This window comes from Balaenoptera ricei, chromosome 3 (assembly GCF_028023285.1).
Source record: "Balaenoptera ricei isolate mBalRic1 chromosome 3, mBalRic1.hap2, whole genome shotgun sequence".
In the NCBI taxonomy this organism is placed as follows: Eukaryota; Metazoa; Chordata; class Mammalia; order Artiodactyla; family Balaenopteridae; genus Balaenoptera; species Balaenoptera ricei.
The window spans coordinates 134,224,360-134,296,448 of record NC_082641.1 but is presented as its reverse complement, the minus strand read 5'-3'; the positions used below and the strand labels follow the sequence as shown (position 1 = coordinate 134,296,448).

Here is a 72,089-nt window from a genome sequence, read left to right as displayed (position 1 = left end):
AAATTATTTTTTTAAATGTTATCTGAATGCAAATATTCTCATATCTGCACATCTGCACTATACCTGTTTAAAGGGGTTTGATTAGATTTGGGGAGAGCTTATGACATAGAAAAATAAGTGTAATAATTCTAAAATTCTGTGATTCTACTTACAGAATGGGGGAGTCCAGATCACAATGTTCACTGACAAACTGACAAAACGAGCATCCATAATAATAATCTATAGCATCTCGTTTTGGAAAGGGTCTAATTTGTGCTAGTGACTGGAGTCCCATCAGCATACAGGCAGCAGGGAAGACAAAGCCTGGGATGGGCACAGGCTTTCCTTCTGACCTCCGTTTTTCCTCAGACATAACAGCATTACCTTCTGCCATATCAACACAGTTCCCTTCCTATACAACAGTGGCTCATTATTGTAGTTGATGTTGAATTCGGAAAATAAAATCTCATTCTTGTCTGCTGTAAGAGTTCCCTGAAGAAATAAAAACAGATATAAAAAGCTTTGTAGGTCTTTTCTCTCCCCTAACCCCACCTATCCATTCCACTCTCTATCTAAACTTCCACAACAAATCAAGAAGTGGAAGCATTTCATCAAACATCATATAGGTGTTAATGAATTTTCATTTTAAAAGCAGTTCAAATCTTATTTAAATATCAAAATTCATAAAATTCTCTTTTGTAGCAAATAACTGGCTTTACAAGTCACTACTGTGATGGGGTGAGAGGAACTAATAGTAAGAGTACCGATTCTGTACTAGATAGCTTTTGTATTATTTGACCCTCATAACCATCTCCATTTTAGAGATGAGAGCTCTGAAGCTTAGAAATATAAATTTTCCGAGGCCAAAAGTGCTCTTATTCGTATAAGAATCAAAATCTGATCTCAGCACTTCCAAACTCTGGCTAGATCTACCAGTCTTCCTATTATTGCTACATATGCAACTTTATCATTATTGTTAATAATGACAACCATTTACTGCGTCATTATAACGTCCCAGGCATTGTATTAGGAGCTAATACAACACATCATCTCATTTCACGGTTAGTTTTCCTACAAGTAGCATGGTCATCTAATAATACAAGCCAGTATTTATTAAGTACTTACAGTGTGCTCTCTACTAGCCTTTATGTGTTTTACATGCATCATGCCACTTAATTCTCACCAGAAATCTATGAGGTAGGAACTACTATTTTCTACATTTTACCTATTAAAAACTAAGGCAGAGAGGATAAAATTAAACAAAAGCCTCTGAGTACAATTATTTGACCCCCCGAGCCTGAACTCCTAATGATACACAGGAGTCCTAACCCCAAGAAACTCCAGGTCCCCAGCAGGGACTGACAATCATGAAGCAGCCAGGTGGGGCTGACAAAAAAAGAAGAGCAAGTGCCCTTTATAGGGGGCAGCCTATACACAGCTCCAGCTAAGCATTACCATGTGGGAGTGTAGAGCCATTAATTCCATTTTCCAGCTGAGGACACTGAGGCTCAGGGAGTAGTAACAACTTATCCACAGTCACAAAGCAAGCAAGCAGCAGACCTGCTACGAGTATGATCTTTATATCTTTTCAAAACAAAACTGTAGGGCTTCCCTGGTGGTGCAGTGGTTGAGAGTCTGCCTGCCAATGCAGGGGACACGGGTTCGAGCCCTGGTCTGGGAGGATCCCACATGCCGCGGAGCAACTGGGCCCGTGAGCCACAATTGCTGAGCCTGCGCGTCTGGAGCCTGTGCTCCGCAACAAGAGAGGCCGCGACGGTGAGAGGCCCACGCACCGCGATGAAGAGCGGCCCCCGCTTGCCACAACTAGAGAAAGCCCTCGCGCAGAAGCGAAGACCCAACACAGCCATAAATAAAAATAAATAAATAAATTAAAAAAAAAAAAAAAAACCAAAACTGTAAAAATTTAAGAGCTTAAAAAGAAGGCCAAGTGTCATGAGAGAGCATAAACTGTCCCCCCGTAAGTATTAATGCAGTAAGATCTTTATACCTGTAATCTCTCTTGGGCTTGTATTGGTGTTAATCCAGACTGCTGTACTAGTGCCCAGAAAACTGTATTATAAAGATTATTGATGTGACCTGTAAAGAAAACATAGTGGCACTGTGTATGCACATAGAATCTTTATTCAATATTCACCCTTCAAAGAGTACTGGAACCCCACCTCTCTCCTCTTTAAAGAGACTGCAGAGACATATAATTACTTGTGCAAAGCCATACACAGGGAACACAGAGGGAAGTGGTCAAGCAGAAAAAACTTATTTCCTAACAGTTTTATCCTGTCATTTCAGTTGTGCTTTACACAAATCTGTTAACTTGTGCATTAAGCTAAGGAATACTTTCCAGGTTACTTGATTTATATTATTCCCACCTCTCTTCCAGCTCTCCCGGCAAAATCAAGACACACCAAATGAATAAAAGTCTCACAAACATTTCATCATAGTCATGTAAGGAAGGGTCACAACTTGAATATCCACTGAAGCCAGCACAAACATAGATGTGTAAAGCAGAGTTCCCAAGGGAACAACAGGGAATGGTAGAGGCTGAGGCACACTGGCTCCTATGTGCATGAATGTGTGCTTGCGTGTGTGTGTTTGTGTGTGTGTCTGTGTGTATAAAGGCAGCAGTCACTACGCAGGTTCTGACCAATACTAAGTGGGGATATAGACCTAGTATTGCCAGATCATCTGATTTTTCCAAAAAGAAAAAAAAGCTGGAAATAGGTAGTATTTACATACAACCTGCCAATTTTTCAAGTATTTTCAACTAATTTTTAAAACTTGAAATACTGCATTCCAAACAAAATACATGGGCCAAAAATGTATCAGATCATCACCTCTAATATAAGGAATCAGTAGTTTAACTACATCTGTTTATTTGGTTTCACTTACAATCTGCTTGCCGCCAGCTGAGATAGTCCTTTAAGGTCTGGTTGCTAGGATACACCACGACTCTTCCATCAAAGCCTGGGGGATACCGAAGGGGCTGGTCCTCAAAGTAATCCCGCCAGTAAAACACATAGCTGGAGGCGAACTGGGAGACCACGTGAGTCATAAACTTACTTTCAAAAGGCACAGTGGGTGGAGCAAGAAAAGAGAAAATACATGATATTAATTCAACACCATGACAGGGTCTGTGGGTGTAACAGAGAGATAACACAAACTGTCCAGCAAGCCAAGAGATAAGATGCAATGGGTCGAGAAAAACTATTTTAGTATTTCAGTTATATATTTAAAATGCAGCCTGTCTCTCCTTCTAGTCCTATAAGTAATTTACTAACGTCAAATGTTCTTCCATAGCATGTGACGTGAATTTATGGTTCAAGAGGTTTTTTTTCAGGTCTTGGAAGGAGGGGAACCATTGTTTTAAAAACATCCCAATTCATTACATGATCTGTCTCCTGTGAGAATTTCAATATACTGCCAAATCAAATATCAGATTTGTCTAATTTGTACTCAGATCCTCCTTAACTAAAAGTTTAGTTTCTGTTTCTAGTCTTAATGTTCAATGCCAGATCAGTCTAGAAGCTAAGGTGATGGGGAATAGAGAGAAAAAATTAAAGAGGTATACAGAATGCTCAGGTATCAGATGGAAGTACAACAGTCTAACCTGTTATATACATACATTCTGCAGTTGCAAATACTACAGTCTGTAAGTCTGTGATTAAGATAAGCAGACGCCAAATGCTGGTAGGAAATATTCTGAAGGAGCTAGGCCACAAAATTACCTGGCTCTTCTTTTAAACCAATTGCTTTTCCGCTTGAACACAAAGCTGTACTCATCACTCTGTCCATACGCAATCACAATATCCTCCAGTTCTTCCATTACGGTTTGGGCACATTTAGTCATTAGATGGAGAGCACGGCTGTCATTAGGTTTTGTAAAGTTGTGCTTCTCAGCAAACCTTCATAAGGGAAAAAGAAGAGGGAAAAGGGCATGGGTGGAAGAGAACTTGTCATTAATACCACAGATCAAAGAGGCTGTTCAAAGAGGAAGATACTGTAATAGTGCTGGGGGTCCAGACATTCCAGTAGCCACAACCTGATCCATTTCGTTAAGAACTCTAGTTTTTCTTGCTCTAACCAACTGAGAAAAAGGAACATAAATACTAAGCCTCCATTCCCTTTTCAGTGAAATGGGGATTAAGTTACTTCATAGGATTCTCCTGAAGATTAGAGGGAGATAACAAATGTAACTATGCCTGGCTCCTTGGAAGTGCTCAATAAATATTAACTACAATAATCATTACTAAAGTAACACTTTTTAAGACTTAAATTCCCATCTTTGTGCTACACTTCTTTCTTTTTTTCTGACTTTTCCCCTCCTGAATCCAGTCCATGTGTCCTGCTACTTAATAATGAAACAACATACTCTACAGTGTTGCCCACAGCAAGGCCAAAACGGGCCGCTGAACAGTCAGCCCTCAAAGATACCTACCAAAATAGCTTGTCAATTTGTTGAAGAGCTGAAATAATGGGCCCGAGAGTGACTTTTTCCACCACAGTCTTGCTAATGTACACCCCAAGCCAGCTCCTCACCAGGGGAGCACCGTGTCTCGTTTACCCCGCCTAGCTCGCGTTCAAGCCGGTTGTAGCCAGCACACAGGGTGCTCAGTGCCGCGCGCTCACTGGCTGCCGAGTTACCCCGATAACCATGAGCTAGGGGCTGCGACAAATGTGTCGCATTCTCTGGAAGCACTGGCGAACCACGCAGCCCTGAGCCCAGCTCGCTCACCGATGGAAATTCCTGCCGTCCAGCCGCACCACCACCCAGCAGTGGGCAAGGCATGTGTCGTCAGCCTCGAAGTCCCGCACGTACTCGAACTTGCTTTTTGCCATTGCCGCTCCCAATTTCAAGCACCGTCTCAGAGGGACGGAAGTGGCAGCCAAGCAACCGCGAACTTTCACGGCGCCGGCAGCCCACATTTCCCCCACGGAAATGAAAGCACCAGAGAGCTCCGCCTCGGAAGTTCCTGTGTCTTCTCAGGGTCGCTCTAGCCGTAGTGGAAGCCAGCATCTCTCTCGCCTCTCCTTGTAGTTCTTCGTGGACTTCCGGGACTGGAAGGAGGGTTCCATTCTTTCAGCACTGCTCATGGTTGCTCGCCGGTCTCCTAACGTCCTGCAACAAATCATTCTCACGAAATTTAAAAAAATTCATTTCTGGCCAAGTTTGAAGGTTTGTGATTTTTTTTTCTTTCCAAATAGCATTTGTTAATTTGTTGTAGAAAATGTGGGATATATCGAAAAATATAATTAACAAAATTAACACTTCATGTCTCCCCTCTCCCTGTCAAAGCACTGTGGATGGTTCCTTATGGTCTCTTTTTGTATATGTATGTTTACACAGGGAATACACAAAATTGGAATCAGACACCTGTACAATTTTTATATTGTTTCCACTCACCTCGAGTATTTGCCAACGTCATTAAATATTTCAAAGAGTGACTTAAAATAAATTAATTAATTAAAAGGACTCATTCTAACATACGTAGTACTAAATTAAGTCATTCAACTTTTTCACAAAGACTCAGTGCTTGAGATCTTGTTGCTGGTAGATACTAGTAACAGTAAAACCCTAATATTTGTACGATGCTGTATGATTTATAAGGCTCTTTTGAATTCATTACCGTCATATATATATCCCTCAAGAAAATATCATTCAAACAATATAAAAGGATATATGGTGAAAAGTAAATCTCTCACTGACTCCTAACTCCCTACTTTAAGCAATCACTGTTACCAGTTTCTTGCATATCCATTCAGGGAGAGATATAGAAATAGAGACAGAGATGAACATAGAGATAGAGATGTGTTTTGTTTTGGGGCAAATTATGCTCAGAGACTGAGACTGTCTTTGCTAATATTTTATTTACTATAGGTTCACTGTGGGAATTATAATTTCACAAGCCAATAGCACACTGGATATGTCTCTTAATAAGCCAATAAAGAAATAACATACTCCAGATGATAGATTGCTTACACTATTGTTCCAGGCAAGGGGAGATAAGAGAAAGTACAAATTCAGTTGAGGTGTATCTTTCCTATGCTGTTGGTTCTCAGGAGAGTTGGCTTGGCCAACCACAAGTTGATGTCCAGATGCCAGCTAAACGAAAGCGTAATGTCCCCTGTTGCTAGAGTATGTTGTTAGGGAATGAAGCCTGGTGTTGAGGTGCAAGATGATCTTTGCTGGGTCCCTGCACAGCTTTCACCAGTGCTGGTAAAAGAGTCACTTTTACCAGCAGAAGCTTATGCTCCAAGGGTCTTCAGAGAGCTGTTAGGTCAGCAAAGAGTCACCTTGCCCAGGTCAAAACTCTCAGATAGTCCTCACAAACTCCTCACCACAGTTGCTTCTTAGTCTGTTTTTATTGATAAGCCCCCAGTGGGGCCCCTCAGCAGTTGAGCTGCTGGGTGCTTATCGATGACAACAGATGAGATAATGACATCCTGACACAACTTACTTCATTCTTATAGCAAAACAACTTTATTTCTTTACTTTTTTTTTTTAAAAGAAAGATTCTTAGATTTATTTATTTATTTATGGCTGTGTTGGGTCTTTGTTGCTGCGCGTGGGCTTTCTTTAGTTGCGGCGAGCCGGGGCTGCTCTTTGTTACGGTGCACAGCCTTCCCACTGCAGTGGCTTCTCTTGTTGCGGAGCATGGGCTCTAGGCACGCGGGCTCAGTAGTTGTGGCTCGTGGTCTCTAGAGCGTAGGCTCAGTAGTTGTGGCGCACAGGCTTAGCTGCTCCACAGCATGTGGGATCTTCCCGGACCAGGGCTCAAACCCGTGTCCCTTGCATTGGCAGGCGGATTCTTAACCACTGCGCCACCAGGGAAGCCCAAAACAACTTTATTTCTAAAAACAACTTTTTTTTTGCCTTTGCCATAAACAAGTGGATTAAAACAACTTCACTTTAGTCATAAACAAGTGGATCTGAAATCATATCAAACCACTTGGAGGTTTCTGGAGCAGCCTAGCCCAGTAGATGAGAAGGAGCAGTGTTGTGGAGTAGCTGAGGAAAGGATGGGGATACCTCACTGCAGTCCCCCTCAGCTTTGGGGGCCTAGAAAAGATCATTATCATTATCAGTCCCATAAGAAGGATCTCAGAGGTTGGTGGGGGGCAGGAGCTGGGAGTTGCCTCTGGGGCCACTGGGCAAGTACAGTCACCCCTCCTGGAGAGGATATGGAGACAGACAGAGCTAGAAGGGCCAAAGGGAGCTATGGCTGCTTCTCTTCAAGGGATCCTTGGAGGATCAGGCTGGTGCTAAAAAAATGGCCCCAGGCACCATGCCAACCCAGGAAGAGAGGACTTCGCACCACCCAGCCAATTACGTAGAAGGCCTCTGCCTTGTCTACACCCTAGTTCAGCCCTCAATGGGAATTAAGCCTTGAAAAGAGGGGAGTGATGCAGAGAATCTCAGAACCAGAATGTGCCTCCCACCTCCTTCCAGGTTGTTGGAGTGGGAGCAGAGTGAAAGAGCAGACCCTGGACCTCCCACTCCAAGCCGTTTCAAGTAAGAGGCCTGGCCTGCACTGGGGCTTTGAGGGAGGGGACACTTTTCACAAAAAGACAAATACTGTATGATTCTGGAAACTTGATGAGGTGCTTAGAGAAGTCAAATTCCTACAGACAGAAAGTGGAATGATGGTTGCTAGGGGATGGGGGCAGTGGGGGAAGGGGAGTTGTTGATGAGTATAGAATTTCTATTTTGTAAGATGAAAAGAGTCCTGGGGAATGGGTGCAGAATAATGTGAATATACTTAACAGCACTGAACTGTACTTAAAAATGGTTAAACTGGTACATTTTTTGTTATGTGTATTTTACCAAAATTAAAAGTTAAAAAAAAATTCTGCACATAGATATTTATGACCTAACTGCATGCTGACCTCTATTTTTCAAAAATTCTGTTACTTAGAAGATCATATACTCACTAAAACAGAAAGAAAAGTTGCCTTTGGTATGGAAGTCATGTTTCAGTTTGTCTTCCCTGATGCTGACTCATTTCATTTATACTAAGAACTGTATTATGTAAATGAAATTTAGGGTGGAGGCAGGTAAGAAGGAATAATTTGTCTCTAAAGTCTCCTTCCCTGCTCTGAACCACTGTAATCAAATTTCTGGCTGGGAGTAATGCATATGCTTCCAGGAACGAACTGCCTAGTTCTGTCACAGTTTTGAGGCAGAGAGAAGCATTAGGACATACTAGGACATACACAGGTATAAAATTTAGAACTATTATTCTAGAGTAAATTAATGATTACATATCTTGTAATTGCCATAATACATTTATTCTGAATTTTTGAGACATAGCTTGCATAGGTCAGAGTGAATGGATTTTATTTCTGAATAGTCATTGATTGTGTGTCCTTAAAGGGACATGCTTAGTCAACTACCCATTCTTTCTCTACTTAGCAGCAGTTCTGTAAGTCATGAGGACGTGGTCACTGGAGGGCTTGGAAAAAAATATTAGGAGAGAGACTTCCCTGGTGGTCCAGTGGTTAAGAATCTGCCTTCCAATGCAGGGGACGCAGGTTCGATCCCTGGTCAGGGAACTAACATCCCCCATGCCGCAGGCGGGGTAACTAAGCCCATGTACGGCAACTTCTGAGCCCGCGTGCAACTAAGATCCGACGCAGTCAAATAAATAAATAAGTAAATATTTTTTTTAAAATTAGGAGAACAGAAAGGGGAAATTAGATGTATGTTTCCTAGTCCACTTGACCTTGTTCCACTTAATCTCATGAATTTACTCATTCATTGAACAAATGTTTCTTAATTTCCTACTATGTACCATGCACAACAGGATGCAACAGCAAACAATGCAGCCATGGTGCCTGCACAGTGGAGTTCATGGCCAATGACGGAGACAGACATTAAACAAGAGTTGCACAAGTAACCATTAAACTAGAATTGTGTTAAGTGTTGTGAAACAGGTTGGAGGCCCTGCCCTGATTGGGGGACTGGGGATGAACCATGAAGTTTCCCCTGAGGAAGTAATACTTAAATTGAGATCTGAATGATGAGGTCAAAAGACAGCTTGCTCTGCATGTTCCTAGAGCCTTTGAATTTTAATGTTGAATGAATATTTCACCAAAACATTTTGCTTGTACAAAGTTTTGGAAAAGGACCTGGAGTGACGTGAGTTTCCATATCATGGATCAGCCAATTAATAAATACCTAATAGGAACCTTCAATGTGTAAGGGCACTGGGCAAGATACTGACTGGGAAAATGTAATAAATAATCATACCTTCCAGGTGTAAGAAACTTAGAATTTTCAAACCATATTCTCATTTATTATCTCATTTTCCCTTTTAATGAGTGTGTGGGGGAGGCAGAAAAATAATTCTATTTTTTAAGAAAGGAAACAAACTCTGTGGGAGTTGGTTAAGTGATATGCCCAATATCCCATGGCTTCCACAACCAGAATTAGAACCCCGTCCTTCTGATATCAAGTCCAAGTCTTATCTACTCTATGACCTTGCCTTTCTATGTTTTAAAGGAATGAAGTGGATAGCTGTTTTTTTGCCTACTCAACATCCCTTTTACTGTCTTTTGCCAAAGGCACCCCACTGTCCTTTTCCCACCCTCAGACCATTTGGTTTATGTGGGGATAACCCTATCCCACCTTTGCTCCATGGTGAGCGCTTGACGAAAACCACTGTAGTGTCACAGTGTGAATTAGAAAAATGCACCCTCTCCAGCAGATATAGTTGTGCACGAGGCAAAAGCGTGGTGTGCCCTGCACTGGACCTCAGCTCCTGCTTGTTCTCTTTGCAGTGACTAACCTGCACAAACACATGTGGCGGCCTCACTAATAACTGAGATCTGTCTAATGACGTTCAGAGATATGCACCTAGCCCAAGCCAGGTCAATGAGACAGTCTAGCACTGTGCTAGAATGACTGGGAAAATGAGACTCTCTTCCTATTAGAGTTGCTACACTGGTAGCCACAAAGCTTTAAGCAGGAAGAGCCCCTCCCTGCTCCACATTAAGCCTACACAAAGGGAAAAAATCTGAAAGATGGAGAAAAAATTTCTGATGACACTGATCACCATGCCTGGAGCCAGTGCTACTCCTAGACTCTTATAAGTTCCAGGAAAGCAGGGAGGGACCTTGTTTAATATTTTTCAAAGCTGTATCACCCTTGCCTAGAACAGTGTCTGGCACAAGGGAGCAATCAATAAATATTTGTTGAGAGATTGAGCCAATAAGTTCCTTTTTTATTTATGAAATTGGGTTTTTAGATGTCTCAATTCATTGGGGTATAAATAAATAATAAATTCATTTTTTTCCCTAATAACTGCTCTCTCTTGTTCTCCTTTGTTGCTGGTTAGCAATTTCCTTAAAGAATCTTGTTCAAAACCATACCTTTCCATTTAGTAAAATGTATTAGTGTTGGTATTCAAATACTGGTCAAGAGCACAGTGTTCCCCTGCAAGGTAGGCAACTCTCCCTCTCTGCCCTATTCCACTATCAAGTCAGGATGGGGAGGTGGTTGATATAGCAGATCTGGTTTGGGTATCAGGGTGATGCTGGCCTTGTAGAATAAGTTGGGAAACATTTCTTCTTCCATTTTTTGGAATAGTTTGAGAAGGATAGGTGTTAACTCTTCTTTAAATGTTTGATAGAATCCATTTGTGAAGTGATCTGATCCTGGACTGTTGTTTGTTGGGAGTTTTTAAAATTATTGATTCAATGTCATTACTGGTATAGGTGTATTCATATCTTGTATTTCTTCCTGATTCAGTCTTGGGAGATTGTGTGTTTCTAGGAATTTATCCATTCTTCTAGATTGGCCATTTTATTGGCATACAATTGTTTATAATAATCTCTTATGATCCTATTTCTATGGTGTTGGTTGTAATTTCTCTTTCATTTCTGATTTTATTTATTTGGGCTCTTTTTTTTTTTTTCTTGATGAGTCTGGCTGGCTAAAGGTTTATCAATTTTGTTTATCCTTTCAAGGAACCAGCTCTTAGTTTCATTGATCTTTTCTATTTTTTCTTTTTTTTTGGTCTTTATTTCTGCTCTGATCTTTATTATTTCTCTCCCTTTACCAACTTTGGGTTTTGTTTGTTCTTCTTTTTCTAGTCCTTTAGATTTAAGGCTAATTTATTTGTAATTTTTCTTATTCCCAGAGGTAGACTTGTATCACAATAAACTTCCATCTTAGAACTGCTTTTGCTGCATCCCATAGATTTTTTTGACGGTTTTTTCCATTTTCCTTTGTCTTTAGGTATTTCTTGATTTCCTCTTTGATTTCTACAGTGATAAATTTGTTGTTTAGCAGCATTTTGTTTAGCCTCCATGTGTTTGTTTATACTTTTTGTTTTTTTTCTTGTAGTTGATTTCTAAGTTCATAATATTGTGGTTGGAAAAGATGCTTGGTATGATTTCAGTCTTAAGCTAATTGAGACTTGTTTTGTGGTCTAGCATGTGATCTCTCCCAGAGACTGTTCCGTGTGCACTTGAAAAGATGTGTATTCTGCTGCTTTTGATGGAATGATCTATATGTACATCTATTAATTCCATCTGGTTTAATGTATCGTTTAAGGTCAGCGATTCCTTATTGATTTTCTGTTTGAATGATTTGTCCATTGATATCAGTGGGGTGTTAAAATCTCCTGCTGGTATTATGTTGCTGTCAATTTCTCCCTTTATGTTTTTCCATATTTGCTTTATGTATTTAGGTGCTCCTATGTTGGATGCATATATATTTACAATTATTATATCATCACAAGACTTTGTTTTGAACTCTATTTTGTCTGATATAAGTATTGCTACCCCAACTTTCTTTCTGTTTCCATTTGCACAGGGTACCTTTTTCCATCCTCTCATTTTCAGTCTGTGTGTGCCTTTAGATCTGAAGTGAGTCTCTTATAGGCCACATATAGATGGGTCTTGTTTGTTTTCTTTCTTTATCCATTCAGCCACTCTATGATTTTTGAATGCAACATTTAGTATATTTACATTTAGAGTAATTATTGATAGGTATGTACTTATTGCCATTTTGTTAATTGTTTTGGGGTTGTTTTTGTAGTTCTTTTTTGTTCCTTTTTTCTTCTTTTGCTCTCTTCCCTTGTGATCTGATGACTATCTTTAGTGTTATGTTTGGATTCCTTTTTCTTTTGTGAGTGTGTAGCTATTATAGGTTTTTGGTTTGTGGTTACTGTGAGGATCATACTACTATATATGTATATTATTATAATCAAATATAATTATATTAAGTTAATGATCTCTTAAGTTCAAATGCATTCTAACAACTCTGCATTTTTTTAGACCTATTATTTCAGCTTTATTGAGGAATAATTGATATAAAATTACAAGATGTTTAAAATGTATGTCGTGGTGATTTGATGTATGTGTACATTGTGAAAGGATTCCACCCATCTCGTTAATTAACACATCCATCACCTCACGTATTTATCCTTTTTGGGGGGAGGTAAGAACATTTAAGTTCTACTCTTTCAGCAAATTTCAATTATACAATACAGTGTTATCACTACAGTCACCATGTTTTTCGTTAGATCCTCAGACCTTATTCATCTTATAACTGAAACTTTGTATCCTATTACCAACCTCTCCTTATTTCCCCCACCCCCCGCCCTGGCAACCACTTTCCTGCTCTGTTTCTAGCCTTCGACTTTTTTTTTTTTTTTTTTTTTTTTAAGATTTCACATATAAGTGATTCTATGCAGTATTTGTCTTCCTCTGCCTGGCTTATTTTAGATTAATTACATTTAAAAAGTATTCCAACCCATGTCTTCAAAAGCTGTATAATCTTCCTTTACAAATCACAGTTTTTATTTAAATTGTATAAAAACCATATATGGTTTGCATTTTTTTTTCTTATTAGTCATCAATTTTATACACATCACTGTATACATGTCAATCCCAATAGCCCAATTCATCACACCACCACCACCCCCCTGCCGCTTACCCGCCTTGGTGTCCATACGTTTGTTCTCTACATCTGTGTCTCAATTTCTGCCCTGCAAACTGGTTCATCTGTACCATTTTTCTAGGTTCCACGTATATGTCTTAATATACGATATTTGTTTTTCTCTTTCTGACTTACTTCACTCTGTATGACAGTCTCTAGATCCATCCACGTCTCAACAAATGGCCCAATTTTGTTCCTTTTAATGGCTGAGTAATATTCCATTGTATATATGTACCACATCTTCTTTATCCATTCGTCTTTCGATGGGCATTTAGGTTGCTTCCATGACCTGGCTATTGTAAATACTGCTGCAGTGAACACTGGGGTGCATGTGTCTTTTTGAATTACGGTTTTCTCTGGGTATATGCCCAGTAGTGGGATTGCTGGATCATATGGTAATTCTATTTTTAGTTTCTTAAAGAACCTCCATACTGTTCTCCATAGTGGCTGTATCAATTTACATTCCCACCGACAGTGCAAGAGGGTTTCCTTTCCTCCACACCCTCTCCAGCATTTGTTGTTTCTAGATTTTCTGATGATGCCCATTCTAACTGGTGTGAGGTGATACCTCATTGCAGTTTTGATTTGCATTTCTCTAATAATTAGTGATGTTGAGCAGCTTTTCATGTGCTTCTTGGCCATCTGTATGTCTTCTTTGGAGAAATGTCTATTTAGGTCTTCTGCCCATTTTTGGATTGGGGTGTTTGTTTTTTTAATATTGAGCTGCGTGAGCTGCTTGTAAATTTTGGAAATTAATCCTTTGTCAGTTGCTTCATTTGCAAATATTTTCTCCCATTCTGAGGGTGGTCTTTTCGTCTTGTTTATGGTTTCCTTTGCTGTGCAAAATCTTTTAAGTTTCATTAGGTCCCATTTGTTTATCTTTGTTTTTATTTCCATTACTCTAGGAGGTGGATCAAAAAAGATCTTGCTTTGATTTATGTCAAAGAGTGTTCTTCCTATGTTTTCCTCTAAGAGTTTTATAGTGTCCGGTCTTACATTTAGGTCTCTAATCCATTTTGAGTTTATTTTTGTGTATGGTGTTAGGGAGTGTTCTAATTTCATTGTTTTACATGTAGCTGTCCAGTTTTCCCAGCACCACTTATTGAAGAGACTGTCTTTTCTCCGTTGTATATCCTTGCCTTGTTTATCATAGATTAATTGACCATAGGTGTATGGGTTTATCTCTGGGCTTTCTATCTTGTTCCACTGATCTATGTTTCTGTTTTCGTGCAAGTACCATATTGTCTTGATTACTGTAGCTTTGTAGTATAGTCTGAAGTCAGGGAGTCTGATTCCTCCAGCTCCGTTTTTTTCCTTGCTTTGGCTATTCGGGGTCTTTTGTGTCTCCATACAAATTTAAAATTTTTTGTTCTAGTTCTGTAAAAAATGCCATTGGTAATTTGATAGAAATTGCATTGAATCTGTAGATTGCTTTAGGTAGTACAGTCATTTTCACAATGTTAATTCTTCCAATGAAGAACGTGGTATATCTCTCCACTTGTTGGTATCATCTTTAATTTCTTTAATCAGTGTCTTATAGTTTTCTGCATACAGGTCTTTTGTCTCCCTAGGTAGGTTTATTCCTAGATATTTTATTCTTTTTGTTGCAATGGTAAAGGGGAGGGTTTCCTTAATTTCTCTTTCAGATTTTTCATCATTAGTATATAGGAATGCAACAGATTTCTGTGCATTAATTTTTTATCCTGCAACTTTACCAAATTCATTGATTAGCTCTAGTAGTTTTCTGGTGGCATCTTTAGGATTCTCTATGTATAGTATCATGTCATCTGCAAACAGTGACAGTTTTACTTCTTCTTTGCCAATTTGTATTCCTTTTATTTCTTTTTCTTCTCTGATTGCTGTGGCTAAGACTTCCAAAACTATGTTGAAGAATAGTGGCAAGAGTGGACCTCCTTGTCTTCTTCCTGATCTTAGAGGAAATGCTTTCAGTTTTTCACCACTGAGAATGATGTTTGCTGTGGGTTTGTCATATATGGCCTTTATTATGTTGAGGTAGGTTCCCTCTATGCCTACTTTCTGGAGAGCTTTTATCATAAATGGGTGTTGAATTTTGTCAAAAGCTTTTTCTGCATCTATTGAGATGATCATATGGTTTTTATTCTTCAGTTTGTTAATATGGTGTATCACATTGATTGATTTGCATATATTGAAGAAACCTTGCATCCCTGGGATAAACCCCACTTGATCATGGTGTATGATCCTTTTAATGTGTTGTTGGATTCTGTTTGCTAGTATATTGAGGATTTTTGCATCTATATTCATCAGTGATATTGGTAATTTTCTGTTTTTGCTGTATCTCTGGTTTTGGTATGAGGGTGATGGTGGCCTCGTAGAATGAGTTTGGGAGTGTTCCTTCCTCTGCAATTTTTTGGAAGAGTTTGAGAAGGATGGTGTTAGTTCTTCTCTAAATGTTTGATAGAATTCACCTGTGAAGCCATCTGGTCCTGGACTTTTGTTTGTTGGAAGATTTTTAATCACAGTTTCAACTTCATTACTTGTGATTGGTCTGTACATATTTTCTATTTCTTTCTGGTTCAGTCTTGAAAGGTTATACCTTTCTAAGAATTTGTCCATTTCTTCCAGGTTGTCCATTTTATTGGCATAGAGTTGCTTGTAGTAGTCTCTTAGGATGCTGTGTATTTCTGTGGTGTCTGTTGTAACTTCTCCTTTTTCATTTCTAATTTTATTGATATGAGTCCTCTCCCTCTTTTTCTTGATGAGTCTGGCTAATGGTTTATCAATTTTGTTTTTCTTCCCAAAGAACCAGCTTTTGGTTTTATTGAACTTTGCTATTGTTTTCTTTGTTTCTATTTCATTTATTTCTGCTCTGATCTTTATGATTTCTTTCCTTCTGATAACTTCGGGTTTTGTTTGTTCTTCTTTCTCTAGTTCCTTTAGGTGTAAGGTTACATTGTTTATTTGAGATTTTTCTTGTTTCTTGAGGTAGGCTTGTATAGCTATAAACTTCCCTCTTAGAACTGCTTTTGCTGAATCCCATACATTTTGGATCGTCGTGTTTTCGTTGTCATTTGTCTCTAGGTATTTTTTGATTTCCTCTTTGATTTCTTCAGTGATCTCTTGGTTATTTAGTAACGTATTGTTTAGCCTCCATGTGTTTATCTTTTTTACGTTTTTTTCCCTGTAATTCATTTCTAATCTCATAGCGTTGTGGTCAGAAAAGATGCTTGATATGATTTCAATTTTCTTAAATTTACTGAGGCTTGATTTGTGACCCAAGATATGATCTATACTAGAGAATGTTCGGTGCACACTTGAGAAGAAAGTGTAATCTGCTGTTTTTGGATGGAATGTCCCATAAATATCAATTAAATCTATCTGGTCTATTGTGTCATTTAAAGCTTGTGTTTCCTTATTTATTTTCATTTTGGATGATCTGTCCATTGGTGTAAGTGAGGTGTTAAAGTCCCCCACTATTATTGTGTTACTGTCGATTTCCTCTTTTATAGCTGTTAGCATCTGCCTTATGTATTGAGGTGCTCCTATGTTGGGTGCATAGATTTTTTTTTTTTTTTAATTTTATTTATTTATTTATTTATGGCTGTGCTGGGTCTTCGTTTCTGTGCGAGGGCTTTCTCCAGTTGCGGAGAGCGGGGGCCACTCTTCATCGCGGTGCGCGGGCCTCTCACTGTCGCGGCCTCTCCCGTTGCGGAGCACAGGCTCCAGACGCGCAGGCTCAGCAGTTGTGGCTCACGGGCCCAGTTGCTCCGTGGCATGTGGGATCTTCCCAGACCAGGGCTCGAACCCGTGTCCCCTGCATCGGCAGGCAGATTCTCAACCACTGCGCCACCAGGGAAGCCCTTGCGCCACCAGGGAAGCCCAGATATTTTTAATTGTTATATCTTCTTCCTGGATTGATCCCTTGATCATTATGTAGTGTCCTTCCTTGTCTCTTTTAACATTCTTTATTTTAAAGTCTATTTTATCTAATACGAGTATTGCTACTCCAGCTTTCTTTTGATTTCTATTTGCATGGAATATCTTTTTCCATCCCCTCAATTTCAGTCTGTATGTGTCCCTAGGTCTGAAGTGGGTCTCTTGTAGACAGCATATATATGGGTCTTGTGTTTGTATCCATTCAGCAAGCCTGTGTCTTTTGGTTGGAAATTTAATGCATTCACGATTAAGGTAATTATCGATATGTATGTTCCTATGACCATTTTCTTAATTGTTTTGGGTTTGTTTTTGTAGGTCCTTTTCTTCTCTTGTGTTTCCCACTTAGAGAAGTTCCTTTAGCATTTGTTGTAGAGCTGGTTTGGTGGTGCTGAATTCTCTTAGCTTTTGCTTGTCTGTAAAGCTTTTGATTTCTCCATTGAATCTGAATGAGATCCTTGCCGGATAGAGTAATCTTCTTTGTAGGTTCTTCCCTTTCATCACTTTAAGTATATCATGCGACTCCCTTCTGGCTTGTGGAGTTTCTGCTGAGAAATCAGCTGTTAAGCTTATGGGAGTTCCCTTGTATGTTATTTGTCATTTTTCCCTTGCTACTTTCAATAATTTTTCTTTGTCTTTAATTTTGCCAATTTGATTACTGTGTGTCTCGGCGTGTTTCTCCTTGGGTTTATCCTGTATGGGACTGTCTGCACTTCCTGGACTTGGGTGGCTATTTCCTTTCCCATGTTAGGGAAGTTTTCGACTATAATCTCTTCAAATATTTTCTGGTCCTTTCTCTCTCTCTTCTCCTTCTGGGACCCCTATAATGCGAATGTTGTTGCGTTTAATGTTATCCCAGAGGTCTCTTAGGCTGTCTTCATTTCTTTTCATTGTTTTTTCTTTATTCTGTGCCACAGCAGTGAATTCCACCATTCTGTCTTCCAGGTCATTTATCCGTTCTTCTGCCTCAGTTATTCTGCTATTGATTCCTTCTAGTGTAGTTTTCATTTCAGTTATTGTATTATTCATCTCTGTTTGTTTGTTCTTTAATTCTTCTAGGTCTTTGTTAAACATTTCTTGCATCTTCTCGATCTTTGCCTCCATTCTTTTTCCGAGGTCCTGGATCATCTTCACTATCATTATTCTGAATTCTTTTTCTGGAAGGTTGCCTATGTCCACTTCATTTAGTTGTTTTTCTGTGGTTTTATCTTGTTCCTTCATCTGGTACATAGCCCTCTGCCTTTTCATCTTGTCTGTCTTTCTGTGAATGTGGTTTTTGTTCCACAGACTGCAGGATTGTAGTTTTTCTTGCTTCTGCTGTCTGCCCTCTGGTGGATGAGGCTATCTAAGAGGCTTGTGCAAGTTTTCTGATGGGAGGGACTGGGGGTGGGTAGAGCTGACTGTTGCTCTGGTGGGCAGAGCTCAGTAAAACTTTAATCCTCTTGACTGCTGATGGGTGCAGCTGGGTTCCCTCCCTGTTGGTTGTTTGGCCTGAGGCAACCCAAAACTGGAGACTACCTGGGCTCTTTGGTGGGGATAATGGTGGACTCTGGGAGGGCTCACGCCAAGGATTACTTCCCAGAACTTCTGCTGCCAGTGTCCTTGTCCCCACGGTGAGCCACAGCCACCCCGCCTCTGCAGGAGACCCTCCAACACTAGCAGGTAGGTCTGGTTCAGTCTCCCCTGGGGTCACTGCTCCTTCCCCTGGGTCCCGATGTGCACACTACTTTGTGTGTGCCCCCCAAGAGTGGAGTCTCTGTTTCCCCCAGTCCTGTCGAAGTCCTGCAATCAAATCCCACTAGCCTTCAAAGTCTGATTCTCTAGGAATTCCTCCTTCCATTGCCGGACCCCCAGGTTGGGAAGCCTGATGTCAGGCTCAGAACCTTCGTTCCAGTGGGTGGACTTCTATGGTATAGGTGTTCTCCAGTCTGTGAGTCACCCACCCAGCAGTTATGGGATTTGATTTTACTGTGATTGCACCCCTCCTACCATCTCATTGTGGCTTCTCCTTTGTCTTTGGATGTGGGGTATCTTTTTTGGTGAGTTCCAGGGTCTTCCTGTCGATGATTGTCCAGCAGCTAGTTGTGATTCTGGTGTTCTCACAAGAGGGAGTGAGAGCACGTCCTTCTACTCCACCATCTTGGTTCCCAACTCTGCATTTTTACTTCCCCCCTACACATTTAATGTTTTGATATCATATTTTACATCATTTTATTTTGTGCATCCCAAAATACTTATTGTGGATATAGAGGATTTTTACTATTTTTGTCTTTTAACCTTCCAAATAACTTTATAAATGGTTGATCTACTACCTTTACTATATGATTGCCTTTACTAATGAGATTTTTCCTTTCATAATTTTCATATTTCCAGTTGTGGTCTTTTCTTTTCCACTTAGAGAAGTCCCTATAATGCTTCTTTTAAAGCTGATTTGGTGGTGCTGAACTCTTTTAGCTTTTGCTTATCAGTAAAACTCTATCTCTCCTTCAAATCTGAAGCAGATCTGCCTTGCTGGGTATGGTATTCTTGGTTGTAGGCTTTTTCCTTTCATCATTTTGAATGTATGATGCCATTCCCTTCTGGCTTGCAAAGTTCCTGATGAAAAGTCAGCTGAGAGTCTTATGGGAGTTCTCGTGCATGTAACTAGTTGCTTTTCTCTGCTGCTTTTATGATTCTTTCTTTATTTTTTGTCATTTTAATTATTATGTGTCTTGGGGTAGACCTCTTTGGGTTGGGTTCATCTTGTTTGTGACTCTGTTTTCCTGGACCCTAATATCTGTTTATTTTCCTATGTTAGGAAGGTTTTCAGCTATCATTTCTTCAAATAAGTTCTCTGCCCCTTTCTCACTCTCTTCTCCTCTGGGACCCAACTTTAGTACACTTGATGTTAGTACACTAGATGTTGTCCCAAAGGTCTCAAAATTTTAAGAGACCTCATTTTTAAAAATTCATTTTTCTTTTTTTCTGCTCAGCTTGGGTGATTTCCACTATTCTGTCTTCCAGTTTGCTGATCTGTTCCATCTAATCTACAGTTGATTCCTTCTAGTATATTCTTTACTTCAGTTATTGTATTCTTCAGCTTTATTTGGTTCTTCTTTATATTTTATAATTCTTTGTTAAACTTCTCACTGTTTTCATATATTCTTCTTCCGGGTTCATTGAGCATCTATATGATCATTTACCTTGAGCTCTTTATCAGGTAGATTGCTTTTCTCAAATTCTCTTAGTTCTTCTTCTGGGGTTTTGTTCCTTTGTTTTGAACATATTCCTCTGTCTCCTCATTTTGCCTAATTCTCTGTTTGTTCCCATGTTTTCGGTAAGTTGGTTATGTTTCCTGATCTTGGAGAAGTGACCCTGTGTAGGAAATGTCCTGTGGGGCCCAGTGGTACATTCCCCTCTGATCACCAGAGCTATATGCTCTGGGGTGCCCCCTATGTGGGCTGCATGAGTCCTTCTTGTGGTGGGAGTGGCCCCCAGCTTGGTTGGCTGTTAAGCCTTGCCTCATGAGGTGGCTGCTTGTCTACTGGTGGGCAGGTTCAGACCCCGAAATGGCCAGCTGTGGGACCCTTGGGGCTCAGAGCTGGTGCTGGCCTGCTGGTGGGCAGGTAAGTCCCTGGTGCTAAAAGGCTGGAATGAGGCTCCAAAATGGTGCTTTACAGCACCAATGTCCTTGTGGTAGAATGAGTTCCCAAAAATGGTTGCCACCAGTAACTATGTCCCCAGTGGGAGTCCTAGTTGCCTCCCGCCCCTTTGGGAGGTTCTCCAAGATCAGCAAGTGGGTCTGACCCAGCCTCCTTTTATTTTATTTTTAATAAATTAATCTATTTTTGGCTGCGTTGGGTCTTTGTTGCTGCCCGTGGGCTTTCCCTAGGTGCGGCAAGTGGGGCTACTCTTCATTGCGGTAAGTGGGCTTCCCATTGTGGTGGCTTCTCTTGTTGCGGAGCATGGGCTCTAGGCGTGTGGGCTTCAGTAGTTGTGGCTCACAGGCTCTACAGCACAGGCTCAGTAGTTGTGCTGCATGGGCTGAGTTGCTCCGTGGCATGTGGGATCTTCCTGGACCAGTGGTCAAACCTGTGTCCTCTGCATTGGCAGGCGGATTCTTAACCACTGTGCCAATGGGGAAGTCCCCCAGGCTCCTTTTAAACTGGTGCCTCTGCACTAGGATTCAGAGCATGTGAAATTTTGTATGCAGTCTTTAAGAGGGGAGTATCTGTTTCCTACAGCCATCTGGCTCTCCTGCATGCAAGCCCTGCTGGCCTTCAAAGCCAGACATTCTGGGGGCTCATCTTCCTGGTACAAAACCCCTGGGCTGGGAAGACTGATGTGGGCCTCAGATCCCTTGCTCCTTGGGGAGAGCCTCTGTAATAGTTATTTCCTCCCATTTATGGGTCACCTATCCTGGGGGTATGAGTCTTCACTCTACTGCATCTCCACCCCTCCTACCCATCTTACTGTGGTTCCTTCTTTATATTTTTAGTTGTGGAAAACGTTTTCTGCTAATCTTCAGGTCATTTTCTTAGATATTTGCTCTGTAAATAGTTGTAATTTTGGTGTGCCCATGGCAGGAGATGAGCTCAGGGTCTTCCTACTCTGCCATCTTAGTCACACCTCCTCCATGTTTGACTTTTATTACTGGTTCTGACTACCTGGGGAACAAAAGTGTTTGAATGCTAATACACTGAATTTCCCCTCTAAATATTTGCAGCATAGTTTTCCTCTGTTTCTGTGAAGAAACGTCAACTTGGGAAGAGAATTCAAGGGATTTCAGACTGAACCATATCACATCACTGATACTGCATGAATTTACACCATTTAAGGAAATCTTTTCTCTCGGTAATATTTTGTTTTTGAAGATCACTACTTGAGAACATATTTTTTAGGCAGAATCTCAGAAACTACTACCTCCTTGGATTTGACTCATCATGGATGCAATCTGGAAGTTATCCTCCTCTTTAAATTACTATATTTAAAAGTACAATTCTGTAATTATAGAATTTCAGGATGAGTAACGGCAATTAAATCAGAATCTAAGCAGAGTAACTCTCTCTATATCCAAAATATCTTTACTCTCTAACTATATTTAGGCTTTGTTTTACATATGTCTGAAGATGAACATCATCTTTTCCATTTCCACACTGAATTTTGGCCCAACTTATCTTTATTTTCCCAGTAAACCAGGCTTGAAAATTTGGAATCATTGTTGGCTCTTCCCTATTTTTCTCTAATAATAATGGCTAACATGTTCAGTGTTTGTTACTTGTGAAATTCTGTATTGGGCCCTTTATATAGAATATTTAATATCCTCACAACAATTCTTTTAGGTATATACTATTATTACACCCATTTCATAGCTGAGGAAACAGCTTTATAGAGATTAAGTGACTTGCCCAAGGTCACATAGCTAGTAAGTGGTATAGCCAGTGCTGGAAGCCGGAAATGTAATACCTGAGGTTATGCTCTTAACCATTTTTTCTACACTGCCTCCAATGATATCATCACATTGATTTACAGATTTATCCATTCATTTATTATTTATTCATTGCACAAACACTTCTTAAGCAATCATTCTAAATCAGGGACTATAGAAGGAGCTAGGAATTGATTAAGACAAGATCCCTACTCTAACAATTTAGGGAGAGAAGCATGTTAACAAAAAATTCAAGCATATTACAAGTGTTTAATAAATGTTATTTTTGTTTCCCTTTCTATCAATTTGCATGCTTTTGGCTGAAAATAACTGGGAACCTGACTTAAAAAAATTAAACAACATGGGAAATTTACTTACATCACAGAAAAGTTTGGAGTTTGGCAGTTCCATGGTCCATTCTGTGGCTCCGTGATGCCATCAAGGATTGGAACACTTTTAATTCTTCTGCTTCACTATCCACACCGTATACATGAGAGCTCTCTCCTCATGTTCAGAAAATGACTGCCATGGTACCAGACATAACATCCTCACACTATAACATCTAAAGCAGAGGGAAGGAAATGAACAGAAAAGAGCTTTTTTGTATATCTGCTCTTTTACAGGGAAAAATATTTCCCCCCAGAAGCATCCAACATACTGCTCTTTATGTCTCAGTGGACAGAGCTTGGGTCACATGTCCACCACTATACCAATCTCTGACTATGGGGAACAGTACTTGGCACCGTGCCTTCTGAATAAAAGCAGGGTTCTGTTAGGAAGGAAAAAGATGGAGGGTAGGCAACCAATAGTATTGCCATATCCCCCTTCCAATATGAGTGCCAAAATACAGGTATACAGAAAGTGCTGTGAAAGCATTTATTAGATAAAGAAATGTTTCACTCTGGCTAGAACTACTGGCTTTTTCAAAAATTGAAGTATAGTTTATATATAAGTTATAGGTATACAATATAGTGATTCACAATTTTGTGAATATATATATATATAGTTATTTTAAAATATTTATTTAAAATATTTATAGTTATTTTAAAATATTGGCTATATTCTCCTCTAGGAGCTTTATGGTATTTGGTTTTATACTTAGGGGTCTTTAATCCACTTTGAGTTTATTTTTGTATATGGTGTTAGAGAATGCTCTAATTTCATTCTTTTACATGTAGCTGTCCAGTTTTCCCAGCACCACTTATTGAAGAGACTGTCTTTTCTCCATGGTATATTCTTGCCTCCTCTATTGCAGATTGATTGGCCACAGGTGCATGGGTTTATTTCTGGGTGCTGTATTCTGTTCCACTGATCCATATGTCTGTTTTCATGCCAGTACCATACTGTTTTGATGACTGTAGCTTTGTAGTATAGTCTGAAGTCAGGGAGTGTGATTCCTCCATCTCTGTTCCTCTTTCTCAAAATTGTTTTGGATATTCAGGGTCTTTTATGTTTCCATATAAATTTTAAAATTATTTGTTCTAGTTCTGTGAAAAATGCCATTGGTATTTTGATAGGGATTGCATTGAATGTGTAGATTGCTTTGGGTACTATGGTCATTTTAATAATATTAATTCTCCCAATCCAAGAACATGAGATATCTTTCCATCTGTTTGTGTCATCTTCAATTTGTTTCATCGGTGTCTTATAGTTTTCTGAATAGAGGTCTTTTTATCTCCTTAGGTAGGTTTATTCCTAGGTATTTTATTCTTTTTGACGCAATGGTAAATGGTATTGTTTCCTTAGTTTCTCTTCCTGATAGTTCATTGTTAGTGTATAGAAATGCAACAGATTTCTGTATATTAACTTTATATCCTGCAACTTTACCAGATTCATTGATGAGCTCTAGTAGTTTTCTGGTGGCATACTTAGGATTTTCTACGTATAGTATCATGTTATCTGCAAACAGTTTACTTCTTTCTTTCCAATTTGGACTTCTTTTATTTTTCTTCTCTGATTGCTGTGGCTAGAACTTCCAAAACTATATTGAATTAAAGTGGCAAGAGTGGGCATCCTTGTCTTGTTCCTCATCTTAGAGGAAATGCTTTCAGCTTTTCACTGTTGACTATGATGTTAGCTGTGGGTTTGTCATATATGGCCTTTATTATGTTGAGGTATGTAGAACTAATGACTTTTTAAGGACTGGTACATTTAAGCTGAGTCTTGAAGGGTAGATAGGAGTTTACCAGGCAAAGGACAAATATCTCAGAACACTAGGGATGATGGACCTTAAAGAGTATTTACTGCAAACTCCATTCAACACTTGCATTTCCTTCACAGTATTTTTCAAATCTGCCTCATTCCTTTCTACGACCTATGCCTCCAGCCAAGTCAAAGCCAACAGTGCTTTGGCATCCTCACGTTGGCCAACGGTGATTATATGTAGTAGGAGGTCCAAGATAAAATAAATGTGATAACCACATTTTTGCCAGCTGACCAAATGCTCTTTTGATCAAAATAAGGTAATAAAGGACATAATAGGCACACTGTAAGGGGCCTTAAATATTTGTTCCTTTCTCAGCTTCTTTTCTCTCTTTTCCCATCTTTCCCATTTATTAACTATCTTACACTCTTATTTTAGGGAACACCAAAATTGAAAAGCTATCACTTACTTTTATTCCTCTGATAGGAACGAAATAGAAACTGAAGGGCACCATATAATAAAGACCAAAGAGCTCTACTTACTCTTTATTCAGTATTAAAACTATATTAGTTATCCTCTGCTGTGTTACAAATTATCCCCAAAACTTAGTGGTTTAAAACAATAATAAACATTTATTATCTCACATAGTTTCTGTAAGTCAGGAATTCAGTAGCTTAGCTGGGTGCTTTCAGCTCATGGTCTTTCTTTCATGAGGTTGTAATTAAGATGTCAGCTGGGTGTATAGTCATCTGAAGGCTTGAATGGGGCTAGAGGATCTACTTCAAATATGATTCACTTACATGACTGTTGGCAAGAAGCTTTAGCCCTCTCCATGTGATCTCTTCATAGGGCTACTTGATACATAGAAGCAGGGTAAAGTAGCAGAGAAAACATGAATCATTAGATGGTGTTAGTATAACTAGATTACTATATGAAATTAACTTGGATCCCTATTTTATATCACATAAAAGTTCCATATAGATTAAAGGCCTAACTATAAAGGTAAAATTATAGAAGTAATGGAAGAAAATATAATAGAATTTCTTTGAGAAATTTGGGATGGAAAATATTTCTTAAACAAGACCCTAAAAGCCTAAAATATAAAGTGAAAAAATGATGGATGCAACCGCCATTAAATTAAGGATTTCTGTTCAACAGAGGATGTCAGAGACAAATGAACAGACGAGTCACAGATAAGAAGATATTTGCAATGTTTGAATATCTGTAATAAACAAGGGACTCATGCATATCCACAAGGAAAAAGTGGAAAACACAATAATAAAGTGGCAAAGGGTTTTAATGTACACATTATTCATGGGGAAAGGTGAAAGACTAATAAGTTTATGAAGAGATGCTCAACCTATCTAAAGATCAGAGAAGTGCAAATTAAAACAATTGGATGCTTCTATACACTGATAAGATGGGCAAAATTTATTGAACAAAACCAAGTGTTGGTAAGGAAGTTGGAAAAAGGAAATCCTTATGTACTGCTGTTAGGAGTTTGAAGTGGAATAGCCACCTAGGAAAGCAATCTGTTAGTGAAGAGTTGTATGTGCATACCTTCTGGGTATGTCTGCAGAGCAACTGCTGTATAGGTTTATGAGGTCTTGTCCACAGCAACACTGCTTGTGGTAGGAGCTCACTAGAGGCACCCAAGAGTCCATCATTAGAGGAATGGAGAAGTAAAAAGTGGTGCACAGAATGCATAATTCAGAAGCTCAGAACCAGATATACCTATATGACAAGGGTAATCTGTTTAAAATTGTGCTTCATAAGTGCAGAAAGTAGATCAGTGGTTTCCAGGGCCTGGGAAAAGGGGAATGGGGAGTAACTACTAATGGGTTTGAGGTTTACTTTTGAGATGATGAAACTATTCTGGAATCAGATAATGGTGATTGTTGCACAATGTTGTGAACATACTAAAACCCACTAAATTACACACTTAAAAAAAATACTAAAAAAAAAAAAATCAGGGCTTCCCTGGTGGTGCAGTGGTTAAGAATCTGTCTGCCAATGCAGGGGACATGGGTTAGAGCCCTCGTCCGGGAAGATCCCACATGCTGTGGAGCAACTAAACCCATGGGCCACAACTACTGAGTCTGCGCTCTAGAGCCCACGAGCCACAACTACTGAGCCCACATGCCTAGAGCCCATGCTCCGCAACAAGAGAAGCCACAATGAGAAGCCTACACGCAACAACGAAGACCCAACACAGCCAAAAATAAAAACAAATAAATAAAAGTTTTTAAAAAATCAGTGAACATATCCACTGTAGAAAATACAGATAAGCAAAAAAATTTCCAAGAAGTATGCTAAGTGAAAAAACTAAGAAACAAACTGAGTCTATATCTAGGATGACATGTGTAAATTAAAAAACAAATACATGTATACACAAAACATTGTATATCACTAAATGATACATATATAACCGAGGTTCCATTAAGTATTTTAAAGGGGATGGGGGCTTCCCTGGTGATGCAGTGGTTAAGAATCCATCTGCCAATGCAGGGGACACAGGTTCGAGCACTGGTCCGGGAAGACCCCACATGCCGCGGAGCAACTAAGCCCGTGCGTCACAACTACTAAGCCTGTGCTCTAGAGCCCCTGAGCTACAACTACTGAGCCTGTGTGCCACAACTACTGAAGCCTGTGCACCTACAGCCCGTGCTCTGCAACAAGAGATGCCACGGTAATGAGAAGCCCGCACACTGCAACGAAGAGTAGCCCCTGCTCCCCGCAACTAGAGAAAGTCCACGCGCAGCAACAAAGACCCAACACAGCCCAAAATAAATAAATAAATAAATAAATTTATTAAAACAAAATAATAAAGTGGGTGCCTGGGGGATGGAGGTGAGGGAGAGTAGAACTGGAATGGTAATGGAAATGGTGAATGAAGGAGAAGTGTCATTAAAAAAATAAAATGACATGATATGACATGACATAACATAAAATAAAACAGGAATGAGGACTGCAGTAGGTGGAATAATAGCACCTCCAAAGATGTCCGTGTCCTAATCCTAGGAATGAGTGAACGTTTTACCTTATATGACAAAAGAGATTCTGCAAATGTGATTAGGGATTTTAAAACAGTGAGACTATTCTACATTATCTGGGTGGGTCCAATGTAATCACAACGTTATGTAAAAGATGGAAAGGGAGATAAATGAGCCAGAGAAGATGAGGTAATGATGGAAGCAGGGGTCGGAGGGATCCAACTTTGAAGATAGAAGAGGTTCATGAGCCAAGAAATGTGGGCAGCCTTTAGAAAGAGGAAAAGTTAAGGAATGGATTCTTTCCTAGAGCCTCCAGAAGGAATGCAGCCTTCGTGACATCTTGGTTTTAGTCCCATGTGACCCATTTTGAAATTCTTACCTAAAGAACTATGTATGTGTTGTTTTAAGCCACTACATTTGTGGTGATTTGCTACAAGAGCAATAGGAAACTAATACAGAGACTTGCACAAACCAAAAATAATAATCTGCTCATCTATGGAAAACAATTAACTCAATTCTCTGCACTGAAAGCCTCCCCACCAAAGTCTATCTTCCCCCATAAACAATTAGCACTTGGTTCATTCTGTGTTTGTTCTAAGAATTACCGTGGCACCTATAATATGAAATTTCTAAAATGTAAGTTCAATTAAACTCATAATTTTTTAAAGATAAAAATACCCCTTTTCCACTAATTACCATGGATATTTGGTTCCTGTTTGTATTAATCTGCTTGGGCTGCCCTAACAAAATACCACAAACTGCCTTGCTTAAACAACAGACATTTATTTTCTCACAATTATGGAGGCTGAAAGTGCCAGATCAAGGTCCAGTAGAGCTGGTTCCTGGTAAGAGCTCTCTTCCTGGCTTGTAGATGGTCATCTTCTCACTATGTCCACATACGGACTTTCCTCAGTGTGTTCTTGAGGTGATTACAGGAATGGAGAGAGTTCTCAGGTGTCTCTTCTCATAAAGATACTAATCCTGTCAGTTCAGGACCTCACCATTATGACCTCATTTAACCTTAATTACTTCCTTAGAGATCCCATCTCTAAATACAGGCACACTGTGGGTGGGGGTGTAGGGCTTCAGCACAGAAATTTTGGGGGGCATCAAACATTCTGTCCACAACATTGTTTTACTGGATTCATTTTAAGTAACCTTCTTTGAGGACACTGTTGTGACCCTGAACAGTTTTGGTATGAATTTAAAATTTCTTTTAAAAAGTAAGTTGTGTAAGGGAAGAGGAATCATTTGTCTTATTCCCTGTTATATTCCTAGTGCCTAGCACAGAGCTTGTCACATTATAGGGGTTCAGTAAATATTTACTGAATGAATAAATCAGTCAGTCAGCGAATGGAAATTCTCCTCTAGGCCTTCCTTAGTCAATGGAAAAGAACCAATCCCAGAACTTTCTGTAACACATTATCTATTAAGAAAAGAAAACAGAATATATTAGTTTCCAAGGGCTGTTATAACAAAGTATCACAAAGTAGGTGGCTTAAAACAACAGACGTTTATTCTCTCACAGTTCTGGAGACTAGCACTTTCAAATCAAGACTGATTCCTTCTGGAAGCTCTGAGGGAAAATCTGTTCAATGCCTCTTCCTAGCTACTGGCGGCTCCCAGCAGTCCTTGGCATTTCTTGGCTTGTAAATGCATCCTTCCAATCTCTGCCTCCATCTTTATATCATCTTCTCTGTGTCCTCTCCTCTTCTTATGACACTAGTCATTGGATTTAAGGTTCACCCAAATCCAGTGTGATTTCATCTCACTTGTTAAGTAATCACATCTCCAAAGACCCTATTTCCAAATAAGGTCGCATTGTGAAGTTCTGAACACTACAAGGAATCTGATGGCAGATAGATTTCCATCATTAAGTAAATAACACTTCCTGCTATGCCTTATATAAACTGTCAAGGAACCAACTACTAAAATTGGTATTTTATGTTATTTGACAATTATTATTGATGCCCTTCCATGAGAGATAAGAGAAGAGAGCAAGAGTCTATCAGACCCATTAGCAAATCAAAAGATAGCTTTCTGTGAATAGAAACTTACTGTGTGTGAGTGGGGTTCAGATATTGAATTTAGCAGGTAAAAACTTCAAAGAAGCTATTAAGAATATGTTCAAAGAATTATAGAAAAGTATGATAATAAACAAATAGGAAATCTTAATAACTAGAAGTTATTAAAATTTGAAATTCTAGAGTTAAAAAGTACTAAAATTAAAATGAAAATTTCACTGGACACCTCAAAAGTAGAATTGAGATGGCTGAAGAAAGAATCAGCAAGCCTGAAGATTAGATTGGATCAATAGAAATGATCCAATCCAAAGAATACAGGTATAAAGGACTGAAGAAAAATGAACAGAGCATCAGAGACTTACAGGATAATGGTAAGGGTCCCGACATGTGTTAATGGGAGTCCCCAAAGGAGAAGAGAAAGCGAATGGGTAGGAAAAAAATACATGAAGAAATACTGGTTAAAACTTTTCCAAATATGATTTAAGAGAAAACAAAACATACAATCCAAATCTCAACAAATCCCAAGTAGGATAAAAATAAAGAGAACCACACCTACGCTTATTACAGTCAGACTCCTGAAAACCAAAAACAGAGAAAACTGTGAAAGCTGCAAAAGAAAAATGACTCACTATGTATGGAAAAAACAGAAGTATAATTACTGGCTGACTTCTCAGAAACAAGAGCGTAGTGGAATGACATATTCAAGGTGTTGAAAGAAAAACAAGTCAACCATGAATTCTACATCCAATTAAACTAGCCTTCAAAGATGAAGGTGAAATAAAAATATTTGTGGATAAACAAAAATGAGATAAATTGTTGCTAGCAGACCTGCCTTCCAAAAAATACTAAAGGAAATGATGCTTGACAATAACTTGGATCTGTGGGAAGGAAAGAAGAACATGGGAAATAGTAAATGAGTGGGTAAATATAAAAGACTACATAATTTTTCTCTTATTTTCTTTGAAAACCACAAGTTTGTTCAAGGCAATAAATATATTACTTTATTATTTGGTTTATAATATATATAGCCATAATATATATTATAATAATAGCATAAAGGAAGGAGGAGGAAATGGAGTTCTACTGGTGAAATGTTGCAATATTTTATCAGAATCAAGTCAGTACAGGAAGACTGTAGAAGACTGTGATAGGTTAAAGATGAATATTGTAATCCAAAGAGCATGCACGTGTGTGTGCACACATATACTCTCATACACACACACTAAACCTCATAAACTCATCTAAAAAAATCAACAGAGGAATTAAAATGGTAAGCTAAAAATATCTGTATAACCAAAGGAAAGCAGTATAGGAGAAACCAAAGAACAAAAAGCACAGAGACAACAAATTCCAGAACAACAGACAGAATTCTAAGCATATCAATAATTACATTAAATTGTACTGGACTAAAAACTCCAATTAATAGGCAGAACAATCAGATGGGATTAAAAAGCATATTCTGTTTACAGGAGAAATACTTTATGTTTAAAATACAACACATCAAATATAATAGGATGGGAAAAGGTATACCAAGCAAACAGTAACCATAAGAAAACTGGAGAGGCTATATTAAAATAGATTTTAATAACAAAAATATCACTAGAGACAGAGAAGGATATTTCATAATGACAAAAAGATCAATTCATCAAAAAGTTACAACAATTACAAATATACTTGCACCTAACAAGAGAGCCCCAAAACATGTGAAGCAAAATTTGACAAAATCAAAGGAGAAATAGACCATTCAGTAATTATAGTTGATATTTCAATATTTCTCTCTCAATAATTGATAATAGTAATAGGTATGACAAGAAGCAAATCAGAAAGGATACTGAATAATTGAATATTATTAAACAGCTATAATGCTCTACCCAACAACAGTAGAATACACATTCTTCTCAAGTACACATGAAACATTCTATAGAATAGACCATATGCAAGGTGGTAGAACAAGTCACAGTACATTTATAAGGACTGAAATCATACAAAGAACGTTCTTTGACCACAGTAGAATTAAATTAGAAATAAAGAGCAGAAGGAAATCTGGAACATCTCCATAGAGTTGGAAATTAAACAGTACGCTTCTAAATAAATCATAGGTCAAAGAAGAAATCACCAGAGATATTAGAAAATATCTTCTACCGAATGAACACAAAATCATGCCATAGCAAAAGTAATGGAAAGCAGGTAAAGCAGTGCATAGAGAGAAACTTATAGCTTTAAATGCTTCTATTAGAAAAGAAATGATTTAAAATCAATAACTTAAAAAATCAACTAACTAAGCTTTCATCTTAAGAAATTAGAAAAAGAAGAGCAAATCAAACCCCAAGTAAGTAGAATGAACAAAATAATAGAGCCCACAGCAGAAATTAAAAGAAAAAAACCAGCAGAACAATAGAGAAAATCAGTGAAACTGATGGTTGGTTCTTTGAAAAGACTATGGAATTGACAAAACTTTAGTAAAATGACCAAGAAAAAAGAGAAAAGATACAGATTACCAAAATTAGGAATGAAAAGGAAACATCCTGAACTCTACAAAAATTTAAAAGATTATGAAGAAATATTATGAACAACCTTATGCCAGCAATTTGACAACTTAGCTGAAATGGGCAAATTCATAGACAGAAATTATCAAATTGACTCGAGAAGAAATATAAAATCTGAATAGACCTATATCAAATAAAGACATTAAATTATTTGACTTACTAAAAAATCTTCCTACATAGGAAAGTCCAGGCCCAGATGGCTTTACTGGTGAACTCTATCAACATTTAAGGAATTGATAATACCAATACAACACAAACCCTTTCAAAATTAGAAGCAAATGGAACACTTTCCAGCTCATTTTACCCTGATACCAAAGTTTCAAAGATATCACAAGAAAACTACAGACCAATATCCATCATGAATATAAATGCTAAAATTCTTAAAAGAATAGTAACTGTATAAAAAAGATTATACATTATGACCAAGTAGGTGTATCCACTAAGGCAGGCTAGTTTAACATCTGACTATCAATTAATGTAATACACGTAGTAGTAAGACTAAAGCAGGGTCAGCAAACCACAGCTCAGAGACCAAATCTGGCATGACTTTTGTTTTTTTAAATAAAGTTTGATTGGAAAACAATCATGCCCACTCATTTACATGTGTTCTATAATTGCTTCCATTCTACAATAACAGAGTTGATCGGTTGCAACAAAGATCATATAGCTCACAAAACCAAAAATATTCACTATATGGCCCTTTCTGGAAAATGTTGCTGACCCCTAGACTAAAGGGGAATATGACAATCTCAAAATATGTAGAAAAAGCTTTTGATAAAATATCAATATTTACAATACATCAGAAATCTAATCATTTGCAACTGTGTAAATTTAAAATGAAAAAATTTAGATGTGAATTTAAAAAAAGAAAAAGCATTTGATAAAATGCAACAAACATTCATGATAAAGCTCTCAACAAACTAGGAAGGAAGAGAAAGAAACATCTTTAATTTGATAAAAGGCAGCTACATAAAACCTACAACTAACATCACACTTAAAGATAAAAGACATTGCTCTTCCCCTGACACTAGGTACAAAGCAAAGATGTCCACTCTCACCACTTGTATTCCACACTAGACTGGAGCTTCTAGCCAGTGCAGTAAGGCAATGAATACAAAATCAATACATAACCAACTAGAAATGAAATTAAGAAAACACATTCATAACAGCATCAAAAATTAAAGTATTTAGAATGAAGTTAACAAAAGAAGTGCAGAACTGTACACTGAATATTATACATTGTCAAGAAAAATTAAAGACTGAAATAAATGGACATATATCCCATGCCTGCAAACTGAAGACTCAATATTGCTTAGAAGTCCATTTTTCCAAAATTGATATATAGATCCAGTGCAGGCTACCTAAATCAGCAGGCTTGTTTTTGGTGAAAATTGATAAGCTGATACTAAAATTTATATGAAAATCTAAAGGATCAAGACTAGCCAATATGATTTTGAAAAAGAGCTAAGTTTGAGAACTTATATGACATAATCCCCAAATTTACCATAAAGATGTAGTAATCAAGACAATGTGGTATCAGCATAAAGACAGACATAGATCAGAGGAACTGAACAGAGTTCAGAAATAAAGCCATGCATATATTGTCAATTAATTTTCAACAGAAGTATTAAAGTAATTCAATGGGGAAAGGATAGTTTTTTCAACAAATGGTACTGAAACAACTGTAAGGTGTTAGGTAAGGAACTAGTTCTTTCTTTGCATAAAAATTAACTTGAAATGGATCATAGTGCTAAATGTAAGAACTAAAACTAAACTCTTCTAGAGAAAATCACGAGAGAAAAATCTTTAATCTTAGGTTAGGCAATGATTTCTTAAATATAATCAATGGCATATTGACAAATTAGACTTCATCAAAGGTAAAAATGTTGCTCTTCAGAAGACACTACTAAGAATGAAAAAAAAAACAGAACAAAAAGACAAGCCACAGACTGGAAGAAAATATTTGCAAAACATACATCTAATAAAGAACTTATATCCAGAATATATTAAGAATCCTTAAAAATCAAAAATAAGAAAATCAACAACACAATCTAAATAATAGGCAAAAGAAACTTTAACAGAACTAGGCAATAAAGATATATGAATAGGAATTAAGCACATGAAGAGATGCTCAACATTATTATTCACTGTGGAAATGTAGTTTTAAAACAGAATTACTTAATATTATATGCTACTACTATAATATATTCTATATATACTATATAGGATGGATAAAATTTAAAAGGCTTTTGACACCAAATATTGGAGAAGAGGTGGAGAAACTGGGACCCTCATATGTTGTAGGTGGAAATGTAAGATGATACATTTTGCAAAGCAGTTTGGCAGTTTTGTAAAATGTTATACATAAACTTACCACATAACCTAGTAAGTCTGCTCCTAGGTGCCTACCCAAGTGAGATGCAAACCTATGTCACCACAAATATTTATACATGAATGGGCATCATATTCATAGCAGCCAAAACCTAGAAATAATCCAAATGCTCATCAGCCAGTCAATGGATAAACAAAATGAGTGGGAGACATCTTACAATAAAATATCCCTGAATAATTAGGTATTTCCATACTATGGAATACTATGCTGTAATAAAATAAAGAACTACTGATACATTAAACTTGATGAACCTCAAAAACATTATGCTAAGTTAAAGAAGCCAGACATATAAGCCTACACATTATTTGATTCTATTTATATGAAATTTCTAGAAAAGGCAAAATTATAGAGACAGAAAGCATATAAGCGGTTGTTTGGGGTTGAAGGTGGGAGCATATATTGACTGCAAATGGGAACAAGAGAACTTTTTGAGTTACCCCAACTTTTTTGAGTTTATGAAAATGTTCTGAAACTGGATTGTAGTGATGGTTACACAACTTTAAATATTTATTAAAACACATCAAATTGTACATTTAATTGTAAACATTATATATAAATCAAACCTCAGTAAAACAGTTTTTTGTTTTTTAAAAAAGATTGCTATCTGCTTAAAATATACTCCCCGTATAATATTTGCACTGCTACCACAGAGAACTGACACATCACATGCTTTGAATTACTAATTCAGATTGGAATATGTATTACTCTTGCACAAAATCAACACTAACATGATTTATTCCTCTGCCTCTTTCACTAGCCTTTATTTTGTCAGTGGTTCTCAAAGTATGGTTCAGGGACTGACTCTTTCAGAGTGTCTGCTAGGTTAACACTACTTTCATAATAATTCTAAGACAATATTTGCCTTTTTTACTTCATACTCTCATGAGTGTACAGTGAAGCTTTCTAGAGCCTATATGGCATGAATTACAACAAACTGAATGCAGAAGCAGCCGTGAGAATCCAACTTTTTTTTTTTTTTTAACTAAGTCAGACAGTAGATTCACAATTCCACTCTTCTCATTTCGCGGAAAACATAGTTTTATCATGATAATGTGTTATGTTAATATGTAATGGGTTTATTATAGATACTTAAAATGAATTGATAACTATTAATGAATGAATTAAAATGAATTGATAAGTATGACTAGTCCTCAGTTTTTATTTATAATATGGCAAATATTGATAGATAAAACCACATAAATAAAAGCTCTTTGGAATCTTCAATCAGTTTTGTGGCTATAAAGGGTTCCTGAGATAAAAATTTGAGAACTACTGCCCTTGACTACCTGCCAGTTGTAAGAACTCCTATTTGCCACATTTGACAACAGGGCATTAGAAAGAGAGTTGGGTCAGGTCTTCTTTGAGAGCTAACTTGTTCTGGTGGCAAAAAATTATCTGCTTCAAGATAAATCTATAGCTTTTAATCAGGACATCACTTAGAAATGTAACAAATGTTAATACAAGATTTCTTTCTCTTGGTGATATTTAATGGAAATAAACACAATACAGTACTAGTAAAAGGAGAGGCATAAGCACGCGAAGGACTTGAAGCAATGCCTAGCATAAAAGTAAGCCCTTAATATAGGTAGTGATTATTACTATTTTATTATTAGACTACGACAGTCTTTATTCATTCAACAGGTATTTATTGAATGTCTACTATACGCCAGGCTCTATGGTTGGCATTGGAGATTTACAAAACAGTCAGCCCTCAAGGCGTATATGGTAAAGTGGAGGAGACAGCAGAATAATACCATAAAAAAATATGTAATTACGAATTGTGGTAAGAACTTTAAAAGAGGTGATAGAGGTACGAGTCCATAAAGGAGATTTGACCTGATTTTCAGAGTCAGAGAACACGTCTTTGAGGAAGTACTAGTTGAGCTGCAATTCAGAATAGGAGCAGGAGGTGTTAAGGAGACACAAGGGAGAAATACAAGTGAAGGCATATTCAAACATCTTTGAAGTAGGAGAAAGAATGATGAGAGGCAGTGTAGCTAAAGCTGGGGCTAGAGTGGTAAGTAGGAGAACTACAGCCCAAGCCATTTGGGGCCTTACGGACCTTGCCAAGACTATTAAACCTTTACTGCGTGGCCTGAGAAGATTTTTTTTGGAGAGAGGGTGTGGGAGGACTAGATTTGTATTTTTCAAAGATTCTTGGCAGCTGGAGCGTAGTGGGACAAAAGCGAAAAGCAGGGAGACTATTTAAAGAGCTATAGCAGTATCCAGCTGAAAGATGATGTAAGAGCAGAACAGAGTAATGGCGGGAGAAACCGAAAAGAGGTGGATGAATTTGGGATGTATTTTGCAAGCACGACCCACAGGAGTGGTGATAAATGAAAAGTTTAACTAGCACAGTAATGGCCAAGTCGAACACTCTTCCCATCAAGATCAGCTAAGGGGGTTATTGAGAAGTTGCAAAATTTGCCTTCTTTTCCCTTGGCACAAATCCAAAGACCCCGGTGAGGGTCAGGGCACACGGGGTATTCTGGAATTGCAAACCGCGCGTACAAGGCAGGGATCTCCAGCTCTTGTGAAGAACTCACATGGCTTTATCGCCTGGAGGTCAGTGGCGTGGAACCGCTGTTTCCTGGGCAACGCCATTGTCGGGCGCTCCGGGTGGGGGAGGGGTAACTAAGGACAACGGCCGGAAGAGAACTCCGGACGAGAGGGAGAGTCACAGGGGGAAAATGAGCAGCACGTGCCGCGGCCCCGGCCGTAGCGGGTGATTCGAGGGCTCGGCACGAGGGGTGCGTGGAGGGCGGGAGGAGCCGGAGAACGTGCCTGTGATTGGCGGGCCGGGGGGGGGGGGCGTACCAAGACGCTTGTGGTTGGGCGAGGCGAAGACCAAGGGCTGCTTTTTGAACCGCGTAGGGTTCTGGGTAGCAAAGGCCTTGGAAGGGTCTTAACTGAAAGGGGGAGGGGAGAAGGTCGCCAACAAACGGCTGAGCTCACAATCCGGGCCGGGACCCGGCCGGGGCGTCCCCCTCCCCCCATGGAGAGAGCCAGGCCGGAGCCGCCGCCTCAGCCGCGCCAACTGACGCGGGCGACCCCGCGGCGCCCGCTGCGCCCCGCTCCGCCCCCGCTGCCTGTCGAGGGCGCCTCCCTTCGGGCAGCGGCCGCGGAGCCCTCTGCGTCGCCGCCCACCCCGTGCGCGGCCGCCATTGTGACCGTAGCCTCGTCGTGCGGGGAGGCTACGGCGTCGGGCGTACAGCCCGCGGCACGGCGGGTGCTGCAGGTGAACCCGGAGCAGGTGTTACTGCTGCCGCCTGGGCCACCACTGTCTCAGGCCCGGGAGGAAGAGGCAGCCGCCTCTCCCGCGCAGGCGCGGCTGCTGCAGCTGAGGCCGGAGCTACTACTGCTTCCGCCGCCGCCGCCCTCATCCGAGGGCGTCCCCTGCAGGCCTCAGTTGCACCCGGTGCAGCCCTGGCAGCTGCATGTTAAGGCAGAGAAGCAGGAGCCGGACCCCAGCTTGGATCCGTCAGTGGGACCTCGGAGGGCCGTCAAGGCGGGCCCTAAGGCCTCCAGGGCGGCGAAGGCGGGAGGCCCCGGGCCGGCCCTCGACAGCCCCCGAGGGGACGAGAAGGGCAAGTTGGAGGAGGAGGAGGTCATGAGCTACACGGCGAAAGGCGGTGAAGGCAAAAGCCTGCCGGCCATCAGAGAAGGAGTCATCAAAACGGAGGAGCCTGAGAGACTCCGCGAGGACTACAGGGTCGGCACAGAGCCTGCGTCCAGTGGCCTGATCCATGGCAGCAAGGATGTCACCCTGACCCAGCCGTCCAGTGCCTTTGGGCCGCACCAGCAAGACCTCAGGATCCCTTTGACTCTTCACACCGTGCCCCCTGGGGCCCTGATCCAGTTTCAGGGACCTCCACCTTCAGAGCTGATACGATTGACCAAGGTCCCCTTGACACCAGTGCCTATTAAAATGCAGTCCTTACTGGAGCCTTCTGTAAAAATTGAAACCAAAGATGTCCCGCTCACCGTACTTCCCTCAGATGCAGGTATTAGACGGCAGGGGAATCAATCTGGTTTTCAACTTCGTCTGTTGCCCCGTAGCTGACATGTCAGCTGTTGAGAAGCATAAACTAGAAAAATAAAAAAATGGGTTCAGGGCAAATTCTGCAAAGGTATCGCTTCTGACTTGTACGTATACCAGTAAAATACGCTAACACGTTCAAGATTCCCAAACATTAAAAATAATTATTTTTTTTAAGGCCCAGTGAAGGATGAGATTTAGATGTGACTAATGTTTATACACAAAAATAGAAATATTCTTGCTAGATAACACAAAGCCCTCAGTTTATATGCTACAGATAATCAACATTTTAAAATATTGTATTATAGTAGCTCAGTATTTTTACATGTATCAAACAGAAGAAAAAATAGTGTTTAATGAAAAAATAAACAGGAAAGTTTATACTGGATTTAGAGGTGATTTATCTTCTTTAAAAATGAAGAGTAAACATTTTCTAGGAGAAAACAGTACATAATTAATTGTAATGTATTCTAAAAGCTAAGAACTTATAGAAATACAGAAAATGAAAACACTGTAGAATAAGTTGTTTTCAAAGAAATGACCACAGTTACAGTAGTAACAATTACAAGTAGATATTTTATTTCTATCCGTTATTTCCAAATATATAGCTAGAAAAATCTTATTTTAAGATTTAATTCAGACAATACTATGGCAGTAAATGTAAATGAAAAGTCATATTAATCTTCAGTTCATATCTTCATTGACTTTTATCTTTATTGTTTTCTTATTTTCTTTACTAATTCTTCCTCCCCACCCCACCCTCTTGCTTTTTTTTTTTTCTAAACTTTTATTGGAGTATAGTTGCTTTACAATGTTGTGTTAGTTTCTGCTGTACAACAAAGTGAATCAGCTATACGTATACATATATCCCCTCTTTTTTGGATTTCCTTCCTATTTAGGTCACCACAGAGCATTGAGTAGAGTTCCCTGTGCTATACAGTAGGTTCTCATTAGTTATCTATTTTACACATAGTAGTGTGTATATGTCAATCCCAATCTCCCAGTTCATCCCACCCTCCCCTTCCCCCCGTGGTACCCATAATGTTTGTTCTCTCTACATCTGTGTCTCTATTTCTGCTTTGCAAATAAGTTCATCTGTACCCCATCCTCTTGCTTTTTATCGTCAGTAATTTTTAAACTTTGTTTTCATTTTCTGAAGGAGAGAAAGGGGAACCTTTATAATACTTATTTCATCCTTTGTGCATTTTAAAATTTTATATATCAAGTAACCCTAAAATAAAGAGAAACAATATATGAAATTTATAGGCAGTGGTTTTTGATGAATTATGTAAGAGATGTGAATTTAAGCAACTTCCTTTATTGTAATTTCAGCTGTCTCTGTGACTTTAAATAAGTCACCTTTCTTATTTTCCTCTTATTTTTTCTCCTGGGATGTGGAACTAGTGTTAGTGACCCACCTTGGCAGGTGCTTCACCTTCATAACGAAATATAAATAATACAGTATATTAATAATATAAGTATTTTTGCTTGAATGGGCACTCCAGTGGCATGTAAATGAGTTCCTTTAAACATTTAGGGTACACCCACCTAGTGCTAGGATTATAGTCATTAATAAGTCATAATTCCTGTCCCCCAGTAATAGAACATTTTAATGGGAAATAAATTAAATGTTAATTACTGTTAGAGGTATTAATATAGCTCAAAGAAGTAGTAAGCCAGCAGTTTACTGTGTCTTCAACATTATTACTTCCACAATATCTTCAACAATATTATTCTTTTTGAGGAAGAGAAGAGTCTTTCTAAGCCACAGTTTAGAATGCTGAGTTCAGGGGTTATGAGGAATTCTGGAATGCTGGCAGTTCCTTGGCTATATTGAAGTGTATATTTTCTCCAGATATTTAATAAGTAAATAAAGGTGGAAGTGCACTTCACTTTAAAATTGTGTGTGTGTGTGGCACATTAATTTAGTCTCTTAATTTTTGTCGTGTAGGAATACCAGATACTCCCTTCAGTAAGGACAGAAATGGTCATGTGAAGCGACCCATGAATGCATTTATGGTTTGGGCAAGGATCCACCGGCCAGCACTAGCCAAAGCTAACCCAGCAGCCAACAATGCAGAAATCAGTGTCCAGCTCGGGTTAGAGTGGAACAAACTTAGTGAAGAACAAAAGAAACCCTATTATGATGAAGCACAAAAGATTAAAGAAAAGCACAGAGAGGAATTTCCTGGTAATCAAATGAAATGAACAAAGCCTCTTTCTAATTTCTTTAAATTTATTTAGGTAAAGAATAGGTTAGGTTGAGACTGAAAGACAAGAATGTAATTTTTTTCTGATCTGGTATGTACAATAGAGAAAATACTGGCTAATATTACAGTAATGATTTAATTGATACTGGGCATAAGTTTCCTTAAACAGAACAAAGTAGAGGGATATCTGGTCTCATATTTGCCAACTAAAGCAAACCTGGGGACAAACAGTTTTACTGTCGTTTTGATTAAATATATAAATATAAACGTAATGAAGGTAAAGCTCCAGAGTTCTAGGCTATAATTTTTCAAATATGCTAGAAAATGAAGTTCAAATTAGAGCAACAGAGAAAATATGCAGGGCACGCTGCAGGCATTAACACCATGCTCCATTTTAATATTATATGGTTATCAGAATATAGTGCTGCCTTCTGATTGATAAATTTATCCTCATCATGATGTAGTTTGAAATAAATTCTGATTCTCTCCCCAGCAGTGAGGACATTGATATTAAGCTTGGTAAAAGCACAATGTATGGCCAACATATTGTGCATGGTGGGAAAAGAATAACTATTTTTCTAAAGTAGTAGCAGAAAGGTTCTAGGGGGGAATCGTCAGAGCAGCAGTTACAGGGAACCAGTGATTCTCTTGGTTATACAGTGGCTACAACTGCCCTAACTCCACTTTTCTGAGTTTGGAAGGAAATTGGGTGGTTTGTGGACTTGGAGACTGCCAAGTCTAAGAGAGTGACTCTTCCCGAAGAAGGCATAAAAATAGTGGCTGGTCATTAGTAACCACTTCATCGTAAGATATAGATAATTGTGTCTTATAGAAAGTAAGAAAACAGGAGGAGACAAATAGTATTTTACTGGGACATTGTTTTATGGGTAGAGGAAAAGCTTTGGGATTCAAACTCAGTGCCTTTAATGTTGATTTTACTATAAATTCATTATGTGTCTTTGGATAAAAGACATTTGCCCTTTCTCTTTGAATTATGGGTTACAACATTGGCCACTAGTTAGGAGCCATATGGATATATATGCTAAAATGCACAGAAATAGTATCATAGAGCTGGAAAAGGTAATTTAGACAATTAAGACTTAGAAGTGTTTTGGACTTTTAATGTGAAAAGAACTATTTAAAGGCTAAATAGGATCTATATGTTCAAATTAAAAATAGTTTATCTTCTTCTCTAGGTTGGGTTTATCAGCCTCGTCCAGGGAAGCGAAAACGCTTCCCTCTAAGCGTTTCCAATGTACTTTCTGGTACCACACAGAATATCATCTCTACAAATCCAACAACAATTTATCCTTGTTGCTCACCTACCTACTCTGTGGTAATTCCCAGCCTACAGAACACCATCACTCATTCCGTTGGTGAGTTGGTTTTATTGTAGATTACAGATTTTTTAATGGCTGTGTGATAATTTTACCTCTTAACTTGAAATTTTGTTTCTGTTAGCTTAAAAGTTTAGAACAACAATGTTAAGAAAAAAATAAAAAATAGAGTGAAAACATTAAATCAGAGAAAGAAAGATTTCAGTAGACATCAAAGCCCTTGGTTTGCTAGAGTAGCAAATATTCTATGTCAGACCTTTTAAGCAAATCGGGATGAGTCCATAGATTATGCAGATAATGCAGGAAATGACTGAGGTAATTCAATAGGAAATAGGAATGTGTTTTTACTATTAGCATAAAAGAATGCCTTGCTGATGGGGTATGAGGCATCCTGTCCTGGAATATAGTAATGATGACTGATCTCTTAAGACCATTTTTTTTGCTGCCCTAGAAAAGCAATGGAAGTAATCTATCTTCTACCAGATATTTCGTTCATTACATTGTCTTTCCCTAAATTTCTCCTCTATTATCAGTTCTTCACAACATTCCTGTCTTTTGCTTTTAAGAACCCAAAATTGAGAATCTAGTATCTTAAGAACTTGTTATAGGTCTATCCATCATTAGTTTGTTCTTCCAGAGCCTATTTTAGTCATCTCTTAGGCAGAGCTTTGTACGTTCACTACTTGCTATCACTTGTCCTGAAACTACTGTTCTTTCCGGTTTCTACCTACTTATATCTATGTGCTGGGAGGTTTAGATATCTTGAAAATTAACTTATTAGGATCTTAGGCATTTTCAGTTTTTTTCCTGTGTATCATTATAGCAATGGATACCAACAAAGCCACATTCAGCATATCTAGGCTCAAGGCAAAGAAAGCTGATCCTATCACCCTGTTCTCTCCCAGAACAGTCAGGCACTTTCACCCTTTGCTATTTGGTAGTATCTCTTTTAATCCTGTATTTCAATCTAGGCTTGATTGTGCTTTTTTTTAACTTACCTTATTTTATCTGTTATTTATGATTTGTACTTTTATCATCTGTTTCTTCTCTTTACCCCTTTTTCTAAGACCCCTCTTCCATGTCATTCTATCCACAGTTAAATGCTGTATGTTTTCTCTCCCCAGAAATATATTTATCAGTGTTCTTACTTGAGGCAGCTGACAGTTTTATACAATATATTATGCAATTCTGAGCAAAGATTTGGGGAGATAGAAAGTGGTAGAGCTCTTGCATCCATGATGTTTTATTTAAGTATGACAAGCAGAATTATAGGAAGCATTTCAGAGCCATATACAAAGTAATCAAATCTAAGGATAATGATCTTTTGTTTGCTTTTTTCTTTTTAAATTTCTCTTATTTCTAGTAATATGTAGTATCAGTAAAGATTTAATTCTTGGATCTCAAAAGATTGAAAAAATCATTATCTTTTAAGTATAAAATTTGGGAATTATTTTCCCAGATATATAAAATTATGTGTGTAATAATTATGATATATATATATAATAGTTATATAATAGTTATGATGAGATTTATTGGCTACTCTGCTGCCCAATCATACAACTTTTGAAATATGTTCTTTTAGTTTGTACTCATCAGCTTGGCATTATATTACTTGGAGGAGTTGTTATCAGTTGCAAATTTGGAAATTTCACTATATATTTTATATTCTAAATCATTTATAAAACTGTTAAATAAGAACAAATTATAGCACAAATCCCTAAGAGAATCTACTTTTAATAGCTTATTATCTACAGATACAAATTTTTACACCATCCCTTTTTTTGTTTCTTTCAACTAATTTTATGTTATATTCTAAACATAAAGTCATGGTAATTGTGTTTTTCAAACTTGTTTTGTTTATTCCCATGGAAGAAAGATATCAAGTTAGTGAGGTATAATTTATCTCTTATCAGAAAAAATTTGCTCTCTTTTTTCCTAGCAACCTTTATACACTAATATATTGTATAGATTTCATCAGCTTTTCAAGTGTAGAAAATAGACTCACCAAACTATAGTTCTCAAGTTCACTACTTCCAATAACAAGTTCACTACTTCCAGTAACTTGGAGTTATGTTGACTTTCCAAAAATGCTCTGGCATAGCATTTTTGGCAGAGAGACCATTTGTGTTTACTTCATCTAATATTTTCTCAGTTCTAACTTTGAGTTTCTCTAAAGTTCTTCAGTGAATGCCACCTAAGATCTTGTGATATTCATTTTGTCAATTTGGATTAGAACATTCTGTGAACTTGCCCCTGCTATGAACATGAATTAGGGTTCAGATATCTTCTTAAGGTGTTCTTTTGTAGGAAGGGAGTTTTGGGTCTCTCTGTTCTTTCGGTTGCCTTTTATACCATAATGACTATTCCATTGATTCCACTGAGTCTCTTCTTTCTGTAAAAGTATTTTAAAAAGTCACTTAATATTGACTTTAAGATCCCTCAGATGTGACTCCTTCAATTTTCCTTTGGACCTCTTAATTTTTACTTGCATCTGACTCATACACTTTGGCTTCTCTTTTACACATTTGGACAAGCTCTTCATTTTAAAAAGATATCTTTCCCTTTTATGGGTTCTCTTTGATTTGGTCAGTTAGCCATAACAACTTTCTGATATTTGAGACACATTTTTTCCTTCTGGGTTTTTAACATTGTCATATAAAATAACCTTCATTTTTCTATGAACTTTTTATTTTAGTTATCCCTATCAGCCTTTTTTTCCTAGCCAGTATCTGTAGTTCAAAAAATCTAATAATTTTGTCTCTCACGTTTTTGTCTCCCACATCTCAAGCTTGTCTCCTGTTTCTAGTTTCTGAAAGTACTTACAGCCTGATAGTCCAGAATACTTTTTAGATACTTTCTTTTATCATATGTCTTTGACGCCAGTTATGCCAGCATTTTCATTTTATATTAAGTGATCAAATTTATTTATTTTAAAGGATTCTGGAAGTTTGGTAGAAGCTATATTTATTTTAGCCTGGCTTTTAAATGTCAGTTTTATATATTTAGGAATTTTCTGGTGAGATTATTTCATTTTCTACACTTTATTTCTCACACCTGAAATGGGTTTTCCTTATTACATCTAAACTCAGTTGACATCTTTCACTCTTCTGAATTCATATATTTTCTCTAAATTTTTACTTTAAAAATGTTAACTACTATTTTAATTTTTTGGTAGTAAACGTGATGTGATTTTGGCTTACCCATCTATTCTTATTTAACAGAAATAGAACAAAAAAAACCCTCCAATATTCTGATACTGTCTTGTCCCTGACTTAAGATCAATTCTAGCAAAGTTCTATATCCATAAGAAACAAAGATATGGCTTGAAAATTCCTTGAAAAGTGATGTAGCTCATTATTGTAGGTTTTCTTATGAGGCAAGGAAGGTGGAATCTTATGGTTCAAACTATAGTAAGTCTTCTTAGGTTCCTCATTACCATTTGTGTCCCCAAAGTCCCATCTTTCTTAGCAGTTGTCTAACTGTTCTTCCCAAGTCTCCATTTCCCATCTCTGTCTCTATGTCTCTGCCTCTTACTCTATTTCTCTCTGTCCTCTCCTCCTCTCTCTGCCTCTGTTTCTCTCTCCTCAGCCATATGCTCATCCACCTGTTCTTCTTTCTACCTCTATACAACTTTTTCTTGTAGAGAAATTTGGTCTGTCCTCAGTTTATGCCATTCTCTACTCCTTCCTGTTCATCCCAGTCACACAACAAAAGCCTGGTTGCGTCCTTCATCCGTTCAACACAGGCAGTAGAGTCTTCCTCTTTAGGAGTGGGTGGGAGAGATTTGCCAGAATTGTTGAAAGTTATTAATAACTTTAAATTTTTTCTTTTGTTCTTATCATATTGTACTATAGATCTAAAATTCTGCTCTGTACCTCATGTAACAATTAGATAATGCTAGCTGCCTCAACACTCATCTAAACATAACGGTTTAAACAGAATCATGGTTTATTTTTTTACCCATGTAAAGTCCAAAATAAGTATTTCTGGCTTTCTTCCAAGGGATTCATGGACACAGTTTTCTTCTACCCTATGGCTCTTCCATCTTTGATATGTAGCATCCAAGTGTGCATGACCTGCAGAAGGGAAAAGAGAATGGGGGATCATGCATGAGAGTTTTTTATGGGCCAGTTTCAGAAATGGTGCATATCACTTCTTCTTACATTCCATTGGTTAGCCTGAGCCACAGGACCACTCCTAACTGCAAGGGAGGCTGAGAAATGTAACCTAGCTGTATGCTACAAGGAGAGAAACCAGATGACTGGCTGGTCTTTTCCATACTTTATCTACAGTGTGATACATTAGATCTCTGCCCTTTCCACAAGTCTTCCCTATTCACTGACAGTTTATCAGTGATGACTAGGTGTTGCAGACTTTAACCTCTTGTTTAGCAACATGAATTTTGACATTTAGGACATCTTCATTATACTACCATATAATTCTCTATGCATCTGATTTATCTGATTTTTTACCTCAGGCCAAAATGGTGCTTGACACATGTTAGTAATATTTGTTTACTTAAATGAACGCATGATTTTATCACCTCATGCCTCACTGGTACCCCTTATTTTATAAAAATATCTTTGGTAGAAAAGAACATTTGTATCAGCTAAAAGATGAGTCCCTTCCTTCTTCAATAACTGAAATAATATCATTGTTCTCTACGGCTCCTATAATTTGTGCTTCCTTTGCCTAAAATGACCATACTTCTTTTCTGAGGACTAAGAGCCTCTTGTACTGTACAGGGAAAAGAAATCTGCGTCAGAGGTAGATTTTAGGAGCAGATGTCTTGAGTGCAGTGATAATTCAGTGAATAAAACAGAGATTTTACAGGTCAGCCTGGCTTCATAGTTGCATAGAGAAGATTTTTCTTATACCAGATGAACGGTAGAGATTCTGTCAGCTATAGGCTTATTTGTTTGTTTTTTTCTTTCATCTAGTCATACCTTTCTTAACTATTATTAACCAGGTTCTGTGCCAGGTAATGGGGATACAAACATGAATTAAACTGTGCCTGCTCTTGAGCTCCCAGTTTTGTGATTGTGATAAGGGTGGCAGACCTGCAAATTTACACTATTTTATGATATGTGATAGATTTATAGGTTCTGAGGGAACCTGAAGAGGGAAATTATGTTCAGGAAAGTCCTAAGGCCTGTGTCTCACAGATTGGAGGGCTAGTCCATGTAACCCCATTAACTGAGAATCAGTATAGCTTCATCTACACCCTGCTCCTGTGTTGCCTCTACTTCACTGGGTCAGAGGCCAACTTGAAACAGATATACCCCTTAATTCCCTACCTCCAGGTTTAAGGGGGAGGAGGGGTAGTTATTTGACTTATCTGGAGAGAAGGAAGGAGAGGAAGGTATTACCTGGCCAAGGCTGAGAGAAGATTCACAATCCTTTTGGCCTCTGACAGAAACATTTCTAACCACAGGGTCTGTTCTTGGACTGCATCTTCTATATTAACAGAGACCTAACTGCATTGAAATAAACTAGATCATGAATCTATTGCTTTGGCTTCTCTCTGTATTTCTGTGAAAGAATTAAATTTAGGCTAAGTGTGTCATTTGGATAACTCAGCAACTTGGTCAGCAGTCCTCTCTTCTTCAGGATCAAAAAGATCAAATACATGATTATTTCACTTGCCTCTAAAAATTCTCCTATATCCATCATGCCCTGCTGCGATAATATTCCTTTCTTATCTGTCACAAATTGCTGACCTGTGGCAAGTCTTAGTCTCACTTGGGAATTTCCTTATATATTCACATTGAATGCAATAAAGCAAAATAATTTTAGTGTTTCTTTAGTTTTTTCCAATTAAAAAATTAAATGTCATTTATAATTTAGTTTAATATAGAGACGTATACAAAATAAAAGAAAAATGACCCATACCACTATGATGAAACCTCTATTAATATGTAAAATAAAATTGATATATTTAGAAAATAGAAAATTCAAATAGTACCAATAGACATAAAATGAAAGTCTGGCATCCCACGGCCCTGTCCCCTCTTCCAGATGACCACCTTTTAAAAGTAACCGCTATTAGTAGTTTCATATTATTTCTTTTAGAAACATTTATATATATGTACCAGCATTTGTGTGTATTTGTCTTTCACTCAATCACTCAATCATTTTATTCATTTATTTATTCATCCAAAAAATATTTTTTAAGGGCCTATTCTGTGCCAGGCAGAATTTTGAGCCCTGGGGATACAGTAGTGAACAAAACAGAAAAGGTCTCTCCTCTTATGGCACTTAGAATCTAGGTGGGAAAGAGAGACAAGAATGTAAAATAAATGAACAAGATGGCTTCAGTTTGTTCAAGATGCTAAAATAGAGTGGTGATGTTCTTAGGTAAGGTGGTTAGTGAAGGCTTCTGGTTGTACAGTTTATTAAGTTCTGCTGAAAAAAGAAAAATATGGAGTGACTCAGTTCATGCCTGACCCATGCTATTTTTATTTCTGAAGGTGAAGCTCTACCTGCCATCCAGCTGCCCCCACCTGCAGTCCAGTGCCCAAGCCCCATCACACTTTTCCAGCCGAGCATCTCCAGTACTGCCCAGGTGGCTGTCCAGGCTCCAAGTTTGCCCCTCTGTCCACCACTCCCACCCCAGTGCTTTGCTGGGCCCTCCCAAATGGACACTCATCAGCTGCATTCTGGAGCTAGTTGTTCTGTGAAGAGACCTACTCCTGTCTCTCTGGAGAGCACCAGCAGGATTCCAACTAGTGCAAATACTGCCCACGCCAGATTTGCAGCTTCTACCATCCAACCTCCCAAGGAGTATCCCAGCCTCTCCACTTGTCCCAGAAGTGCTCCAATCCCCCAAGCTCCTCCTATTCCACACTCACATGTCTGCCAGCCCCCTCCCCTTGGCCATGCAGCCACATTGTTTGGGACCCCACCGCGATTCTCTTTTCATCACCCTTACTTCCTACCTGGACCTCACTACTTCCCATCAAGGTAAATGAACAATTTATTTCCTTTCACCTAAAACTACTTATAGCTAATGAATTTTTACCTCTGAAGGCCTCTCTTATTTACTGAAAAAGGAACTTCCTCATTACTGCTTGGGATCTATATAATTTAGATTAGTGGCTATATAGGGGCCAAGCAGTTAACATAAATACATGGAGGGGCCAGATGAGGACTGGGGAAGCCAAGGAGAGTGCATGCCCCATCTTATGAGGCAGCGCTACTCAGTTCCAGCCTACTGTTGCCGCATGAGAGTACAGGCTCCAGTGTTGTCAGATCTGATTTTCCTCTTGAAAAAATAATCAGTTATACGTGACCTTAAGATCATTTAGTCAAACCCCCTTATTGTATAGAGGTGTGGTTCTGAAACTTTCATATATATATATAAACCACATGTGATCTTGTTAAAATGAAGACTCTGAGTCAGCAGGTCTGGGGTACAGTAGTTTCCTATACTGAGTTATAGTAAGCCTAATATTCTGCATGTCTAGCAAGCTCCCAAGTGATGTCAATTCTGCTGATTGTGGACCACACTTTGAGTAGCAGGGATATATGTCTGAAGTTATATAGCGTCTCAGTGCCCTTTTTAACAAACCAAAACGTTTCTTATGTAAATAACCAGTAAAGGAATTTATTTTCACAGGGAAGTATCTAGGGAAAACAAATTTGTAACTTTTCATTTTGGAGTGATAGAATTTAACTTCCTTGCAAGCATTCTAATAGAGTGGCATTAACCTCTACTTTTCAGTTGCTGTTAAGTGTGTAGACAGAGATGGTTTCTGTTGAGAATGGAGTGTTACATGTTTAACACAATCTTTTATGGTTACTTACTTAGAAAGTAAAACTACTCCCCACTTGGGTACCAAGGCCTCAAAGAACTTATGAGGTATATATTATGTTGCTTCAATTCATAATGGGATTGCTTGCTTTCAAGTCCTTAGCCTAGAACTGGAAGAAAGTGGAACTAGGGGATCAGATCAGGAAAAAGGGAGATTTTACTATTTGTGGTTTGTTTTGTTTTTCCCAATAGGCTCTTCTTTAATAGCTTTCAGAAGTCTTTTAGTTCAAGAAATCAAACTTCAAGAGACTCCTAAGGCCAGGAGTTGATAATCTCTTCTCATTGCTATTTCCTAGGATCTGAGATGTTACAGGAATTTTAGAGAATTTTACAGTGTTTTTTTTTAGTTATAAGAAGAGTGCTAAGGACATAGCTGGAATTTAATAAATGAGTAGGTTTGAGAAGATCAGCCTTAGTTAGAACCTCGAGGTCCACAAACTAAAACTGTGGAAATTTTATCTTTGTTACATAATTCATTTTGTAATACAGGAAAGACTTAGACAGTATTTACTGACATTAAAGGAGAAAAAGAGGCATCTAGAACAGGTTGTGTACCACAATCTCACTCTAGTTGTTATTGTTTTTTCTTTTTAGCATTTTGAGAACTTGGCATTTTTATCTATAATTCTCACAACAATCCTTTGTTTTAGGCATAGTAATTCCTTTCCTTTTTCAGATAAAGAAACTGATCAGCTGTTAAATGGCTTTGTTAAGGTCACACAACTAGTAAATGGCAGAGCCAGTAGTCAAACTTTGATTTGCTGTCCGATTTTGAATTCCATGTTTGTTTTTTTCACTGTATCAGTAAGGCTTCTCAATATAATGGCTTCTCTTGATTGGTAGCTGTTAGTTGCTAGCAGAGAATCACATGGAAAATACATACTGTATTTTTGAATGGAAAAATCATGTAGTCAAGTAGACTTTTGGGCAGGAAATGTTTCTTTATATAATAAATAGATAAAATCATAGGAAATTTATCTTCCTTACTCATGACAAGACTTATGGGATTTGGCTGTTAATGTACAAATCATCTGATAGTTTAAAGAACATTTTGAAAAGAAACTCTGAAAAGTATGTCCTTAGAAGACAGAAACTATACCTTTGTCTTTACTACCATTATTGCTAATTAATAATAATGCTATTAAAGGAAACAAATGAAGTGAGTTGGTAGTTTTATACTGAATTTTATTTCATGTAAGAATGTCAAAGAAGTATGTCAGCTATAAACATTAAGTTGCTCCTAACTTCTGCCTGTATGTGTGTGATGATAATTTTCCCAAAGATATGGATTATCTAATTTATGCTTGTTTAGATAGTATATTTCAGTAAAATCCAGCCTGGCTAAATAACAAAATTAATTGATTTCCTTTCAATTTTTCTATTGTCTTTTCTCACAACTAATAATAGAGTCTTCTATAAAGAATATTTCTTCCCTAATCTAATCCATTTATGTGTGGAATTATTCAACCATTTCAATACCATAATTGTAATGACTTTTGATATATATATTAAATATATACCAAATATGCATATTTGATATTTTGCCCTGTGTATCTAGAGTAAAAATCAAGGCGGTTAGGCAGTTTAATCAAGGAGTCACTTTATGAAACAGATGGACACTTAGAAGTGCTGATCCCTAGCTGTGAGGGCTAACATCCTCCTGCCTTCAAATATTAACCATCTTCATACTGTGCTTATTGAGATACTCTCTTTCTGTACTACATTAGTTTCTTAGTTATTCTTTTCACCCCCCACCTTTTCTTCTATTCCTCCTCCTTCTGGTAGTACTTATACTTTCATATGCACAAGAGATATCTAGGATCTTCATTCTGTTGGCCATTGAGTAAATAAATGTGTTCAAAAAGTGTATTGCAGTTAGGGATATAGAAAGGATATGAATGATAAATGGGAATTTATTAGCTTGAAATGTATAAAAAATATAATCAGACATAGCTATATCTATGTATCTACTAGGGAAGGTAAGTCCAAAGAATTCTAAATTTGTGGGATTATATAGCATCTTAACTGTAAAATTTTAGACAAACAGATCAAAAGTTAAAAGCAATTATCCTTAACACTTTGGTTTGGTTTGGTTTATAGACCTATTTAAGAATTTAATTGACGTTTTGGACCTATTTTCTGTAATAATGCACATCTACATACATATACAATATTTTGCCTAATCCTTATAGAGGACAGAATTTATAGTCCCAAAACATGATAGATTTAGCTAATATGGAATACCTTCTGCTGTAACTGTCTATAAATGTTGAATTTAAATATGAACAATTTAATACATAGCTGAAATCACAAGAAAGGAAAATAAATCCCCCTTTGTCAAAATGACAAACGAGCTGAAAACTAGTACAGTGGTCCTGGGGGTTGTTTGCAGATTCAGATAGTCTCAGCATTTATAAACTTGGGCTTTAATGCCTACATAAGGAGAGGATATGAGGTCATGACTCTGCTCAAGGTGAGGAGCTGAAACTAAAACCTCTTCATAAAGCTAAGACCTTAGAGAACTTCCCTGGTGGTGCAGTGGTTAAGAATCCGCCTGCCAATGCAGGGGACATGGGTTTGATCCCTGGTCCAGGAAGATCCCACATGCTGCAGAGCAACTAAACCTGTGCACCGTAACTACTGAGCCTATGTTCTAGAGCCCACGAGCCACAACTACTGAGCCCACACACCACAACTACTGAAGCCTGTGTGCCTAGAGCCTGTGCTCCGTAACAAGAGAAGCCACCACAATGAGAAGCCCATGCACTGCAATGAAGAGTAGCCCCCACTCGCCACAACTAGAGAAAGCCCACACGCAGCAATGAAGACCCAATGCAGCCAAAATAAATAAATAAATAAATAAATAACTTAAAAAAAAAAAAGCTAAGACCCTAGAAAGGCCTCTCAACCTTGATAAAGTAATAGAAGATTTTTATCATTGACCCAGAGAAAGCACAAAGGAAAGTTGCTTTTATTCAGGGCTATATATGGAAAAAAGTCTTCTGTTAGAAATCAAAACCCTAGATTATACTGCACACTGATTGAGAATCTGAAATCAACCTATCCACTTGATAAACTGAGAAATTAGAGATTTCCCTGGAGGTCCTGTGGTAAAGAATCCACCTTACAATGCAGGGGACATGGGTTCGATCCCTGGTTAGGGAACTAAGATCCCACATGCTGTGGGGCAACTAAGCCCACATGCCACAGCTACTGAGCTCACATGCCTCAACTAGAGAGCCCATGTGCCACAAAGTACAGAGCCCACGTGCTCTGAAACCTGCGTGCCACAGCTACAGAGCCCACGTGCCCTGGAGCCTGTGCACTACAACTAGAAAAGAGAAAAAACCCACACACCACAGCTAGAGAGATGCCCATGCGCCACAACGAAAGATCCCTCATGCCTCAACAGAGATCCCGCGTGCCACAACTAAGACCCGATGCAGCACCCCCATAGAATAAATACTAAAAAATAATTTTAAAAAACTGAAAAGTTAACACAGAAATTAGTTCTTGGATGACTTACCTGGGACAACTATTCTAGAGGAACACTTCCACCATTCAAGCCACTTGGAATTTGCAAAGGGAGAAAATTGTTATTAAAGGTGAGCTTTAGAAAATTATGGAACACAAGGAAAGTATTCATTAAGAACAAGAGTCAGTAGATGCTACAAATAGGAGAATTAACACCCCAAGAATTTGAAATAACTGAAAATCAGGGAGAGACTAAAAATCAATATTTCAAATGTTTAAAGAGGACTTCTGTACCAGCCAAGATGCAGTATAAGGAACTGAATCTACCCTCATCTGAAATGATAAAAAACAGACAAAATATATGAAGATGTGGTTTTCAAGATACTGTTTACCAGGCAATGAATATGAAGATCCCTGAGAGACAGAAAATAAATGAGGTAAGCCTTGCAATCTAACCAGCTTACTGACCTGGAAACCGTGGCACAGCGAGGAGAAACACAAGCAGATCCTTGCTGACTCCCTGAGTTGAGGAGATGGAGCTGAGAGACCAGTGAAACCAAGTCAGTTAGAATTCTCAGGATAGAGTACTGGAGAGAAGAAAGCTGCACAGTGCAAGAACTCAGGATCTTTGCATAGGTTCCATCTTGAGTATTCAGCTGAATACTGATCAGTGTATGCTTGTGAGGAAAATTACCCAAGGCTAGTGGAAAAACTACCTGAAAATCAGAGACAACAGTTCCCAGCAATCACACCAGGCTGGAAATAGTTCCTGTTCTTACCAAACAGATTGGAAAACCTTGATGGGGTATTAAATACTTAGAGAGTCTTGTTTCAGCTAGGCCTAGACTAATAATTTTTTAATCAATTTTTATCTAAAAAATTTTATCTAAAAATTCTTAAGATCTGAAATGATCAAACTGTTTTCAAGTAATTAACTGCATCCAAAACAAAGCTCAAGGATATTAATAGAAATAGTATGATTAAAAAGATAAGTGAGAGGGGAGTTTCATTTCTGGGGTGGCAGCATGAAGAGCTCTGTGAAGCTGCTCCCAAGCAAACAAGCATAACTGGTGAAAACTATTTTTAAAAACTAACCACTTAAATTCTCTGGGCAGTGTCCTAAGGGGATACAGCAAATGAAGAAACATTTATTCAAGAAAACATCCTAAAACTTGGTGAGAACAGCAAGAGTCTATGACACTTGAGCCATGACAAATACCATCCCTCACTCCCACCCTCAGTTCATCTGGATGGAATGTCAACTCTGGGTGGGTATGGCCAAGAAGGTAGCTGTCACTCCCCTCAGCTCCTAATCAAGGGATACAATATCTTACGGAGAATGGTAGCATTTCTCATCCTCTCCAGCTCTTGAGTTAAAGAAACTAAGTTGATGGCGAGTGCGACCAAGAGGTTGGGGATTCCTTTTCTTCGCTCAGCCCCTACTAACAGGATAGCCACTCATCTGTAAGGATGACAGGCAGAGAATACTGCAACCCTGAACACGCTTGACCCAGGTCACTTGTAGAAGAGATGTTCTATGCTGACAGAGGCAAGCCAAGAAGACCAGAGATTTTGCCATAAGAACAGAGAGCTCAGAAGCTTTCCCCAAAAGGAATTTGACTTTATCTGAAACAGTGTGGGGAAGTTCAAGCCTAAGGACACTCTTGAAAACAATGAGATTTTGGTGATAAGCAAATAAAAAGAGACTCCTCTTAATTGAGACCAAGAAGCTACTGTATGCCAGCTAGTACACCAAAGGGAACTAGGGGAAGAAACAGCTAAGAAGAACCCTCCTGCAGTCAGAACAAACCTCAAAAACTCCTCAAAATTTACCAGGTCTGAATTTAATTGGATCAGGCTGTGGAACAATCTCTGCCCCAAGGCATTTTGAAAACATTAGCACAATCAGCCAGCAATTAGTGGAATCTTAACAGCTGTATGTGATAGCAAATGAGTCAGAGAGCTTAACACAAAAATCAGGGAAAGAGATAGTCAAAGAGAGTCCTGCTAAAACCGATATCATCCTAGAGTGACTGTATTCATGTCCAAATCTGTGCCCTCTAAGGAGTGACACTCAAGGTTCACACTGCAAAGGGAATAGACTTCACTAAAATAGTCTGTCCCTGGTGGTCCATTGGGTAAGACCCTGCGCTCCCAATGCACGGGGCCTGGGTTCGATCCCTGGTCTGGGAACTAGATCCCGCTTGCATGCCACAGCTAAGAGTTTGCATGCTGCAACTAAGAAGTCTGCATGCCTCAACCAAGACCCGGTATAGCCAAAATAAATAAATATTTTAAAAAATAAAAAATAAAATAGTCTAGTCATGTCAGTAAACAAAAAACAAGCAAAAAAACAAAAAAAGTAGCCCTGGAGAAGTGAAAGAGAGTCATTGTCCAGAGTTCCTACAGTATATTACCTAAAATGTCCAGACTTCAACCAAAAATTATGCAAAAAACAGGAAAGCACGATTTGTACATGGGGGAGAAAAACAGGCAAAAGAAACTACCTGTGGTAGGGCCCAGATTTCAAATTTGACAAAGGCTTCCAAGCCATTATAAATATATTCAAACAATTAAAGGAAACCATTTTTAAAGAAGTAAAGGAAGTTATGATGATGATGTCTCTTCATAGAGATACTATCCATAAAGACATAGAAATTATAAAAACAGCCAAATGGAAATTCTGGAGTTGAAAAGTACAATAACCAAAATGAAAAATTCACTAGAGGGGCTCAACAGTAAAATTGAACTGACACAAGAATGAATCAGAAAACTTGAAAATAGACTGGTAGTGATTATACAATCTGAAGAATATAGAGGAAAAAGAATGAAGAAAAATGAACAGAGCCTCAGAACACAGTCATCATTAAGTGTACCAGTGTATCTATAAAAGGAGTATCAGAAGGAGAGAGGAGAGAAAAGGAAGCAGAAAAAAGTATTTGAAGACCTAATAGCTGAAAACTTCCCAGATTTGATGAAAAATATTACACATTTAAGAAATGTAATGAATTATGAGTAGTCTAAAAGCCAAGAGATCCACAGCGAGACACATCATAGTAAAATACTGAAATCCAAAGCGAAAGAGAAAATCAAAGTGAGAGAGACAGACAGGCAGACACTCATCATGTACAAGGAAACCCCAATAAAATGAACACCTGACATCCCATGAGAAACAATGGAGGCCAGAATACAAATTTAAAGTACTGAAAAAAACCTGTCAACTTACATTTAGTGAAGCCATGTTTCAAAAATGAAGCCAAAGTAAAGACATTCTCAGATAATCCAAAACTGAGATTGCTAGCACACTTGAATTGTGAAAAATACTAAAGGGAGTTCTTCAGGCTGAAAGCAAGTGATCACTAATGGTAGTTGGAATACAAACAAACAAAATACCAAAGAGCCCAGTAAAGGTAAAAATGCAATTATAAAAGATAGTATAGGAAATCTAAAAAAGAGTGGATATATGTATACGTATAACCAATCCACTTTGCTGTACAGCAGAAACTAACACAACATTGTAAAGCAACTATACTCCAATAAAAATTAATTAAAAAATAAATAAAAGATAGTATAAAAAAGACAGTATAAATCTTCTTTTGACTGGTTTTAAAAGCAGTTGTATAAAACAATATGCAAATAATTGTTTTGGGGGACCTATAACATATAGAAATGTAATGTATTTGATAATAAAAGCATAAGGAAGTAGGTAGAGGCAAAGTTGTTTTAGAGTAAGGAAATGACGGCAGATGGTAACTTGAATCCACAGGAAAAAATGAAGAGAACCAGCAGTAGTGAATAAAAAAGTTAATATAACAAACTTCAGAGTACATACTTGCTCTCCTTTCTCTTCTCAGCTTATTTAATAGGCATAAAATTATATAAATTAATAATCATACCAATAGATTGCTGGTTTTATAACAAATATAGCTATAATTTATATAACAATAGTAGTACAAAAAGGGGGAAGAAGGAGTAGAGCTATATACAAGCAACATTTCTATATTTTGGGACTTCCCTGGTGGTCCAGTGGGTAAGACTCCACGCTCCCAACGCCGGGGGCCTGGGTTCAATCCCTGGTCAGGGAACTAGATCCCGCATGCATGCCGCAACTAAAGATCCTGCATGCTGCAACGAAGATCCTGTATGCCGCAACTAAGACCCAGTGCAGCCAAAATAAATACATATTTTTAAAAATTTCTATATTTTACTGGAATTAAGTTAGTAAAAATCTGAAGTTGATTCAGGTAAGGTAAGATGTATATGATTAGCTCTAGAGCAACCACTAAGAAAATAACGAAAAAATAGTGGAAAAGTTGTTAAAGGAACTAAAAAGTTATTCTAGAAAATATTTACTTCTTGCAAAAGAAAGCAGTAAAGAAGGAATAGAAGGCCACAAGGAAAATACAAGACACACAGAAAACAAAAAATAAAATGGCAGACATGAATCCAGCTGTTTCAATAATCACATTAACTGTTAATGATTAAACAATCAAAAGGCAGATATTGTATAACTGGATAAAAATCAAGATCTTAACTATATGTTGTCTACAGTAGACACACTTTATAGTCAGACTCTTCCAAAACGTGGGAGGGCCTCATTCCATGAGGCCAATATTGCTCTGCTACCAAAACCAGAGAAAGACAACATAAGAAGGAAAAACTGAAGGTCAATATCTCTAATGAATACAGAGACAAAAATCCTCAACAAAATACTAGCAAACTGAATTCAGCAGCATAACAAAAGGATTATACACTGTAACCAACTTGGATTTATTCCAGGAATGTGAGTTGTTTAACATTCGAAAATCGATTAATGTAATATACCATATCAATAGGATAAGGGACAAAACCACAAATCATCTCAATAAACCCAGAAAAAAAAGCATTTGACAAAACTGAGCACTTATTCCTGTTGAACATGAAGTATTCCAGCAAACTAGGAATACAAAGAAACTTCCTCAACTAGTTAAAGGGCATCTACCAAAAAACCCTAACTAACATTATACTTAATGGCAAAGACTGGAGATCAGCAAGACCCACTTAAGATCAAGAATAAGACAAGGATGTACATTTTTACCACTTCTATTCAACATTTTATTGGAGGTTTAATCCAGGACAATTAGACATGAAAAATAAATAAAAGGTATCTAGATTGTAAAGGAAGAAATAAAATTATATTTATATATTGCACGATCTTATATATAGAAAACCCTGAGGAATCCACAAAAGAAGCTATTATAAGTAACAAATGAATTCAAGTTTTCAGGATATAAGACTAATATATATAAAACAGTTGCATTTCTGTACAGTAGCAATGAATAAATAGAAAATGAAATTGAGAAAACAATTCCATCTACAATAAAATAGAATTTAAAAACCTTAGGAATCAATTTAACAAAATAAGTGCAAAACTTATATTCTGAAAAGTACAAAACACCACTGAGGTAGAATGTCACTGAGAGTTACAGAATAGGGAGCCCCAAGAATCTCTCTCTCCACTGAAGCAATAATTAAGCTGGCAAAAACTGTCAGAATCAGCTGGAGGGGTGTTTAATGAAGAAAGAAGCTGCTAAATTCTGATAAGAGAGCACTGTGGCATTTTTGCCACAGCCATCTCACATTTTGTAGTTCAGTGATGGCCAAGGGGATGGTGACCCATGTTCGTGGTGTGACTTGTTGCTATTAGAGGAGGCAGTACAGACCTTGTTCTTAAAGCATTATGGTTGTGCATTTTTGACCTGTCTGGTGACTTCCTGAGGAATTGGCTCAGGGGCTTACCTTAGTTTGACTCTCCTTAGAGCTGGAGTGGCCTCCCAGCTAGTGTTTGTGGAAAATATTTAAAGGTATGTACTGTCCACAGCTGCCTGGGTTAAGGGACAACAGACAGGACAAGCAGCAGACAGACTGAAAAGCCTAGAAGAGACTGGGAAAGGAGATATATGGAGGAATAGAGGCTTCGAAAAACTCCCATGTATACTGAGGAATCAGTACACAGGGCACAAACATATCCAGAGCTAGCATATCCAGGGCTAGACACATGTTCAGCAAACACTGGAGAAGACCCTAAGCTTTCACCTCTGACTGCTTTTTAGGCTCTGTGTAAATAGGAAGTCAAGGCTGAAGAAGACTTGTAAATAGCTTGACCCAAAACTTCCAAAATTTAAAGAAGGATAGGAATCCAAGAAGCTCAATGAACACTAAGTAGGGTAAATTCAAAGAGATACATTATAATCAAGCTGTCAAAGCCAAAGAAGGAGAGAATCTTGAAAACAGCAAGAGGGAAGTGACTAATCTTGTACAGGAGATTCTCAGTAAGGTCAACAGCCAGTTTCTCATCAGAAGCCACGGAAGTCAAAAGACAGTGGCATAGCATAGTGCTGAAAGAAAAGAAACCGTCAACCAAGAATTCTATAACCAACAAAACTACCCTTCAGAAATGAAGGAGAGCTTCCCTGGTGGTGCAGTGGATAAGAATCTGCCTGCCAATGCAGGGGACACGGGTTCGGTCCCTGGTCCGGGAAGATCCCACATGCCGCAGAGCAACTAAGCCTCTGCGCCACAACTACTGAAGCCTGCGTGCCTAGAGCCCGTGCTCTGCAATAAGAGAAGCCACTGCAGTGAGAAGTCCGCACACCACAACAAAGAGTAGCCCCCGCTCACTACAACTAGAGAAAGCCTGTGTGCAGCAACGAAGACCCAACACAGCCAAAAAAAAAAAAAAAAGAAAGAAAGAAAAGAAATGAAGGAGAGGGAATTCCCTGGCAGTCCAGTGGTTAGGACTCAGCACTCTCACTGCCAGGGCCCCAGATTTGATCCCTGGTTGGGAAACTAGGATCCCATAAGCCACGCAGTGCGGCCAAAAAAAAAAAAAAAAAAAAGGAGAAATTAAGATATTCCCAGATAAACAAAAGTAGAGGAAGTTCATCACCAGTAAACCTACCCTACAAGGAATGCTAAAGGAAGTATTTCAGAATAAAATGAAAAGGCAGTAGACAGTAACTCAAAGCCAAACAAAGAAATAAAGAACACTGATAAAAGTTTCTAAAATAACAGATACAAAAGCCAAGTATCTTTTTTCTTTTGTTTTTTTGGCCTCGCCAGATGACATGCAGGATCTTAGTTCCCCAACCAGGGATCAAAGCTGTGCCTCCTATAGTGGAAGCACAGAGTCTTCACCACTAGACCACCAGGGAAGTCCTTCTTTTGTTTTTAAAAGCCAAGTATAATTGTATTTTTGGTTAGTAACTTTTTTTCTATATGATTTAAAAAGCAAATGCATAAAACATCTATTATAAAATCTATGTTAATAGATATAAAATGTATAAATACATAATTTAGGACAGTAGCAATACAAAGGAAGGAAGGCAGTGTATACAAGCAAAATTTTGATATGCTAATGAAGGTAACTTAGTATCAATTCAAACTAGATTGTTATAAATTTAAGATGTTAATTATAATCCCCATGGTAACCACTTAAGAAAATAACTTAAAAATATTTGAAGGAATTCCCTGGCGGTGGTGGATAGGACTTCATGCTTCCACTGCACCCCTGCACCCCAGCTCAGGAACTAAGATCCCGCATGCCACGTGGTACAGCCAAAAAAAAGAAAAAAGGCAGAGTAAGTATTTCCTTATGAGTAATCCCTTTAAATGGATTAAATTAAAAGGTAAATTGGCAGAATGAATTTAAAAAATAATCACACTAAATCTTGTCTCTAAGAGACTCACTTTATTTATTTTAAAAAATAAACATGATATTCACTGAGCAGATTTTTTTTTTTTTTGGCTGCACCATGTGGCTTGTGGGCATCTTAGTTCCCTGACCAGGGATTGAGCCTGTGCCCCCTGCAATGGAAACGCAGAGCCCTAACCACTGGACCACCAGGGAATTCCCACAAGAGACTCACTTTAGATCCAATGACATAAATAGGCTGAAGTGAAAAAATAGAAACAGATATTACTTGCAAGTAGTAACCAAAAGAGAGCTGAGGTGGCTATAATAATATTTAACAAAATAGACTTTATGTCAAAATTGTTACAAGAGACAAAGACATTACATATTTTATTTATTTATTTATTTATTTGTTTGTTTATTTATTTATTTATTTATTGGCCATGCTATGTAACATGTAGGATCTCAGTTCCCTGACCAGGGATTGAACCCAGGCCACAGCAGTGAAAGCCTGGAATCCTAACCACTAGGCCACCAGGGAACTCCCACATATCTATTTTAAAACGTTAAGAAGGGACTTCCCTGGTGGCACAGTGGTTAAGAATTCGCTTTCCAATGCAGGGGACACAGGTTTGATCCCTGGTTTGGGAAGATCCCACATGCCATGGAGCAACTAAGCCTGTGTGCCACAACTACTGAGCCCAGGCGTTGCAACTACTGAAGCCCACGCACTTTAGGGCCCCTGTGCCACAACTACTGAGCCTGCATGCTGCAACTACTGAAACCTGTGCACCTAGAGCCCATGTGCTGCAACTACTGAGCCCACATGCTGCAACTACTGAAGCCCGCGTGCCTAGAGCCCGTGCTCCACAACAAGGGAAGCCACCACAATGAGAAGCCCGCACACCACAATGAAGAGTAGCCCCCACTTGCTGCAACTAGAGAAAGCCTGCGCACAGCAACAAGGACCCAACACAGCCAAAAATAATAATAAAACGTTAAGAAGATATAGCAATTATAATCACATACATATATAACAACAGTACCCCAAAATATATGAAGCAAAAATTGACAGAATTGAAGGGAGAAATACACAGTTATGCAATAATTGTTGAAGACTTCACTACTTTATTTATTTTTTGTTGAGATATAATTGACATATAACATTATATTAGTCTCAGTACACAACATAATTATTTTTCTTGTGATGAGAACTTTTAAGATATAATCTCAGAAACTTTCAGAAATACAATACAGTATTATTAACTATAGTCACTATGCTGTACATTACATCCTGAGGACGTACTTGTTTTATAAATAAGAAGTTTGTATATTTTGACCACTTTTATCCATTTTGCTCACCTCTCACTCCCAATCTCTGGCAACCACAAACTGTTCTCTCTATCTATGATTTGGTTTTCTTTGTTTTTTGTTTGTTTGTTTTTAGACTCCTCATGTAAGTGAACCCATATGGTATTTGTCTTTCTCTGACTTATTTCACTTAGTATAATGTCCTCAAGGTCCATCCATGTTGTTGCAAATGGCAGCATTTCCTGATATCATTGTGGTTTTAATGTGTATTTCCCTGATAATTGTGATTTTGAGCACCTTCTTTTTTTTTTTTTAATGAAAGCTTGCTTGCTTTCTTTCTTTCTTTCTTTCTTTTTGGCTGCGTTGGGTCTTCATTTCTGTGCGGGGGCTTTCTCTAGTTGCGGCAAGTGGGGGCCACTCTTCATTGCGGTGCGCGGACCTCTCACTATCATGGCCTCTCTTGTTGCGGAGCACAGGCTCCAGATGCGCAGGCTCAGTAGTTGTGGCTCATGGGCCCAGTTGCTCCACGGCATGTGGGATCTTCCCAGACCAGGGCTCGAACCCATGTCCCCTGCATTGGCAGGCAGTTTCTCAACCACTGCACCACCAGGGAAGCCCTTGAGCACCTTTTTTTTTTTTTGGCTGCATTGGGTCTTCGTTGCTGCACATGGCCTTTCTCTAGTTGTGGCGAGCAGGTGCTACTCTTCATTGAGGTATGTGGGCTTCTCATTGCGGTGGCTTCTCTTGTTGTGGAGTATGGGCTCTAGGTACACAGGCTTCAGTAGTTGCAGCACGTGGGCTCAGTTGTTGTGGTATGCGGGCTCTAGGGTGCGTGGGCGTCAGTAGTCGTGGTGCGCAGGCTCAGTAGTTGTGGCTCGTGGGGTCTAGACCACAGGCTCAGTAGTTGTGGTGCACAGGCTTAGTTGCTCCAGCGTGTGTGATCTTCCCAGACCAGGGGTCGAACCCATGTCCCCTGCATTGGTAGGTGAATTCTTAATCACTGCACCACCAGGGAAGTTCTTGAGCACCTTTTCATGTACCTGTTGGCCATCTGTATGTCTTCTTTGGGAAGAAAATGTCTGTTTAGCTCCTCTGCCCATTTTTAAATCAGATTTTTTTTTTTTGCTATTGAGTTATATAAATTCTTTATGTATTTTGTATATTAATTGTTTATCAGATGTATGATTTGCAAATATTTTCTCCCATTCGGTAGGTTGCCTTTTCATTTTGTTGATGGTTTCCTTTACAGTACAGAAGCTTTTCAGTTTGATGTAGTCCCACTTGTTTATTTTTGCTTTTGGTGTCAAATCAAAAAAAAAAACAAACAAACTGCCAATTCAGATGTCAAGGAGCTTATTGCCTATGTTTTCTTCTAGGAGTTTTAAAGCTCTAGGTCTTATGTTTAAGTCTTTAATCCATTTTGACTTGATTTTTGTGTATGATGTAAGATGGGGTCCAGTTTCATTCTTTTGCATGTGGCTGTCCAGTTTTTCCAACACCATTTTTTGAAGCTACTATCTTTTCCCAATTATCTATTTTTGTTAGTTAATTAATAACCATGAATTAATTAGCCACATATGCATGGGCTTTTTTATAGCTCTGTTTTCTGTTCCATTGATCTATGTGTCTGTTTTTATGCCAATACCATACTGTTTTGGTTACTATAGTTTTGTAATATAGTTTGAAATCAGAGAGTATAATGCCTCCAGCTTTGTTCTTCTTTCTCAAGATTGCTTTGACTATTCACTGTCTTTCATGTTTCCAGAAAGCATTTGGGATTGTTTGTTCTATTTCTGTGAAAAATGCCATTGGATTTTGATAGGTATTTCACTGAATCTGTAGATTGCTTTGGGTAGTATGGATATTCTAACAATACTATTTCGTCCAATCCATGAGCACAGAATATCTTTCCATTTATTTGTGTTTTCTTCCATTTTTTTCATCAGTGTCTTATAGTTTTCAGTGTACAGGTCTTTCACATCCTTGGTTAAATTTATTCCTAGGTATTTTATTCTTTTTGATGCAATTGTAAATGGAATTGTTTTTCTTAATTTCTTTTTCTGACAGTTCGCTGTTAGTGTATAGAAATGCAACTGATTTTTGTATATTGATTTTGTATCCTGCAACTTTACTGAGTCCACTGACTAATTCTAACAGTTTTTTTGGTTGAGTTTTTAGGTATTCCTAGATATATTATTATGTCATTTGCAAATAGAGACCGTTTTACTTCTTTCTTTCCAATTTAGATGCCTTGTATTTCTTTTACTTGCCTAATTGCTGTGGCTAGGGCTCCCAGTACTATGTTGAATAAGTGGCAAGAGTGGGCATCCTTGTTCTGTTCTTTATCTTAGAGGAAAAGCTTTAAACTTTTTACCATTGAGTATGATATTAGCTGTGGATACTTTAAATAATGAACGGAAGACCATCCATCCAAAAATGATGAAGATCAAAAATGAAATAGAAGACTGTATGATACTTTAAACCAACTAGATCTAACAGAAATACATGGTCTCCACCCAACAACAGGATATAAATTCTTCTCAAGTGAAAATGTATATTCTGTACGATAGCCCATATGTTAGATCACAAAATGAGTCTCAGAAATTTTTAAAAGATTGAAACCATACAAAGTTTCTTCTCTAACCATGATGGAATGAAACTAGTCATCAATTATAGAAAGAAAAACTGGAAAATTCACAAATATTGGAAATTAAACAACACACTCTTAACCAATGGGTCAAATAATACATCACAAGGAAAATTAGAAAACACTTTGAAATGAATGAAAATGAAAACACAACATACCAAAACTTAAGGAATTATATAGCAAAAGCAGTGCTGATAGAGGAATTCATAGCCGCCCTGGCCTACATTTAAAAAGAAAGATGTCAAATTAACAACCTAACTTTATACCTTAAGGAACTAGAAAAAGAAGAGCAAATAAAACCCAAAGCTAGCAGAAGGAAGGAAATAATAAAGATTAGAGTAGAGATAAATGAAATAAAGAATAGAAAAACAATAGGGAGTTTAATGAAATAGAGAAAAAAAGGTCAACAAAAGTTGGCTTTTTGAAAAGATCAACAAAATTGACAAACTTTTATAGCTAAGCTAAGAAAAAAGGAGAGAAGACATAAATTACTAAAATCAGATATGAAACTGGGTACATTACTCTGACCTCACAGAAAAATGATTATAGGATAATAATGAATAATTGTACACCAACAAGTTAGATAACCTAGACGAAATGGACAAATACATGAATTACCAATACTGCCTCAAGAAGAAATAGGAAATCTGAACAGGTGTATATCAAGAGATTGAATCAGTAATTAGAAACCTCCCAACAAAGAAAAGCCCTGGACTAGATAGCTTCACTGGTGAATTCTACCAAACTTTTAAAGAAGAATTAACACTAATCCTTCTCACATTCTTCCAAAATATATAAGAGGGAACGATTCTAAAGCCAGCATTACTCTGTTACCAAAGCTAGAAAAAGATATCACAAGAAAGAAAATTACAGAATCAACAAAATACTAGCAGACTGAATCCAGCAGCATATTAAAAGGATTATACACCAAGACCAAGTGGGATTTTCCCCAGAAATTGTAAGTGTGGTTCAACATCAGGAAATCAATCAGGGTAATACATTTCATTAAAAGAATGAAGGAACAAAACCAACTGATCATTTCAATTGATGCCGAAAAAGTATTTGATAAAATCCAACACCTTTTGATGATAAAAATCAATTCCTGATTTCAAAACTTAGCAAACAAGGAGTAGAAGGGAACTTCTTCTACATGATAAAAGGCATTTATCAAAAACCGACAGTTAACATCATACTCAATGATAAAGGACCAAAAAAGCTTTCCCCCTAAGACTGGGAACAAGACAAGGACGTCTGCTTTCACCACTGCTGTTCAACATTGTACTAGAAGTTCCAGCCAGAGCAATTAGGCAAGAAAAAAAGACATCTAAAATGGAAAAGAAGTAAAATTACCTCTTTTCACACATGATACTATATATGGAAAATCCTATATATAGAAAATCCTAAAGAATCCACAAAAATTTATTAGAGTGAATGAATGAATTCAGCAAAGTTGAAGGGTATAAGATCAATATACAAAATTCACTTGTATTTCTGTACACAAGCAATAAGCACTCAAAAAAGGAAATTGAGAATACAATTCTTTTTACAATAGCATCAAAAAGAGTAAAACACTTAGGAATAAATCTAACCAAGGAGATGCAAAACTTGTAAACTGAAAACTATAAAACATTGCTGAAATAAAGAAGACTGAAATAAATGGAAAGGTATTCATGTATATGCATTGGCAGACTTATTATTAAGATGGCAATACTTCCCAAAGGGATTTACAAAATCAATACAATCCTTTTCAAAATCCCAGCGGCTTTTTTGCAGAAATGGAAAAGCTGATCCTAAAATTTACATGGAATTGTAAGTGATCTGGAATAGTTAAAACAATCTTGAAAAAGGAAAACAGAGTTGGAGGACTCACAATTCTTGACCTCAAACTTACTACAAAGCTACTTTGTATCAAAAAACATGGTATCAAGAGAAAGAGGAGACAAGCCACAGACTAGGAGAAAATATTTTCAAAAGATGTATCTGATAAAGGACTGTTATCCAAATATACAAAGAACTCTGAAAATTCAATAATAAGAAAATGAACAACCCAGTTAAAAATGGACAAAAGATCTGATCAGATACCTCACCAGAGAACATATACAGATGACAATTAAGCATATGAAAAGATTCTCCACATCATATATCATTAGGGAATTGCAACTTTAAACAACGTTGCAATATCACTACACACCCCTCAGAATTGCTTTTCCCACTACACCATGATGCTTCTGTAGGTATTCATTTTCATCCATGTAACCTTTTAGGATTACTCTTTTTTTTTTGCCATAAATTTATTTATTTATTTTTGGCTGTGTTGGGTCTTCGTTGCTGCATGCGGACTTTCTCTAGTTGCGGCAAGCAGGGGCTACTCTTCGTTGTGGTGCGCGGGCTTCTCATTGGGGTGGCTTCTCTTGTTGCGAAGCACTGGCTCTAGGCGCACAGGCTTCAGTAGTTGTGGCACGCAGGCTCAGTAGTTGTGGCTCATGGGCTCTAGAGTGCAGGTTCAGTAGTTGTGGCATACGGGCTTAGTTGCTCCGCAGCATGTGAGATCTTCCCAGACCAGGGCTCGAACCCGTGTCTCCTGTATTGGCAGGCAGATTCTTAACCACTATGCCACCCGGGAAGTCCAGGATTACTCTTATCTTTACTGATCTTTTTGTTCTCCAGATATATATAAATACTAACTTGTTTTTACCACACCAATATAGCCATGTGATGTTTGCATTATAGCACACTTTAGCACATATCAAGTATATACTACCTGGATTTTAGATTTTTTTTTAATTAAATTCTCCACCAAACCTTGTGTAATATCTTGCCTATATTGAGTCCTAAAAGAATAGTTAGTAGGTGAATTGTTCCTAGCTGAAGAGAAGAAGGCTTTGTGGAGGAAGTAGATTTGAGCACACCCTTGAAGTATTTGTGGAATCCAATGGATGGAGAGATCTAAAGGTGGAAGAGCTATGGAGCAAAGTCATAGTAGCTGCAAGTACAATGCATTCAGGACGTATGTATTAAATTAAAAATGCCTGAATGAGGATGTGGCAGTAGGAATGGAAACCTGAAACGTTTCAGAAACTAGGTGATATTGAACACGGGCAGGGTCCCTAGCACTTGGAGATTTGGGGGTAGGACACCAACCACTGAAGAAACCCTATATTTCGAAAGAATTTGAGATGATAGTCTATTATGTCAATCATACTTATATTTTTAAAGGGAAGGAGACAAAGTTGACCTTTTAAAAAAAAATGTGGGAGCATGAAATGAAACACCCAGCTTGTCTTGGGTTTTGCTAATGAGCATGATTATTATGCTTATATTATCTGTCACTAGATGGAGTCCATGAGTCCAGGCAACTTTTGGTTGGACTTTTCTACGTAACTCTTCCTATGATTCCTGTTCTGTGCCTTTGAAAGGTGGAGTAATACTTTCTTTAAAAAATTGACAAATGGGTTTGAATGGCAGAATTTTTAGATTTGCCTTACAAGAAAAACCATTAGTTTGTAAAACAGCAAATTAATCTTTTCAATTCTTCACATTCCCACACTCCAAATTTTTTTTTGGAAAAGATCTCTAAAACCACAGTTTAATATCAGTTCTAAATCTTTCTGGTATTGAGTGTTTTAATATAATTAATTATTGAATGTGAATTTAAAAATTAAGTTGTTATCCTCTGTTCGAGTGCCCTCCCCCATCCCCAAGATCTCTTGATTTCAACCCAGTTATACGTTTCCCCCCACCTCCTGTAAATTTTGCTTCAAATACTAGTAAGAACAATTGTTACACTGCTTACTAAGTGTCAATATTTAGCACAGCACAGCAGGTACCTGCATTTCTAAAACCTTACATGGTATAAGGCATCATGAGAGAAAGGCCCAGATAAGTAATTTTTCTTTATCAAGGCTGCCAAAGGTAAGAAACCTGAGGCTGATAATAGGTAATAGTTATAAGCTTACTTTGCCAATTGTTTTATGTTGGGACTAGGCAACATGTGGATGAGTACATGAAGTAGTTGCAGAAAGTTATCTTGGGAGCTCTCTAGGCCCCAGTTAAACTTGCTCAGTTAATCTGTATACAAGGCAACATGTGGACAAGTTATGATCGAATTCCTTTTTTGTCTTTCTGCTACAGCACGTGCCCATATAGTCGGCCTCCTTTTGGCTATGGAAATTTTCCAAGTTCAGTGCCAGAATGCCTTGGTTATTATGAAGACAGATACCAAAAACATGAGACTATGTTTTCAGCTTTAAATCGAGACTATCCTTTTAGAGACTACCCAGATGAACGTGCTCACGGCGAAGATTCTTGGAGTTGTGAGAGCATGGATGGAACCTCTTACTGTAACAGTTATAGCCACCGTGGGGAAGAATACTTAAATCCCGTGCCTCAGCTGGACCCTGGAGCCTTGGAAAGTGTCTTCACAGCCCCGACATCGACTCCCTCTAACATCCAGCAAGTCAATGTCACTGACAGTGATGAGGAGGAAGAAGAAAAAGTGCTCAGGAATTTATAATTATAAAACAAATATGCACAGAAAATAAACATTTCTTAAAATATATTCTGGGTCACTTGATGTGAGAAAAAAAGCCTAGAATGCTTTGCTGAGAGTTTTTAGCCATGATCTGAGGAGTCAAAACCAAATGCAATTTATGCCTTCATAAAGTTTTGATTAGTGAAACTGGAATCCTGATGTTTCATCATAGGAATATTTAAGATATGAAGTAGTTTATTTTTATGGCTGAAATTTGCATCAGCGTATATTATCATTACTTTATCTTGGAACGTGCAAAACACTGAATCCTCACAATTATATGTGAGGGGAAAGGGGGGGGTGTATATTCTGGCATGACAAGTGTGATTTGTATTTTATCTCAGGATACATTTATTTTTCTTTATATGATGTTTTGTTTGGTGTTTATGTAAAACTTATGGATGTTTCAGTTTTTATGTAACATTTTGAAAATATTTTGATAACTTTTAGTAGTAAATTGGGACTCAGTTACTAAATTTAATTTACACTGATAACCAATTATAAGTTGCAAATGTGTTTTAATGGAACCTGAGTAATTCCTTCAGCTAAATTAGTCATTTCTGTTCCTAAACATTTTCATCATCTTTTTTGGATATCTTTTTACATTTGGTATGCATTGTTCTACTTTTGTTATAATTAAATAAACATAGAGAAAATTGTTCTTGTTGGATGTTTTCTGTTTGGGAGATAGAAATAAGCAAAATGAGTATTGTTCAAATGAGAATGGGTTCCATACCACATGCAGATATTCATTTTTACTTAATAGTCTCTAGAATTGTACAGATCCTATTAGCTTACTTGAAACTGTATCAGCAAAGATGGTGTGCACATATTATGATGCCATTTCCAAACTCTTTACAGATGTGTACCTACGACTTAAGCACTTCCTAAATGGAAGAGCTCTTCCAGATTTGGTTCAGGCAGCTGTCTTTTCAGGTAGATTACCTATTTCCTCTTCATTTGTTAGGTCTGGTGTGTTTTGACCCTGCTCCTTCATCTGCTGTGTGTTTTTCTGTCGTCTCATTTTGCTTATCTTACTGTGTTTGGGGTCTCCTTTTCACAGGCTGCAGGTTCGTAGTTCCCGTTGTTTTTGGTATCTGTCCCCAGTGGCTAAGGTTGGTTCAGTGGGTTGTGTAGGCTTCCTGGTGGAGGGAACTAGTGCCTGAGTTCTGGTGGATGAGGCTGGATCTTGTCTTTCTGGTGGGCACGTCCACGTCTGGTGGTGTGTTTTGGGGTGTCTGTGGTCTTATTGTGATTTTAGGCAGCCTCCCTGCTAATGGATGGGGCTGTGTTCCTGTCTTGCTAGTTGTTTGGCATAGGGTGTCCAGCACTGTAGCTTGCTGGTCGTTGAGTGAAGCTGGGTCTTGATGTTGAGATGGAGATCTCTGAGAGATTTTTGCCGTTTGGTATTACGTGGAGCTGGGAGGTCTCTTGTGGACCAGTGTCCTGAAGTTGGCTCTCCCACCTCAGAGGCACAGCCCTGATGCCTGGCTGGAGCACCAAGAGCCTTTCATCCACACGGCTCTTCAATATTTCAGATGCAGCCTCGTAGGGATTGCAGAATCTGGGTGAGGTGGCTGAATTTTTTCCCTATATCTGAGAGATCTGCATAATCATCCTAGCAACCTGACGGCATCGCGGGCGACCCAGCCCCGAGCTCGCGTTGACCAGGCCCAGGCAGCTGTCTTTAAAACCATGGAGTTCATTTAAGAGCACATGGAATTTGTTTAATTCACAGTGAGCAAAAAAATCCTATTTGCGATGTGGCCTCTGGGTAAATGCCCACTTATGGATGGAGAGAACCATATTAGAACAGGATCAGAACCACCAGAGTTGGGATCAGGGTAAAAGAAATCTACAAGACACAAAGTGAATTGATGATCAGAAATAGCCACAAACCAATACACTTTTCTCTCAAATGATCTGTGTAATTTATGCAAATTGAGATCTTTTACTTAAAACTGCTTGGAAATTATGTATGGAAACCTATTCTAAGCTTCCAACTTCTTCCTTTACTAAACCTGTTCCTTAAGCAAAGGCTGTTACTGTATGATACATTTCATCAACCATATACTTAATTGTATGTAACACTTCCTCTTCCCAATAAAATTTTTATTTTCACATTTTATATTTATTATTACTCTGTGCCATATCATTTGAATGTGGTTAAAGACCAAAACTTGAATTTCTTTGTAGAGAATAAACATGTAACTTCACATTGGAGCTACAGCACATTTGACGTCTACACCATGACAGATGTCTACACCTTTGTATGTGACAGTTTGAGCCATTTTATCCCATTTCATTTTAATCACACCTTAGTGACTGAACTGGGTTTTGATCACAAACCTTATTCTTTTTTTACTGAAGTATAGCTCATTTACAATTTATATTAGTTTCAGGTGTAAACAGTGATTCAATGTTTTTATAGATTATACTCCATTTAAAGTTATTATAAAATACTGGCTATATTCCCTGTGCTGTACACTATATCCTCGTAGCTTGTTTTATACATAGTAGTTTGTACCTCTTAATCCCCTATCCCTATCTTGCCCCTCTCCCATTCCCTGTGCTCACTGGTAATCACTAGTTTGTTCTTTATCCTGTGAGTCTGTTTCTGTTTTGCTATAGTTGTTTGTTTTATTTTTTAGATTCCTCATATAAGTGAAAACATACAGTATTTGTCTTTCTCTGTCTG

General features: G+C 38.1%; 2 protein-coding genes across 5 annotated transcripts in view; one reads left to right on the top strand and one right to left on the bottom strand.

Annotated features, from left to right (window-relative positions):
- THG1L (tRNA-histidine guanylyltransferase 1 like) overlaps positions 1-4,922 on the bottom strand; it is a 7,157-nt gene extending 2,235 nt beyond the window's left edge. Inside the window, exons 1-5 of one of the 3 annotated variants that reach the window (XM_059919585.1) lie at positions 4,730-4,922; positions 3,723-3,899; positions 2,887-3,056; positions 1,988-2,076; positions 364-471 (exon numbers count right to left, since the gene is read on the bottom strand). In XM_059919585.1, coding sequence (XP_059775568.1) covers positions 364-471; positions 1,988-2,076; positions 2,887-3,056; positions 3,723-3,899; positions 4,730-4,920 — 735 coding nt within the window. In that variant the 5' untranslated portion in view covers positions 4,921-4,922. Of the gene's footprint in view, positions 1-363; positions 472-1,987; positions 2,077-2,886; positions 3,057-3,722; positions 3,900-4,729 lie in introns of those variants that run through there. The other 2 variants (XM_059919586.1, XM_059919587.1) reach the window with 2 other exon arrangements.
- Positions 4,923-37,311: 32,389 nt separating this feature from the next.
- On the top strand, positions 37,312-69,700 carry SOX30 (SRY-box transcription factor 30). 2 transcript variants are annotated; one of them, XM_059919583.1, is made up of 5 exons: positions 37,312-38,361; positions 40,348-40,587; positions 41,803-41,982; positions 48,414-48,906; positions 68,992-69,700. In XM_059919583.1, exons 1-5 carry the CDS (start codon positions 37,353-37,355, stop codon positions 69,371-69,373), a joined length of 2,304 nt encoding a protein of 767 aa, XP_059775566.1. In that variant the 5' UTR covers positions 37,312-37,352; the 3' UTR covers positions 69,374-69,700. The 2 variants fall into 2 exon arrangements, with proteins under 2 accessions (XP_059775566.1, XP_059775567.1); XM_059919584.1 differs by lacking the exon at positions 48,414-48,906 and having other exon boundaries at positions 68,992-69,190.
- The last annotated feature ends 2,389 nt before the right edge of the window (positions 69,701-72,089 follow it).

Bases quoted from the DNA above. Each gene is read 5' to 3' on its own strand.
- SOX30 (XM_059919583.1), top strand. From the start codon at position 37,353: ATGGAGAGAGCCAGGCCGGAGCCGCCGCCTCAGCCGCGCCAACTGACG. The intron at 41,983-48,413 runs GTGAGTTGGTTT...TTATTTCTGAAG, and splicing joins CACCATCACTCATTCCGTTG to GTGAAGCTCTACCTGCCATC. The intron at 48,907-68,991 runs GTAAATGAACAA...TTTCTGCTACAG, and splicing joins CCTCACTACTTCCCATCAAG to CACGTGCCCATATAGTCGGC.